The sequence below is a fragment of the Alexandromys fortis genome, unplaced genomic scaffold, assembly GCF_014885135.2.
Source record: "Alexandromys fortis isolate MF-2015 unplaced genomic scaffold, M_Fortis_MF-2015_v1.1 scaffold_156, whole genome shotgun sequence".
Lineage (NCBI taxonomy): Eukaryota > Metazoa > Chordata > Mammalia > Rodentia > Cricetidae > Alexandromys > Alexandromys fortis.
The window spans coordinates 3,232,732-3,294,613 of NW_026068028.1; the positions used below are offsets into that span (position 1 = coordinate 3,232,732).

Genomic DNA, 61,882 nt, shown 5'->3' on the forward strand with positions numbered 1-61,882 from the left:
GTAAAGCGGGCCCTGGCAATGCTCCTAGGGTAAGTTTCAACATCTGAGCCACGAAACCCAGCTTGTCTCGGCTGTTGCTGTCTTGAGCCCAAGGACTCCCTGCCAGCAGGTCTCACTGCATACATGCTGAGGCTGTGGGAGGACAACACCCCCTTACCTGAGTGTGCTGAGCCCCCTCACCCTTTCCAACTCATTGACTTCTCACAGCACCCCATGGGGGAGCTACAGTTAGGAGTCACAGAGTTGGAATCCTTTGCCCCAGGATCTTATTCTTGAAGGGAAGGCAGAAGGACTGAGAATCTAGTCCCAGGCTGGCTGGTTCAAAAGTCACTCTAAGCTCAAATGGGGACCGGCTGATGGCCATCTCAGGCACTCTCCTGGGGGCTTCAGTGCCCTAGTGTTCTAATGACAGTGCCCACATCCTCCACGTGACCCAAGTAAAGAGGCTCTTGGGGCAGTGCCAGGGTGGAGCCCAGCATAAACTCAAGCCACACCACAAACCCTGGCTGGTTTCAACCACAGCTACCTTGTACCCAAGGCTTCCCTGCTGTCCGGTCTCCTATGGACTCATGGGTAGGACTCGGCCTTCCAGAACTCCCAGCCCCCTCTGTTGCTCTCTTGCAAGCACAGAACAGAAGTAGGTCAAGTGTGTCCAACCTTGACCTTCCAAAGTGAGGGACTTTCCAAAGCTCCTGGCCCACTCCCTTCAGCTCTGGTCCTGAGAATAGGAAGGTACAAAAATATGCCATTCAGGAGAAAACAAAGACATGACCATCTGGTAAGACTTTGCTGAATGTCCCCAAGTTCCACTTTTTTATTTAGACTGAGAGTTTGGAATTCCATCTCATTCAGTCTTGGAGTTCTCCCACTCTGGTGACTCTGATGACTCACCCCCAAGTCCCCTACAACTACAAGCACTTTAGAACAACCCCAAGGCTTACCAAGATCTGATGGGAGTCCTCAGGCTAGGCACCCCGTTTTGAAATTCTGCTTGTTCTCACATTATCTTTCTTCTCAAGTCCACAACCCAACCTCCATCCCTACCCCATCCTTGGCCAACAGGCAACAAAGCATGGTGTCTACTGGGCTGGGCGGGTAGCCCTGACCTGAAACACACAGAGAGAGAGAGAGAGAGAGAGAGAGAGAGAGAGAGATTCAGAGATTCATCTGGTTATATATGTTCCTGTCCAGGGCATCACCCTCTCCAGGTATGGGTGTGCATTTGAGATGCTGATCTCTCTCTCTCTCTCTCTCTCTCTCTCTCTCTCTCTCTCTCTCTCTCTCTCTCTCTCTCTCTCTCTCTCTCCCTCCCTATTTCTCCCTCTCCCCCTTTCCTTCTCTCTCCCCTTCCTGTCTCCCTTTCTATCTTTCCCTCTCTCCCCCTGCTTTCCTTCCTCCCGTCCCTTTTCTACCTCTCTCTCACCTTCCTTCTTTCCTTTCCTCTCTCCTTCTTTACCTCATTTCTATCTCTTTTTTTTTTTTAAAAATGTGGATCTTCCTCCTTTCAACTGCTTTTCTATCCTTCCTGGCCCTTCCTTCTGGGCTTTCCCCTCCGCATCTTCTCACTAACTTCCTGCTGTATGAGCTTGCCCTGACCACTTCAACTGCTTAAAGCTAATTCCAAGCCATATGTTCTCTCTCTCTCTCTCTCTCTCTCTCTCTCTCTCTCTCTCTCTCTCTCTCTCTCTCTCTCTCTCTCTCGTACCCCAGGCTGGCCTTAGACTCACTACATAGCTAAAAGGATCTTGAACTTCTAATCTTCCTGCCATTGCCTCCTGAGTGATGGTGTCACAGGCCTCTGGCACCGTGCCTGCTTTATGTAGTGCTGGGATTGAACCCAGGGCCTCATGCATGCCAAGCAAGCATTTTACCAACTGAGTTCCATCTCCTGATCATTTCCCATCTTTCATCCTTTTTCCCTTCCTGAGGGCCCCTCCTTGCTTTCTGGGTCATGGCACTATTCGGCTACTTATCCTTTATCTCACGAGAACCTCTTGGTTTCCTTTGAGAATTCAGCAAGCTGTCCAGTCGGTGTATATGTTTTGTAAAGAGTCTGTATTGACTCTACTTTCCTCTTCATTCCCTATTCATTGGGCAGCTCGTCAATGACCATCTCCAGTTCCAAGAGATCCAATGACGTCTGGCCTTCACAGACACCCACATACACTCACACAGACACGCACACATAAATAAAAATACATCTTTTAAAATGTGTTCCTGGTGTTTTACATGGCTCAGGTTTGGGTGCTCTGGTATGGCAGTCCTGGGAATCACAGGCAGCAGCAGAGGCTGTGGACCCTGAGAATGGCTTAAATACCTCCTTACTGGGACAAGAGTGTCTTGGAAGACTGAGTGAATTGCTAGTCCCCAGGGGCTCTGTTGAGAATGCTCAGTAGAAACTGACCCTTCTTGATTCAAACTTGTTCTTACCTCTAGAATGCAGCACTCCAGGTGCTTGCGACGTGTGGTGCTTTGTAAACCTGTGACGCCCTGAGGACCTACTGGAAAGGGTGCTCAGACCTCCAGCTCCTAGCTCAGGTTCTAACACCATGCCCCCCACCCTCACCCCCCGGCTTCCACTGCTGGACATCCAATTGAAGGGTTCAACTAAGGCAGTGGGTATCCAGGGAGGGCTTGGGGTTCCCGGGGGAGTCTATGAGCCAGGCACGGTTTCTGTACACATGCACCCGGACTAGCTCCTGGGACTCCTATGACATCCGTGGTCTCATGGTGTGGTCAGGACACCCTGGTAGGTTCTCTGTCTCTTTCCCAATAGTGACTCACTGCTCCATGCAGAGAAGCAAGCTGGAATTCAACAGCCTCTGTTTCTTCTTTCTACTGTCTTTCCAGGAAGCACTTGGAACAGGATATAACGGCAGCATTTTCCACCCAGCCTGACATCCTGCGTCCAGATGCAGTCTGAGTGGGCACGAGCCCTAAAGCAGCTGCGAGCAGGGAGCTTGAGGTTCCGATGTGAAAAATCTGAGTCTAGCAGCTTCCAGCTAGACCCTCAGTTTGTCTTCATTCTCCCCTTTCTTGACCCTCAAATGATCAGAATAAAGTGTTTCACTCTGTAGTGGTTCGTATTTGAAATGTCCCCCGTGGGCTCTGGCATTCGAACACTTGGTGTGGTCCCCACTTGGTGGCACTGTCTGGGGAGGCTATATCACAGTCTACTCTTAAACCTTCATTCAGCTCCCTGAAGTTAGCGGTGTCTGGTATTACTACTAGGAAATTTGCAGAAATAACAAATTCAGCAGTGTCTTCATTGACTAGAGTATATGATTATAATTGTTCTATTCATTATTAGCTATTGTTAATGCCTAATTTATGAATCTAACCTTACAGTTATGGTGTCCATATTGGGAAACAAACATTGTACAGCCGAGATTCAGAACTGGCTACAATTTCAGGCATCCTTGGAGCATCCCGGCACATGTCTCTCTGGATAAGAGAGGGTCACTGCACATAAAATGGGAATGATGGCAGTCTCAGCCCCTGTGTCATAAGACATGATACCTAACTGTGCGCTGGGAACTGAACTCAGGTCCTCTGCAAGTCTTGTATGCAGTCTTAACCACTGAGCCATCTCTCCAGCTGAAGAGTGTATGTTGCTTCATTTGGTTTTCTTTTGAGAGAGGGTCTCATGCCCCTATCTCCCAGGCTGGCTCTGGATAGCCGAGATGACCTTGTACTTCTGATCCTCTTGCCTCCCTGTCCCAAGGGCTGAGATCATAGGCATGCGCCACCACGCTCCGGTTTATGTGGTGCTGGGAATGGAACCCAGGGCTTCCTGCAAGTGAGGCAAGCCTGGTACCAACTGAACTACGCGTCTAGTCCTCAAACTGGATCTCTACCATATTCTAGACTTCTCAGAAAGTGGTTTAACATAACAATAAACATTACTTTACATAGTTCTAGCAGCTCCAGAATTTGGAAGCGATTCAGCTTCATGGTTCCACCCAGGATCCCTTATGGGGTTATAGACATTGTTACCTGTTTAGGGGTTGTCTGCAATGGTTCTCAACCTTCCTGATGCTGCAATCCTTTGATTCACTTCCTCATGTTGTGGTGACCCCCAACCATAAAATTATTTTGTTGCTACTCATAACTGTAATTTTGCTACTATTGTGAATTGTAATGTAAAGATCTGATATTCAAGATATTTAATATGCGACCCCCAAATGGGTCACGTCCCACAGGTTGAGAAGCCCTTGGACTAGAGTCTGTTTCTGAGGCAGGTCACTCATGTGGCCTTGCTGAGGGACAATGATGTTGTACCCTGGAAAGAATTATCAGATGTATTGCTTTAATAAAATGCTGATTGGCCAGTAGCCAGGCAGGAAGTATTTGGTGGGGCGACCAGAACAGGAGAATTCTGGGAAGAGGAAAGGCTGAGTCTGCAGTCGTCACAGAGGAAGCAAGATGAGAACGCCTCACTGATAAGAGGTACCAAGCCACGTGGCTAACACAGACAAGAATTATGAGTTAAGACGCAGAAATCAGTTAACAAGAAGCCTGAGCTAATAGACCAAGCAGTTCATAATTAATGTAGACCTCTGTGTGTTTCTTTGGGGCTGAACAGCTGTGGGACTGGGTGGGACAGAAACTTCTGCCAACCTGGCCTCTATATCAGTGTTGGCTGTAAGCAAGAGGCCTCTTCACCACGTGGTCTCCTTCAGAGGGTCAAGAATGTGAGGAGACTCAATGTTACCTTGAGTCTGTAGTCAGGAAGCTGAGAACAGACAGGAAGCAGGGATACCAGGCTACAAAACCTCAAGGTCAGGCCCCCCAGTGACTGTCTTCCTCCAGTGAGGCTCCACCTCCTAAAGGTCCCACAGTCTTCCCAAACAGTGCCACCAGCTGGGGCCCAAGCATTTGAATGGGGGACATTTCACGTGCAAACAGCATCACAAAAGGGGTGGCCAAGCTGAAGTGCTAGCCTGTGTCAGGTGGGAGGGGGAGCAAAGAAAGAGAGCTGGGGAGCACCAGGATCCTTTTCAGCTCCAGCTTGGTGACATCCTTTGTCTTGCCTTTCCCCCACATTCTTTCCTTCTCTCTGACATGAGGACCGGGACTGTCACCATGGGAAGGGCATGCGGGAAGGCAGGGAAGAGTGAGATGTCTACACAGGCAAGCAGAACCTTCATGAGGTTGGGGGATGAGCGAGTTCCAGTTAAATGCTCGCTGAGTTTGGATTGCCAGAACCCACTCCAGGCTGAACAGGGTAGCATGCCTACTACAGTCCCTATACTCCTAAGGCAAGATGTGGAGCAGAGACAGGAGAATCCATGGAGGCTGAAAGGCCGGTTAGCCTGGTGTTCACTGCAATGAACAAAAGACCTTATCTCAAACATGGAAGAAAGTAAGGACAGACACCCGGAATTGCCCTCTGACCTCCATGCGCTCACCACAGCGTTCAAGCCTATACTCTTGCCCATTAATACAAACACACGCATACACACACACGTGCACATGCACAAGCGTGCACACATGCACACATATGCGTGCACATGCACACACACTTGCACACACATGCACGCACACACACATGCACACGCGCACGCACACACAATTTTTATTTTAAAACAACTACGTGAGGGACTGAGAAGAGCTCGGCAGACACTGAGAAGGGAAAATGTTTATAAACATGGGTGGAAGAGGCAGAGGGACCGTTTAAAGAGTCAAGCAAACACATTTAAGCCAGCCGGAGGAAGACAGTGAACATCAGGGCATAGGGTTTGGCTAAAACATGTTCAAAGTTCCTACAGGCTTGTTTGATGTGGGGATTTGAGGAGTGTGAAGAAAAAAAAATCCCCTCCAAGGGAAATTTCAAGAGCTTGTCCCGGTAGGGTCAAGGCAATACCAGGAAACGGACTTTAATAGCTTCCTTATATCAGGGTAGGAAACTGAAGTTGATAAGGAGTTGGAAGAGAGTCTCCCAGTTGAAGGAGCTTCCCCAGAAGGAAACTTTGGAGAGGGAGATAGTCTGTGTTTACACAGCATGCCTTCGAGGTCTGCAGTTTACACAAGCTGTATCCTAGGGCCAGGCCGAAGATAGAACCGCCTGACCTAGAAAAGCCTAAGTCTGGGCATCGCGCCCAACCAGCACTGGGAGGGACCTTCTGCCCAGCCCCGCCCAGCCCAGGGGCTCAGCATGGGGGTGGGGATTCCCTGTGCACTGTAGACCCTACACTGGATGCATTCAGGACCTAAGCAAAGCCGTGACAATTCAACGCTTCTCATTCAGGCTAGGGATGTAGTAACTCAGTGGTAGTACCATGCTTGCTCAGCGCACTAGAAGTCCTAGAATCAAGGCCCAGCACCACTAAGACAGTGAACAGGGAGGGAGACTCTTCTAGGTCATTCCTGTTAGCAACAGGGAAAGTAAGCACAAGCTCCTGGTATCTGACACCTGTCTGCCATCCAATAATAAAATTAACAAAGATTAGTGTAGTTTCCCTAAATGCTCCCAATGGTATGTTTGGAGCATTCCCAAAAGGACCGTCCATGGTCTGGAGGTCGGTGGGCTTGTTCAAAGAGATGGGTGAGGAGTTTCACGATTTGAACCCACACCCCCCTTGAAGCTGACCTTGGACAGCTGCACGGTAGGGCTGGGAGCCTCTGTGCTCACGCAGGACATGAGAAGACTTATCAGACCCTTGGACAGTGCCTAGCACACAGCAAGAGATCAGGAAAACAGAATCCACCAGAGCTGGCATGATGGCATCTGCCTGTAATGCCACATTCGGGAGGCTGAGTAGAAGAATCGTTCACGACCTCACTGGGCTCCATAGTGAGTCCCAGGACGGTGTGGGCTATATAAACAGTCGTAGCCTGTCTCCAAAATCAAGCCAGGCTTCCTGGCTTCAGATGCCAAGTGACCGGCTGCCTTCTACTCCTGCCTTTACACCTTCCCCTCCACGATGGACTCTAGCCTTGAACTGAAGACTGACATGCCATTTTAATGGAGTTCTAAATGAAGAAAATACCATGAGAAATGACCTCATGATGGAGAAAACTCGACAGCTTTGAAAGGGACACACTTTTCAAGTAGTTTGTTACATGACCCACAGTGGACACCCTGGGAGACTGGGGGTCAGGGGTGGGGAGAGTTGGCTGTTGCAGAAGGTGGACCACAAAAGGAATAAAACATATGTGAAATAAACTACCACAAGGAAGACCGAGCAGCTGCAATAACAAGAGAATTAATATCTTCGGAACGGAAGCAGAACAAAACAATCTAAAAGGGATCCGAACATTTTTTTTCATGAAATTAAAAAAAAAAAAAGATTTTTAAAAAATTTGCCAATGGGTTGGGTGGTGGTGGCACACGCCTTTAATCCCGGCACTTGGGAGGCAGAGGCAGGCGGATCTCTGTGAGTTCGAGGCCAACCTGGTCTACAGAGTGAGTTCCAGGACAGCCAGGGCTGTTTCACAGTCTCAAAAAACAAAACAAAAGAACAAAACAAAAATTTGCTAATGGATTTTAAAAGGGGTGCTGGAGAGATGCTTAATGGGTAAGAGTCCTTGCTATATACAAGCATAAGGACCTGAGACTGAATCCCCAGGGCTCAGGAAAAAGCAAAGTGACCACATGTGCCTACAGCGCTGTAGGGGATGAGGACAGAAGAATCATGGGCTCTTATTTTGCATACACAGAGAAAAAGAGATTTAAAAACTTTTGAAATAAAGAAAAATGAAACCCCAAAAGACAAACAAAAAAGGGGGGCTATCCTCACGGACTAAAGCAATCAGTCCGTTATCATTCCATGCCTTCACCCACTGCGGCACCACAGCCCAGGAGACTTATACCCACCTCCTAGAAGGTTCAGATTTTCTAACTCTCGTTGCCCAGACAGTTGTCCCTGCTGCCCCTATGGCATGGACACTGAGCACAGTAATGGCAGGTTGGTCTGGCTACCATGCCATACCCTCTGCCCCACTGGTACAACATCTCACTCGGGGCAGGCACGCCTCACACTTGTGGACATTGGCACCTTGGAGTTCGCACTTAGGTGGGGTAGCAGGAAGCACAGTCTGTGGGTTGGTCCCCGACTGTGCCAGCAGCCCCAGCCACTTGCCGCTGATTAGGATCACACATATAGGAAGATAGGCTTGCAGGAACTCAGGGCAGAAGGGGGAACAGGGAGGTTGAGGGGAACCCCGGAAGGGTTCCTTCCCTTTCATTGTAACAAAACTTGAACTCATCTGAGGAGCGAAGCTTCTCCCCGGGAGGAAGGGAAGAGGGTCAGCTAGGCAGGAAGCAGGGGGCTTTCCGCTGCCCTGGCTTCTGAGAACAAAGGGCCCTTACTTCTGTTCCAGGCTGGACCCAGCACTCCAAGTTCCAAGGACTAAGGAGTGTCTCTTGCAATCTCAGACACAGGGTAAAGTCCAGGGTCACCCTTGTGATTCAGAGGGTGGGGCTGGAGCAAGAAATTGCACCTTTGTTTTAAATTTAAAAAAAAAAAAGACAGACTCCAGTGAAGGCTGTAGTTCAGCTGTCTGTACTAGGGTTAAATTTTCAGTCAAGCCACCTCCCGGGCAAAGTCCCCCAAACCATGCCCACCCCTTTCGTCACCCACCCTAAAAAGTCAAGCTGGTTTCTAAGTGCTGTCGACGCTGACTTGGTAAAGAGCTCAAAGGGTTCTGGTCTCTCATCCACAGCCAGGCACCCCCTGCACCTCTGGCTGGTGTCTCCCTGTTCTCCACAGTCTCTTGGCACCGGCCATATGATTTCACCTGGTGTACTGGTGATTCTTGTTGTAACAAAGTAGCAACAAAGAAGGATCCTGAGGTCAGGCTTCGGGATCCAAACTTGTCCCACTGGAACAAACTCATACCTCTCCAGCCTCAGTTACTCGGTTTTGAGCAAACCGTTCTGCTTGGCACACGCTGGCTCTCAGACTCTTGCGCCGGCCTAAAATGCCCTGCCGCCTAGCCAGCCACTTTGCAGCACCTCTTGTCCACCTTCTAATCACTGGGCCTGGGAAACGGCCACCAGCTGCACGCAGCTACTGGCGTGGAATGTGGCAGAGAGGAACTGAACTTTCCATCTTACTTAACGTGGAAGCACCGTAGCATAAAGACGCTACCCGCAGTTAGTAGCAAACATTTCAATACATTTCTTTGAAACTTGGTTTCTGGGATCCAATTTGCCAACTCTTTAAGTTCTACAGCGTCTAAACAAGGCACGATGCTGCCGTATCGCAACCGTCCAATCCCATCGCAAAATGCATGTCTGTGCTTTTCGTTACCCGAGCACCCACAACGTGGCCATCCTAAACTGGCATAGCGGATAGCAAGATTGGGACCCTGGGTTTGACAAATGAGTCTGAGCCAAGAGCTATGCCCCACCCTAAACCATTTCCTGGGACTCAATATTCCTGGTGTCAGGTCCCAGAGAAACGGAGGACTTTGCTCACCTGTGGCTCCTCCCATGCCCCCTACTCTAAACATCTCCAGCCCAGCTTCTCACTCCTATGAAAACCTGCCATTTTGGTCATGCTTTCTCTTGATCCTCCACTCTTGGCTCCTGGTCCCCTCTTCTGCCCCTCTCTCTTCTCTTCCTCCTCACCCCTCCTCTCACGCTCCAGTTCAGTCTGGACTCGTGTTCTCTGGGCTCAGGCTGTTCTCTCCCTGTATCCACAATAAAATCCTTCTTCTCAACCGCACCTCGGAGCAGTCATGTCCTCTTTTTCACTGCCCTGGTGCTCCCCAAACTCAGCTAATACCCTCAGAAGGGCTAGCAAAGAGCAGACTGTGGCCAGTGACGTAGCCAAATTGGATATGTGCTCACCTACTGAGACTTCCTCATACGCCAGGACCTCAGAAGCCAGGTGCCTTGTTCATCCTGGGGTAGGATGGAAACCAAAGTGGGGAGAGCTTTGTTTATTTTCCAGTGCTAATAGCCATACTAGTGGAATGGCCAAGGCAGGTTTGATGATACATCCTATAATCCCAGGTGGTTGGGGGCAGAGGGAGTTGTTAAGGCAAGAGGACTCTTAGCCAGTTGAAAACCCTGTCTCAAAAACAAAACCAGCTGGGGGATGGTGGTGTGCGCCTTTAATCCCAGCACTCAGGAGGCAGAGACAAGCAGATCTCTGTCACTTGCAGGACAGCCTGGTCTACAGTGAGATCCAGGACAGCCAAGACTGTTACACAGAGAAACTCGAAAAACAAAACAAAACAAAACCAAGGGCTGGAGGGATGGCTCAGTGGTTAGGGGAGCTTGCTGCTCTTGCAGAGGACCTGGATTCAGTTCCCAACATCCTCATCAGGAGACTCACAACTACCTACATGTGAGACAGTTTGTGTCAGTATGACTTGAGCTAGAGTCATCTAAAAGGAGGGACCCTCGATTGGGAAAATGCCCCCATAAGATCCTGCCATAGGGCATTTTCTTAATTAGTGGTTGAAGGCGGAGGTCCCAGCCCATTGTGAGTGGTGCCAGTCTCTGCTCTGGTCCTGGGTTCTATAAGAAAGCAGGCTGAGCAAGCCATGAAAAGCAAGCCAGGAAGCAACTCCCATCCATGACCTCTGCCATCAGCTCCTGCCTCCATTTAAGCTCCTGTCCTGACTTCCTTCGATGATTAATAGTGATATGGAAGTGTAAGCCAAATGAACCTTCTCCTCCCCAACTACCCTTTTGGTCATGGTGTTTCATCACAGCAATAGAAACTGCAGCTAAGATAACTGGGAACTCCATCTCCAGGGTATCCGATGCTCTCTGGTCTCTATAGGTACTTACAGGCTTGTGGGCACATAAAGTCAGGCTTTTAAAACAATATATATTGAATATATATTACAACAACATATATAACATATGCTGTATATATTAAAGCAAACAACATATATTAAATATATTCTAACAGCATATATAACATATACTATATATATATATATTAAAGTAACACACAAATGACTGGAACTGCTGAAAAGGGGGGAAAGATTAACCAAGAGAGCAATTTACTACAGAAATGTCTCCCCAAGGACATGTTGCTACTCTCCCAGAAGACTCGCTAGGCTCCGGCAGGATAGCGTTGTAGAAACACCACATGGATCCCAGTTATTAACAAAGTTCCCCATTTATTGGGATTTCATCATTCTTGCTAGGGCATGGAGGAGCAAATCTTTCTGGAAACAGGTCTAAGTTGAAGGCACATGGTTTTAGCCTTGCCTTTGGAATTTGCGGTGTTTCCCCTGGCAAATTTATCCTGACATCTCTCTGTCCCAATCGGGGTTAAATGGCATCCCCACTCCCAGTCCCTTAACTGTTCAAACAAATGAGTCAGGAGTCCCGGTGACCCGTTCATTTCTTAGAAAGAAAACCAGGACAGTATCTTTTTTTTTTTTTTAATTCCTTTTTAACTTTAAGTACTTCTTTTTATCCCCACCTCTTGACCTGTCCCTTCCCTAGAGATCAAACCCAGGCGCTGCCACTGCCGGGCAAGTGCTCTACCACTGAGTACACCCCCAGCTCCCCCCTTTTCATTTCACAGGTCGTTCAGCAGAGGAGGGCAAGTTTTATGAGTGTTCCGCCCTGCCTCTGGCTGCGCCCCTGAGAAGAAGCGAAGCTACCTCTTCTTGAAGTGTGTTTAACTCTTGGGATTTTTATCCTGAGCAGAGACCCAGGGTGATCAGATAACTGAGGGTTAGTTAAAAAATAATTTATATGATGCTCCTGCTTCTTCCATAAATTGTTTCTTTGGCTTGCTGCCCGGGGTGACCTTGGGAAGGGCAGGACTAACCAGAGCCTCTCCAGGCTCCCGTGGGAAGGGCACTCAGTCCCTAGTTGAGGATCAGCTCGCGAATGACTGTGATGGAGGGACTGGGCTGAGATCCACTTCCAGAGCCTGGGAACTCGGAAGTTGCTGAAGTCTAGTCTGGCCTCTGGGAGAGGGGCATCTTTCCAGCCAGCGGCACCTTTCATTCCAGGCAAGAGAGGCCTCCAGTGGACCTTGACTCCGAAGGTCCACTCTAGCGGTCTCCTGTGCTGTCCCTACAAATGGGCCAAGGTGACGAAACCCATCAGGACCTTCCGCACCAAGCTGCTGATACCAAGACTCCAGACTTCTTTATTCAATCAGGCCGTGTCTGCTTCCCTGAGTACGAGTCTGCTAGAGTTGGCCCCCAACGCACTCAACTCTAGCCTGAGGGCAGTGTAGTGGTGAATGTAGGATGAAGAAACATGTGTCCTTATTACCCATGACCTTGATGACGATGCCAGTTCATCAGTTGGACTGTACCAACAGATCCAAGTGTCTGCCCTGCCATCTTGTGAACTGCTACAGGAGTTTTTGTGAGGTTACTAACCAGGCAGAATGGATGGGAACACTCCCTCCCTCCCTTCTGCTTCCCGCTCTTCCTTTCTTTTGAGACAAAGTTTCACTAGCTAAGTAAACCAGGCTGGCCTCAAACTTTCGGTGACCCTCCTTCTCCATAGACGTGTGCTACTATGCTGGCAAAAGTCCAAGCCCTTAGTGTACCATTCCAAAAACTCCACTTACATCTGTTCTGGTTGATGAGACAATTCCTTAGGCTTCTGGTGGAGATTTGGGAGGACAACCTTCATTGCCTGTTTTTCGTTTGCTTGTTTGTTTTTTGTTTTTTTTTTTTCTTCTTGTACCAGGCCCTTGCAACCAGAAATGGATCCTACTGGGTACTCATCAGCAGCTGTGGGTAAACCTGAGCATGGGAAGAGGAAAATAAACAAACAACCATGTTTAAAACGCCGATAGGAGGGCGTTCTAGGAAGGATCCAAGAACATTCTTGTTCTTTTAATTTTTTTTTATTACATGTATGTCTTTTGTGTTCCTATGTGGGCATGCCTGTGAGTCACAGTGTAACTAGGAAGGCCAAAGGACAACTTGGTGAGAATTAGTTCTCACCTTCCACTGTGTGGTTCCTGTGTGGTCATCTGGTTTGGTGGTAGGTGCCTTTAACCACTGAGCCGTCTCTCTGGCCCCCACGAAGAACATTCTGTCAGTGACAATACTGCTAAGTTTCCTAAGGCTTTCAAAGCCATTGGCTTATTTCTTCTCTGATAGTCTAAAATCACACCTCCCATTAACAGAAAAGACGCTGAGCACGTATGTTTATTATTTAATCTTCATCACTCTTTACATGTGATTACCCCCGTTTTACAGATAAGAAGGGAACCACCAATGAATTTCTTACCAAGTTCCCCAGTGTAGTCCGAGCCTTCTCTGAATTAGAAAATGAATAGCCAGAGATCTACTATGAGTCACACTGGTTCAGATAGCAGCAGTGGCTGAGCTCTCTACCTAAAGGAGTTCCTATGTCAGCTCAAGCAGTCCAAGCACAAAATTCCTGGTCACATCTTGAGCCACTTCCCCTGGCTTCTGCTGCCTCCTGTCCTCTCCCTGTTGGATCCTGACAGGGCCACTGAAGGCTAACACTGAAGCAGAGGAACCTGGCTTGACAGTGTCTCTCCTAAGCTTTCCAACACCACCATTCTGACTCAGCAGCTGCTGCCTTCCCCTGAATCCTTTCTTCCTCACCGTTTCCCTGAGCAGCTGACGCCGGAGTCTGAAGGGTGAGCTGATGAGATTATTTGCTCTAGGAGCCTTGTTACAGGCAGACAAAAGCCACGTGAACCACTTCTCGGCACCCCTGGATGGGCCTTTATGGCTGTGTGACAAACAGCCAGCTGACGTAGTCCTTCTCGGCATTTTTCAGTGAGGCAAAGGCCAGATTAGCAGGCTGTGACATGTGACAATACCTGAAAACTGAGCCTGCCAGCCAGCCACGGGAGAGTGGCTGCCAGGAGTGGCAGGTCCGAGCCTGCTAACCCAGGGTTCCATGGGAAAGCTGCTGCCACCCAATGGGGAGCAGATTCAAAGTTCCCTTGGGAAGCAGAACTGGTGTTTAAATGATTTTTGTTTCTGTCCAGAAAACAAGAACCTCTCCTCTTTCAAAGTGACAGGAGAAGCAGGCATGGAGGCACTCACCTAGTGCACACTCAGGTGGCAGAGGTGGAAGAATTGATTTCAAGTATGGGCTCCAGCGTAAGACCCTGTTTCAAGGAGGGGAAAGTGGGGGATGGTTGGGGAGATGGCTCTGCGAGCAGGAGTGTTTGCTCTGCAAGAATGAGTTTCAGGGGGCTGGAGAGATGGTTCAGTGGTTAAGAGCACTGACTGCTCTTCCAGAGGTCCTGAGTTCAATTCCCAGCAACCACATGGTGGCTCACAGCCATCTATAATGAGACCTGGTGCCCCCTTCTGGCTTGTGGGCACACATGGAAGAAATGCTGTACACATAATTAAATAAATAAATTAAAAAAAAAAAAAGAATGAGTTTCAGTCTATAGCACCCATGTCAAAAAAAGCTGGGCATCACTGAGTTGCCGATAACCCTCAGGGGACAAAGAGAGTGGCTGTCTGGGTCTCAGTCTAGATGAAATGGGGAACTTCTGCTTCAGTGAGAACTTGTCTTGACATCCTTCTCTGGCCTCTGTTTGCTTATCCAGGGGTGTGTGTGCCTGTACCCCTCCATACATACACACACAAAGTGGTGGGGGAACATAAATGAGACTGAGCAAGTGGCATGTTTGGGGGACTCTGAAAAGAGTATCAGTGTGTGCACGGGGCTATGTGTGGTGCTGTATGAACCGGTAGCCTGTACATGGCCGTGTCTGTGGACACGGATGCAGGCCTTTGAATAGTACCAGCCCCTGATGGAGGATGAGCTGAGGTTTCAGCTGGTCATCAGCAGCTCGTGGATGTTTCTTTGGAGGCTGAGAAAAATACACCCAAGCATTAAACTCATGTTTTCCGTTATTAACAACAACAAACAAAATCACCCACCATTCAATTCCACATGTCTAGTTTCATATGAGTCTTTCCACATGAGAGGCTTATTCTGGGAAGGGCCACATCAAATTGCATTACCGAAACAGAAACATTGCCTTTTTAGATCTAGCTCACGCGGAGTGAATAACATATGGGGTTTACATCCCAGGTAAATATTGCCATAAGCTCTGCTTCCCTTCCTCCCCTCACCCCCCACCAGCCACCTGGAACATTTTACAACCAGAGCCTGAGCTCAAAGTAGGGAACGCTTTACTAGAATCGGTCTAACAGCTGGAGAAGTTCAAGATGGCAGCCAGCCTGGAAGGGGCTGGAAAAACAGACAGACCGACCCACAAACAAAACTAGAGAACACCACAGTGCCTCAAAGCTAAACACAGTTGACTTCTTGTCTTTAGGCTTGAGCTTCACACAGCCAGGGATTCCCGAGCGTTAGGGTTGTCTGGTTGTACCGGAGAGCACTGTGGTAAGAGTCAAAATAGGGCCTACACATAGCAGCTCATATCTGTGACCCCAGCTTTCGGGGGTAAAGAGTTCAAGACCAGAGGCCGGGGAGATGGCTCAGTGGGGGGGGGGGCTCACTGTACAAGCATGAGGACCAGAGTTTGAGTCCCCAGCACCCACGTTAAAAAGTAGGGGTTTACTGGCTGCTAGCCTAGCTCCAGGCTCAGTAGGAGACCCTGTCTCAAGGGATCAAGGGAATAAGGTGGAGAGCCATGGAACAAAACAGCCAAAGTCCTCCTCTGGTCTTTACATACGCAAGCACAGCTGTGCACACCTGTACATGTGTGTGCATGCAATACAGACAATGGAAGACATTCAAAACCATCCTCGGCTACACACAGGGTTCAAGACCAGCCTGTGCTACATCACATGAAACCCTGTCTCAGAATACACATATAAGGAGGTGGAGATGGTGCAGCAGTTAAGAGCCCCTCTTGCTCTTGGAGAGGACCCAGGTTCAGTTCCCAGCACCCACATGGTGGGTCACGACCACGTATAACTCCAGTTCCAGAGGATCCAGTGACCTTTCTGGCTTCCTCAGGCACCAGGCACGCATGTACAGCACGTACGCACACGCAGGCAAAGCACTCATACATATACAAGCAATTAAAAGTTTATTTTAATCAATTAGTCAAAATAACAACAACAACAACAACAACAAAAAAGCTCAAGATCAGCTTGTGCTGCAAGAGACCCTGTCTCACGCCCTCCCTTCCCCCTCCAATCAAAATAGGGTGCCTCCAGTTCTGGCAGGCTCTGCCATTGGCTGCCGAAGTTTGAGGGAGTCCTTTAAGCTTTTCCTCCTGGCAGCTCGGTGCAGTGGCCAAAGAGCGTGAGGCTGGGGCCGGGTGTTCCTAGTCAGGCCATTGTGAGGAGTGAATGAGATAAAGTAGGTCAGAGTGCTTGCAGGCATTTTAAACACTGCACACTGCAAGGCTTGTGTTTTTGGGCCGGTGGGGAGGGAAGCATAGTTAGGAATTCCCTATTCCTCTCCCTCCCTGGAAGGGAGAAGGATACAGAAGAGAACTCACTCCTGCTTTATCTGTAAGGAAAGATCACAATCCATCTATTTTAGACTAAGGGTGAGATAGCAGAGTCGAGCCAGGCGAGTGCTGGATGTGTCATTGTCCCCATTAGAAAATTAACTCAAGGCCTAACTATCCGGTGATGTGACTGATTTTTAAATAAACACTTCTAAATGGGTGTTGCCCCACTTTGACTAGTAAGTAGTCACCTTGGCAGGCAATGCATTTATTTAAATTATATTTCCCATCATTCAAATGAAAGACCTTTCTTCTTCTTTTTTTTTTTTTTTTTAACTGCTCTTTGGAACTGGTCCTGGAGCCTCTGGCACATTCTTTTGAATATGTCTGAGGGTGACACATTTTTTTGTCCTTTGGGGATAATCCTGATTTTTGTAAACAGGCCAAAGTTATTTGGCACAAAGACTGGTAAATAAGCTAAGTAATACCGTTTTTTAAAAATTAAAAATAAACCAGGACTACAAAACAGGAGCTTTTCAGCTCCCAGAGAGAGACTACGCGTCGATTCGAGGAAGACAGCAGGTGGGGAAGGGCTCCTTCATCTTGCCTCTAAACTTTGACCTTCCAGAAAGAACACCACAACTGCTCAAGGGTTCCTATCACCACAACCCAGCTTGGGGGACAGGGCTGGCCTAAACCATAAACCACTCTTTTGCATATGGATTAACTGGCTGGCCATGATAGCAACCTTCCCAGCAAATTAACATTTGGACCTGTTAGAGACAGCATCCAGAGGGTTCAGTTCACACAGGGAGACTCGGCCCTCCCTTAGAAGCTAGGCTATTTTATTTTTCTTTAGGAAAAACTTAACTGAAAATCCCACCAATGCCATGACAGAGTAAGTGGAGGCAGCCGCGTCTGCTGTCAATCTCTTAAACTGTATTTAAACACAATGGCACCTCCATTCATGACAGGTTGCACCCCGTAGCATTTTCATTCATTAGAGGTTACACAATGGCCCTTTCATTCATGAATGTTACACACGAGGGCACTTTCATAACTTCAGTGTCAAATGATGCCAGATAACATTTACGTAAAATAGCTCTTTCTTAGTTTGCTTTTTCTTCTTCTGTGGTAAGCAAGATTCGCCTAACATATAGAACCATCATTTGGCCGTCTTCACATATGCTGTTCAGCCATGGGTTCATTCCCAGTGTTCTGTCACCAACACCATTATCTGGTTTCCAAACACTTTCATCACCCTCAAAGGAAACAATCTATTAAGCACTCCCTCCCTTTCTTCTCTGCCTAGCAATCCCCCCAACTCCCTCCAACCCCCCCACCCCCCACCCCGCGCAGCTACTGCTATGCTATTTCTGTAGGTTTGCCTCGTCTGGACATTTCACAGAAACCAGGGGATACAGTATGAGCCTCCCACGCTAAAGCTAATGTTTTCAAAGTCATTCTTGTAACATACGTCAGTGTCGCTGTGTCCCCCTCCCCCCCACACCGTGTGTGCATGGGCACATGTGTGTGCATGTGAGTGTACTTTATCCCTCGAGGCAGGTTCTCTCACTTGGCCCCAGAGCATGCTGATTTGACACGTCTAGCTAGCCAGCTTGCTCTGGAATCCTGTCTCTGGCTTCCAAGCCACCATGCCCACCTGGCATTTTCATGGGCTCTGGGGGATTGGAACTACAGGCCTCGTGATTGGACAACGGGCACTTTAAACCCTGAGCCACCTCTATCAACACTGTCACCCTGTTTAGCACTGCACAATCTATTGCTTGAATGGATCCCATTTTGTTTGTCCATTCATTCATCAAGGAGCATTTGGGTCGTTTAAATTTCATTCGTTAATTTCGTTGTTATTCTTAACAACGCTGCTATGAACACGGATGCCCAAGTTTTTGCCTGAGCAGCGTTCAGGCATACCCTAGGATACACACATACCTAGGATACATACCTAGGCGTGGAACTACTGGATCACGTGGCAATTCTATGTTTAACTTTTGAAGAACCACTAAACGGACTCACTTTCATGTTTATGATTTACAAAGTATCTTGATCACCAGTTACGAGTGGCAGCCAAACCCCAAGCCAGGCTTTAAGGGTTTCTTTTCAGAAATGCTGGTTAGAGCAGCCAGGCTCAACAAGCCAAATTTGTTCCAAGGCAAGGTTCCACTTGGGACTGTGAACAGCTTCTCTGCTGTACTTACATGTCCCAACAAGAACTGGCCGGGCCGGAATCCCTTCCTGCCTCCTAGGCATCCTTGCTTTTCCATTATGTTGTGCACACCTCAGGAAAATGAAGATGGTTAATCTAACAGACATGTTTCCCTTCTCGGTTTTTGCAAAAGACTTTATATTAGAAGCTGGAGGTAACTGGGGGGCTTCGCACTACCTGCTTGTCCCTGGGTGGAAGCTACTATTTTTCCCCCCTGGCTCTAGAACAGGGCGTCCCTAACGGTGGTCGAGGCTTTATAGCCATTATTCATTCACGACAGGCTATTGTCTCACGTTAGGCCTGACCCTAGCAATTCGTGGATGCTAGACGTGCGCTGAGGCCCCTTTGCAGATGCTCTACTCCGTAGGTTCAGGGTCACGCTCTAGTTTGGGTGGGTGTAGCCGGAGATAAAGTCCACTCCAGGTATTGTTTACTGCAGCCGGTGTCCTGAGTCCTGAGCTTCTTCTCCGTCACCAACCCAAATGACAGTAACTGATTGACTTCGTGTTGGTTTTTAAGTTTAAACTTGCGCTCAGGCCTCTCACTGGGCTGACCTCTTACCCCTGGCTCCCTAACACACAGGAAGTTCGCCAGCTGCACGAGGCCAAAACCAGGAGCAAAAAAAAAAAAAAAATTGAGACAAAACCAGACAGGCATCCACCGCCTTTCCCCTTTGAAACTGACAGAGAAAGAAGAAGCTGGCTTCCGAGGGCCTTGCTACACCGTCTCTCAGGCAACGCAGCTGTCATTTGTCACGTGTGTCTTCAGGAGTCTTTTCAGGTGTCCTGGCCCGATCTGCTGTTACGACAGAAAAAGAGCGTCTCTTGCTAGTCATATCCTCTGTAATCGGGCAGGAAACCTAAAATGTGCCTGCTGCAGTCCGAGGCCGCTCGCTTATCTGCTTCCTTGGGAAGAACGTGCATCACAGTGTCCGGTTTAGGGGGATTTTTCAACATGACCTCACCCTTTCCACCGTCCACTGACCTCAGCCGGCAGGACCCAAGTCATAAATGCGCTCGAGTGGGATCCGCATTAGTGAGTGAGCCAGCCACCAGCGCACTTCCTAACACATCTGTCACATGAACATCAGCCCCAACTCTCCTCAGACCAGGACAGGAATCAATAGCGCCCTGAATCGCTAGAGCGGGGGTGTTAATCAATAAGACATCTGACATCTAGTTAGCCTTCTGGACTCAGGGTGGTAGAATGACGAGGGAGTCGCTACCAATTAAATGCGTCAGCTTGGATTAAAGCGCTTGCCTGAAATCCCAGCAGCGGAGAGGGAGGCTGAGGCAGGAGGATTGCCACAAGTTTAAGCCAGTCTTTGCTCTAGGATGAGATCCTGTCTCAAGAGTTTAAAAAAGGGGGCGGGGGGGGGTAATCAAAATGTAAGAGGCACTGAGGAACCTTCCAGGCTTGAGCTGGTCGGTGCGGCAATGTCCCAGCCAATGGTCTCAAAACGGGGCGCCAAGAGGTGACAGCACCGGCTTTACTCGCCTCGAGGGGCGCGGGAAGCGACTGCACTAAAGGGAAACAGAAACTCGGGATCCGCAGGCGCGCGCCCAGCCCGGCCCACGTGACCCCGGGCTCCAAAGCTCTCCGCGCGCGCCCCCGGCCGCAGCCTCCCCCGCCAGCGCGTGACGCGCGCCGGCCTCCCCAGCGCTGCGTGCCCGGCGTGCGCGTGTCCGGCAGGCAGCGGGCGCGCGCACGCCCGGGAGGGCCGCCGCCCCTCCCTGGGCCCGCCTTCCCACCCTCCCACCCTCCCACCCTCCCCCGGCCGGCGGCCCGCCCTGGCGAGTCAGTCCTCGGGTTCCCTCCCTCCCCGGGCGCGCTCGGGCCGCCGCTGCGCTCCCCGCCCTCCAGCCGCCTTGCCGGAGCCACTCGCTGCCGGAGGAGGAGGTGGAGGAGCCGCAGGGGCCCGCCGAGGCGGCGGCGGCGGCAAGATGGCGGACTTCCTGCCGTCGCGCTCCGTGCTGTCCGTGTGCTTCCCGGGCTGCGTGTTGACGAACGGCGAGGCCGAGCAGCAGCGCAAGTCCAAGGAGATCGACAAATGCCTGTCGCGGGAGAAGACCTACGTGAAGCGGCTGGTGAAGATCCTGCTGCTGGGTGCGGGTGAGAGCGGCAAGTCCACCTTCCTGAAGCAGATGCGGATCATCCACGGCCAGGACTTCGACCAGCGCGCGCGCGAGGAGTTCCGCCCCACCATCTACAGCAACGTGATCAAAGGTGCGGGGACGCGGCGGGGCTCGGGGACCCGGGGACCCCTGGGGAGCGGGGGCCCGGGCACCGCCCTCACCCGCCAGTCCCGAGTCTGTGGAGACTGGACCGGACCAGATCGGTCGGGCGAGCGAGCGACCGGGTGGGCGCGCCTCGGGCACCGTCCTGTGCGCCGCTGCGCCCTGGTTCTTCCGATCCGGGACGCCCCGCTGTCCCCCGTGCTACCCCAGTGTGGGTCACGATCGGCCCCGCACCCCGCCGCTGGCCTCGCCCCCTCCGAGAGGGAAGTGCGGCGAGCAGGGTGACTCCGGGCAGCTGGGCGACTTGTGTCCTCCCTGCACACCGGACTACCCATCCATCAGCAGTCCCAGGTCCTACACTCCCATTCCTTCCCTCATCTCCCGTCCCTGGTGGGTGACCCTAGTAACTGGGTCGGATACCCTTCCAGCTCTAGGCTTCCTAGGCCACCTCTTGAGTTAAGCAAGTTCTGGAACGGTCGCAGTGAGGAAACTTTTTTTTTTTTTTTTTTGCCCTGAGACTCTTGTCAAGGGCATAGAGTGACAGCCTCTGGGGCCTTTTGGGGCAAGAGTATGAAACTCAAGGGTGCTGCGTTTACTGAACTGGCATCAGGAAAGCCTTTAAAAAAAAAATTATCAGCGCGAGTGGTTTTATCCCCCCCTCCAGTGATACAGGATGTTTGTAATCACAGTTCAACATGTTGCACACTTTCTTTCTATCTTTTTTTTTTTTGCTTAATAACTTGGGACAAGAGAAAAAAAAGGCATCATTTCTAATACTTAAATGAATGTGAGTTTAATGCAAAGACTCTGGCTTAAAAGTCGTAGGAGACCATACAGGAGGTAGTGAATATGGGTAGTGTTGAATCATGGACTTTACAAGTTCTATTTGACAGTATTTTAAAATTAAAATATTGTTCCTCTTTGAAAAAGACACGAAGCCTTTTTTATCATTCAACGAAGCCATGGAGGTGGCTTTTATTTTGTCATTTAAAATGACACCTTTCTTTGGTGACAAGTATCTTCTACATAAAAGACATCGGCAAAGTTGAGGTACAGTGCCTGATGTTTTGTGTGATTAAGGAGTCACCCTATTTTATCTCGGACTTGGAAACAAACTTTAAGATTGTAGGTCTTTTCAGGTTGTTATGTGGCTGTTTTTTTTTTTTTTCTTTAAAGTGGGTTTTTGTTGTTCAGGAAGTACATAAAGCAAGCCCCTTCATGTCCTAACTCCTTCAGGATTTCGATTGGGGGAAGAGCTAGAGAGGGGGGCATTGTAGGGCAATGAGGGGAGAAGGCTGGACCAAGAGCTCACAGTCCATGGCTCTTTGCCATGTATCTCTGCAGTTAAACTGTAAAGGATGGTTGGGTTGTATTTAGTCTGCCTTAATGTTTAGCACAAAACTAATTAAGGTCTCTTCTAAGGCTGTAAACTGTACCTTGCTAGTCCATAATTGAAGGTACCTTTGTATCCTGCTGCAGTTGAACTTAAAGAATTATGTTAATGAATGGACTCAGGTATTCACTGTGGGTAAGGTAAACACCTGGTTTTTGATAGACACTGGGCCTAAGAACTACTTTGAGCATTATTGTGTGATCAAGTTTAAGTCTAGCTAGGCATCTTATTTTCTTGAGTTGGTTATGGTCAGAAAACTGAAAGCAAAACAGTTTGGGTTTTTTTTTTTTTTCAGTATCCAAAGAAATGACTTCCTAATAGACTAAGACAGAAGTAACAGTTTAGTGATAGTATTGAGTGCGAACTGACCTGAGTAAGTGGAAGCCCCTGTTTGTGTATCGTCTTGCGATTGGTTTTCCTATTAGACTCCTGAAAAGCCAGCAGATGGCTGTACTGATTTGAGGCATGGTCGTGGGAGGCTCTAAGTGTGTCATAGAAGACCGTGTGGGTAGGAGCTGCAGGACCCTGTCTGCACAGCGAATAGGTCTTGGCCTGTGCCAGGCTGTCTTGAGCCTGGACTTGGGGCTAGGCCGCAGTATTTACTTTTCCGTCTCTGATTTTGACTGTCTTCCACTCCAGAAGTGGTTTTATGATTGCAGTGTATTAAAATCCTTCCGAAAGAGTGATTTTTGTTAGTGATATTACTTTCCAAGGCTTATAATTTTAAGACAGCAAACAAACGTTTTTTAAACTTCTGAGAAGATAAAGGTTCTGTTTCTGGTCTCCATTTTGGAAGTGGGGCTTCTGTAATAGCTAAAAAAAATTTAAGGAACCAATACTGAATAACGCAGGGGTCAAAGATCCTGATGGTATCTTAATGACTCTTCCTCATTTGTCTTTTTCTCTTTTTAAACAAAGGTATGAGGGTGCTGGTAGATGCCCGAGAGAAGCTTCATATTCCCTGGGGAGATAACAAAAACCAGCTCCATGGCGACAAGTTGATGGCATTTGATACCCGTGCCCCCATGGCTGCCCAGGGGATGGTGGAAACTCGAGTTTTCCTGCAGTACCTTCCCGCTATAAAAGCCCTGTGGGAAGACAGTGGCATACAGAATGCCTACGACCGGCGCCGGGAGTTCCAGCTGGTAAGACATGCCCTTCCCTAAAATGTGTCTATTTCTGGTGTGTGTGTGTGTGTGTGTGTGTGTGTTTATTTATTTATGTGAGGGAGGGCATCTGCATGCCATAGTACACATGTAGATGTCAGAGGACAACCTGTGGGAGTTGGTTCTCCTCTAGCGTGTAGGTTATGGACATAAACCTCAGGTTCTCAGGCTTGGTGACAGATGCCTCTACCTGCAGAGCCACCCTCGCTCTGAAGGGTACTTTTATTAAATGACTTTTAGTAATGTCTGGTTTAGCACCTCTTACAGACTTCCACAGTGTAATCTGTTAGGTAAACAATGTAGCCTCAAATGTTGGTTTGCTGTGTGTGCTTTTTATTAAGCAAGATTAAAAACTATGGTCCACTCTATAGATTTAATGAAGCTATTATACTGGCTAGGACGTAAAGTCATAATGACTTTCTGATGACCTTTCTTTTTAAAATAAGTCCTATGAGTGAGTCTAGTTGTTTGTATGTGCCATTTAGCCTCTGAGGTTCTTATTTTATAACAGAGATAAGTTTGATATAAAGAGATGAGAACCTTTTTTCCTCTTTGCTTTGTAGACTGGGCTGGCCTTAAATTTACAGTGACTCTTACTTCTCTGGCTCCTAAGTGCTAGGATTACGGGCATGAGTCCCCATGCCCAGCTGAGAGACTAAACTTTTAACAGTAAATACTCTATAATAAATATTTTATAAGAAAGGAAATATTGTTTCTGTGCTCTTGTTTTACATGGGAAATAATTTCCATTTATTTTTCCTCCTTTATCTTAAAATAGATTATGAAATATTTCATAGCTTTTATGCACTATTGAAGGGTAGGAAAGAAGGATCTAAGCCAAAGTTAAAGATACAGCATGTTTGGGGATGGCTCATACCTATGTTCTTAGCTCTTTGTAAATGAGAAGCAGAAGAATCATAAGCTCCAGGCCAGCCTGGGTGACACAGCAAGGCCCTGACTTCAAAAACACAAAACCAAGAATTGAGGCAAAATTTTTAACCAAATGTTTTATAATTTAATTGTGAGCACTTTGATCGTATTTGGTTCTGTTTGCCAAATTCCATCGGCAGTAGCCAGTGCACAGTTTAGAGATAGTTCAGATCTGAAGTGCTTTCCTGTAATATAATTAAAGTGACAGTTAAAAGTAAAACTGCCTGGGAAATTGTTTGAGGATGTATGTCGCTGACGTTCGAGGTACTCCCAAGGGTGTGGCTAGGCAAGGATGCACAGCAACAGTCTTCCTTGGTACAGTCCAGGCTAGTCTAGAAAAGTTACAAGAAAGGTTTATGATACTTTTTTTACAAAACCCATGTCTTACATCCTTAGTGTAGCATATGCTATGTGCTGGCTAGGACAGTTCATTCCTGTATACATCATTTCTAATTCATGTATTGAGCATCCGGCAGCATTATACATCAAAAAGGATGAATTCATCAAGTCACCAGATTTCTGGTTATTTTTGACCTTTGGTCCCTGTTGTCATTGTATTTTCTGTAGACTTGCTTGCTCTCCACATATTCTTTCTCATTGCTCCCTTCTACCACCCTCCTGTTTAAGGGCAGCTTATTATCCTTCTTGGTTTATTTTCTCGATAGACACACTTTCCACTGTTTTCTCAGATGTTTATCTTCCCAAGGCCAGGGAAGAAGCAGCCAGCTCCACAGTAAGCAGTCAGTACACCCTGAATGAATAAAGGAGCAACAGTGTATCTGTTCTTTCCCTCTCGATTGTCCGAGGCCTATCTAATGGAAGGAAGTTAGGATGTCACAGTTTCAGTCTGTGCTCTCACATCTTATTATCATATCAGGGTCTGTGTCATTGTTGAGAAAGGCACATGTATGTGTTTTATTTATCGGAGAGCAAACAGAACCACTCAGAATGAAGACCTCTGTATTCTTGACTTGACCCAGCTAATATTTCAGTAGAAGAATGCTATCAACGACAGGGGAAGGCGGGTTCCAAAAATACTTTTTTTCTCTGATAAAGAGTAGAGGCACAAGAAATGAGAATAAAGCGAGATCTACTGGTAAGCTGGAGGCGAGGATTTCTCACCTGAGTGTGTTTCCAGCACTGTCAGTAGTATCTGGCCCGTGGTAGGCACTTGATTATTGTAGTTTTTTTAGTGGGCTGTGGTGTCTGGCACTAAGAAAGCATGCTGCTAATTTAAACCCTTCCCCAGAGGCACCATCAGTGCCTTCCCCCATCCTGCCTACCCCTGGTGCTGTCTTTTCTCCTCTGTAACTTAGGATGTACACGCCCCCTTCTCCGTTATTCCTCGCAGACTCCAGAAGTCGTCTTGTTGAAACTCAGAGGACTCTGATAGTTCCTCTGCTGCTAGAACATGCCTGTTGTGGGTAAAGGCTCCAGCTAGCTCAACTGTGATTTCAACAGTATAATTGATAGGCAGCAGGACATACCCTATAACCTCTTGATTCCCATGTGTCCTGATTTTCCACTTCCCTAGCTCTCTTTATATTGTTCTCCTGCCAGGATTTTTCTGGGTCATGTGTGCTCATTAGCTGTTCCTTCATTTAGAGCAATGGTATAATCAGATTTTAAAATATTTTTAATTGAAATTTAAAATTTTTTTTATTATTATTATTTTATGTGTGTTTTGCTTGCATATATGCTTAGTGCCTATGGCGGTCAGAAGAGGATATTGAACTTCCTAGAACCAGAGTTACAAATGATTGTGAGCCACCATACTTGAACTGTTCCCCTCCTCAACAAATAATTAAAATAAATAAAGATCTTTTAAAGGTTTTTCATTTTAGCCATTGGTTGATTGTATTAGACTTCTTACTGCAAATTGAAATGAGAAAAATTACTGACATTTTTAGAGATCCTTTCATATCTTACATTTTGCTTAAGCTGAGTGAGTACCTCTTGGTTTTCAGACAAGGAAAACGGTAGCAATGCTGCAGCAGACCGCTCATTTATTAGTTGTAATTTTGGGTGCTAATAGGATTTTTTTTTTCCAAAATTCTCACGTCAAGCATTTCCTTTTCTGGTTAGTTTCCATTGTGGGTAAACTAAATAGCTTATGTGGAAAAGAAACGTCCTAGAATCACATTGTTGTCCAGATGTCAGGTGCTAACACATCGAGGGTAGTATGTTGGAAGAGGTGGTCTCTTAGCTACTTACACTGAACCTTGGCTGTCAGTTCATGGTTGCCTATCACTGTGCTTATGACAAATCTTGTCCTTTGAAACACTTCTACGATGACAGTGGCTAGGGCACTTAGAATGTGGATGACAGCCTAGGTGAGTTGGCTGGGTGGAGGACTGGCTGGGTATGGTACAGCTGGCAACACAGTCAGACTGACAAAATGCCTGGGGTCACCGCCCACTGGTCTCTTAGTTCAGCTTGCAGTTACAGTTAAGCAGTGTAAGCAGCACTGGCCATAGAGGACAGGGCCGGGTGTGTGACAGTGGGAGGAGCAGGGGACAGCTTCCTAGTTTCTGTAAACAGTTTAGCTTTGTCAGCATTAGTACAGTTTCCTGTAATGGCCAGTCTGCCCTTGCCGCTCTTGAAATCAAAACTGTTCTTGTTAATCAATCATTGTCCCTTCAGGGGGGCTTGAGTTTTCTTGCTCAGATGGTACAGTTTGTTACTTCTCTACGCTGATACGGTTATTGATGGAGACAAAATGTCCTGCAGTCTATGTAGCAAAGTATTTTGCTACATGAGTGGCCTGTAAAAGGGAGCTGAATGTCACTTAGTCAACTAAGTAAAGCTTAGAAACTTGTGTTTTGGTTGGTAAAATATTTTTGCTTGCACTGCAGCACTTATTAGACACAGAATACCATCTGAGTCTTTTGTTTATTCTTTAACACAAATTTGGATTTGCTTTAAAAGGTGATTGAGGCCAGGCTGAAGCAGGAGGATCTTGATTTGAAAACCAGTGTAGGCTGTATAGAGAGTTCAAGGGTTCTATTGGAGACCCTGAACAGGGCCAGGGGAAAAGAACCAGAGACCCCAGGGTATGCCTGGGCCCTTGACTCTTTAAAGGGTAGTACTGTGCCTTCACCATCACTCTGACAGAAAACAGTTACTGCTAAGTAGTTGGTGCTGCTGCTAATGTGTTTATTAAATAGGAAAGTCTCGCTATGACTAGTTTAGTTATAATTGGGCTTTAGTTTCAGAACTGTGCTTCGTGGTGGACCTAATCCAAGACAAAAGTTTATGAGCTCACTTTAAAGAAAACACAGTTCAGGCACTTCCTGGGTGGACTGTTCCCGTTCTTCTTTACAAATCGGCTTCAGCTTAAACAAGCTGGGGGTGGCTATTAATTTTCTAGAGAGTTAATTGTTTAGTACCTTAATGTTTGGGACAATCGGTTGGTAGTTTTCAAGTCACTGTTGCATAATTATCCCCTGATTCCACCATAGCAGACAGTGATGAGACACTTGCCCTTGTTCTCAGCTCATAGATGGGAAAGTCTGAGGCTCGGCATAGGTTCCTGGATACTTTGGTTCCCAGACCTAGTAAATGATAGTAGACTGCGAAGTGGGAGTCCTGTCTGCTCATCCCTGCTCCATCACTTCTTGCCCTGCCACTGAACCCTTCTGCAAGCACTCAAGCATTATGTCCCTGGAACAGTTGTCTTTCCTCTCATTTCCAGCCTTTTTTGGATTCCCTTTGCCCCAAATGACCAGCATGCTTCTGTTGAGTTCTAGTGCGTTGCTTTGAGTATGTGGAAGGTTTGTTTATGTTTGGCTTTGCAGTGATATTCACATGTCCTTTTTTACACTCTGAGTGTTCATAATGTTTTGTTAACTAACTTAGAGTGAGGACAGACGTACTTTTACCTGACATTGATAGTAAGCTTGCCTACTTGGAGTGGTTCATTAACTGCATAAATGATCTTGGGGCAGTTTGAGGCTTCCCTTCCTTAAAGCTCATTGCGGTAAGAATCCTCATCCAAGGTGGTGTCTTTTCTGGAGACGCCACTGAAGACTGCCTGACTTGTATCTGTTTCCCGGATTTGCTTTTGCTTTGGGGAGAAGAGTATCAGGACAGGCTCTTAGAGACGTCATGTGACCATACTGTGTGTATATGAGCATAAATGACCTAATTTTAAAAATTGTATTTCTGGATTTATAGTCACTTTCCTTTCCTCGCTTGAACATACTTCATTCTTAGTTCTAGCCTCATGATACCGTTTATCTCTGTCTGTATTAGGCCTGCATTTTTTTACAAGATGCTGCTTTTCAGAAGACTTTATAGCCACAGGAGCAAAGCTGCATTAGAGTGGTTGACAGATCAAGGAAATAGTTTTGATGACTGGACTTTAGTGGACTTGGCTAAAGTTGGCGATATATCATAGTGATGGTAGTTAATCTTTCACATTTAATTGGTCTTCGTTTGGAAAACTGCATCCAAGTTTTTGTTTATTTGTTTGGGGTACCCTGTGATCCTCTTGCTCAGACTCCTGAGTGCAGGGAATACAGGCTTATTGCACCATGCCCAATTCAAGATTTCTGAATCAGTGCAGTGGATGAACTTTCTCATCCTTATTGTGTCTGTAATGGGCATAGATCCTTTGGGCAGAATTTCTCTGTTTTACTTTGCCTTGTGGTCCAAGCACTCGGCCCATGTACTTCGTTATGCTTTTCTTTCCCATACTCGTTAAAAAGTTAACCACTTTCAAAGAATGAAACCTTTTTACATAGGCCTTAATGTGATCCCTTACTTTTTGAGGTGGCTTCTGACTGGTGGGCTAAACGTAGAGCAAGATAGCTTGTCAACAAGAATCTTCCCTGACTGTCATTCTAGGTGTGAGCTAGGGCAAGTTCCTCAGCCTCTCTCAATCGGTTTCATGACTATGGAATACACATGACTATGGGATGTATTATCTGTTGTGAGGATTACATGGGGGATGAGCCAAGTAAGATGATAGCATGGTGCCTGGCTGAATATGAATGACAGTGTTATTAATATTATCTATCCATTAATATTCCTTATATGCCATGTGCACATAAGTAGCTGTCAAAAGAAGTACTGTAAACTTTGATTGGTCTTACTATTCTGAACTGGATTGCTAACATAACAGTCCTGAATCTGAATAAAGTAGAATGTATGACTTACATTCTTGGTACATCATGTTATTTATTTCCACGAGGACCACACATCCAAAGGAACTGAGGTGCTCTTTGGCACATTGGCTCTTGCTGCCTTTTAATAGAACTTTGCTTGGTTTTCAGATAAAATATTTATGTGTGCCTGTGTGGGTTTATGTATAAATTGTATATACCATGTCCAAGTAGGTACCCACAGACATCAGAAGAGGTCATTGGATCCTCTGAAACTCAAGTTATAGGCAGTTCTGAACTGTCATTGGGTACATATTTGTAAATGGTTGTAAAAATAAATTCTTTAATCCTAAAGAAACAAGTGTAATTCAGGTCTAATATCCCTTGTCTGAAATTATTGAGATCAAACACATTGGGGTTTTAGGTTTTCCATCTTTTTTATTAGCATACATATAGTAAGGGTGAAAGCCAAGCCTACATGTGAAACTTCACCTGTACTTCCTATACACTTTGCCTGCATAGCTGAAGGTAACTATATAGTTTTTTAGAAGTGTGCCTGTGTTTTGACTGGAACTTGTCACATGATGCTAGACATGGAAATTTCCACTTGTGGCTTCATGTCAGTACTTTAAAAGTTTGTATTTTGGAGGGTTTCAGATTTTAGGTAATCAGCCATTAATGAAAATAAAAATGACGTTCTTAGCATTGTATAGACTTTTGATGAACGGAGTCACCATGATCTCATTTTCACAATGGAATTTCTAGCCAGAGTTAAGTAGTTTGGAAACCATGTTCCTGATAGCTTTAGCTGGGTAGGGAGAAGGGCTCAAATCCCTATTCCTGCTGGGAGTGTGCTAACAGGTGCCAGTGCCCTGCTTGCCATCCCACTGAATGCTTTCTCTCTCTTCCCTTTCCCCTTTGTCTCTGTCCCCTCTCTATGACTGTCCACACACAGAGAAGTGTACCCTTTCCTGCTCTGTCATTTCCTCTGCTTGGCAGAGGTCCCATGATTTCCCAGGTTACAGAGGGTAATTAACCTTCATTTCCAAGGTTAAAAAAAATCCTACATTTATATTTTTTAAATACTCTGTTAAAAATGGTTTTAAGTGTTATGGATTTTTGTGAGATAAACAGTGTTTTGTACAAAAATAACTGTAAAAAACCCAGTTAGTTTAATTGAGAATTTCTACTTTGTCTTGATAAAGAAAAACAGATACCACATTTGTTCTCCCTAAACAAAAAGAAAATAGCTCTTGATGACAGCGTTTAAAGACAGTATTAATGCCTGGGTGATGGTGGTGCACACCTTTAATCCCAGCACTCAGGAGGCAGAGCTAAGCAGATCTCTGAGTTCGAGGCCAGCCTGGCCTACAGAGCTAGTTCCAGGATAGCCAGGTCTATGCAGACAATCTGTGTCTCAAAAGAAAAGTATTAATAAACAAAAACTGTCTTATTAATAAATTATCCTGTCTTTACATCCTCAAAGGTTTTGGGTTCTTTGAACCAGAAAAATTATATTTACTAAGACCTTTTTTTTTTCTTCGAGTTAGGGTTTCTCTGTAGCTTTGGGGCCTGCCCTGGAACTAGCTCTCGTAGACCAGGCTGGCCTCAAACTCATAGAGATCCGCCTGCCTCTGCTTCCCGAGTGCTGGGATTAAAGGTGTGTACCACCACCACCTGACTAGAACATTTCTTTTTTAAGAAGAAAAAGAGCTAAAATAAGTAGAGTATGGGACTGTCGTTTTTTAACACCCTGGGGTACTATTTTCTAGTCTTTGAGTAACTTCTAAAAATACGAGTGTCTTGCCTGCATGTATGTTTGTGCCCACTTACATGCAGTGTACACGGAAGCCAAAATAGGGTGTCAGATCTCCTGGGATAGGAGCTCTGGATGGTTATTAATCGCCATGTGGGTGCTGGAGATTGAACCTGGGAGAGCCGCCAGTGCTTTTAACTGTGGAGCCATCTTTCCAGTCCAAAATAACTAAAATTTTTCTTCTGAATTTCTTCCATCTCTACCTCCCTGCTGTTTGTTTTCAGGTAGGGGCTAATATAATTCAGTCTGACCTTGAACTGTGTAGCCAAGGATGTTCTTGAACTAATCCTCCTGATTCCACATCTCAAGTGATGGGAATACAGATATGTACCACCACACCTGATATTTATCTACTCATTCACATGGAGGGTTTGCCTGCACGTACGTCTTTATAGCACATGCTTGCGTGATGCCCTTGGAGGCCAGAAAAGGGTATAGGAATGGAGTTACAGATGGTTGTGAGCCAATTTGTGTTGCTGGGAATCAAACCTGGGTCTTCAGGAAGAGCAGCCAATGCTCTTGATTGCTGTACCATCTCTCCAACCTTTTTCTGTCTCTATCTGTCTGTTGTCTGTCTGCCTGCCTCTGTCTGTCTGTCTATCTATCAATCATTTGTCTATCTATCATCTGTCTGTCTATCTGTCTGTCTGTCTGCCTGCCTGCCTCTGTCTGTCTGTCTATCATCTGTTATGGTGGTAGGGCTTGAGCTGAAGCATCGAGCACAATGGACAAAGTGCTCTACCCCTGAAATACATGCTTAGTGTCTGTCTGTTTGTTTTTTTGGAGAGAGGCTCTCACTGGCTTGCCTGGCCTAGAACTTGTAAACCTCCTTTCTCAGCTACTGTGCCTGACTCCCAAGTGCTTTTTATTCTACATTCTACTTTGAGACAGAATCTCACTACATTTCTTTTTGAGACAGGGTCTTACTCTACAGTGCAGACTGGACTGGAGCTCACTAGGTAGCCCAGGTTGGCCTCTGTCCTCCTACCTCAGTCTCCCCGGTGTTGGATTACAGGTGCAAGTCATCCCTCACACGGTGCTTAGATTGTTTCTAAATTCAAACGGCCTTGACCTTAGAATCCTGCTTCAGTCTCCAGGAATTGGAACTGTAGGTGTGCTCTCCCAACTTAAAAATGTTTTTGTGTGTTAAGTAGGGTAGAAATTATAGGGAGAATTTGTCACCTTCTATTATTATGTGATTTTTGCTTAGCCTTCAGCCTGAAGGATGTGTAGTTTGTTATCCATTCGCTATTAAGAAAAAGAGTTGTGGCTATTACTAAAATGAGCAGCTGCCCACGGTTCCCACGTCGCTGGGGGCAGTTTGCTTTTGATTGCCCAGCTAACTGCCGCAGTAGACCTGACAAGTGAGGCAGTGGGCATTTACATGATGTTTATTCCAAATAATTAAATTCTCTATGTTCGCAAAGGCACAAAATACTAACTGTCCTAATCAAAAATGTTGAACAATGGGCTGGAGATATCATACATTTGCCTGGTATGAGTAAGGTCCTGAGTTCAAAGCCACATACTTAAGTCTAAGATGAATGATGGGATTTAGCCAATTCAGTTATAGATCTTGCTACACAAATGATTGGCTACTTTGACTATTGCTAATTTGCCATGTTTGCAAGTAAAACTTATTTCCTTCAGTTTTAACCTTAATTTATGAGCTCTTAATCTGGTTTAAAAGTTTTATTTCATAACAATTAAATTTTTATAGGAATATATTTATGTCTGATGTTTTATGCGGTGTGTATGTGTGTGCACATGTTCGCTCAGGTATTAAGGTATGGAGTTATTACTTTTAGTTGTCTAGTTTCATTATAGTCTGTTTTCTTTCCTCAAATGTGGAGCATAAAAAGTAAATGTAAAAAAGATGATGAGGTTAGGAAAGCCCGGGGTAAGAGGGTTCCTAACAGTTCTGTGAGCACACCTGGCAGGCTTACAGTCACATGCCGTTGCACAGTCATTGATGGGGCAGCTACCAGTCACACACCATTGCACACCCATGGATGAGACAGGTATCTTTTTGCAGGCTTATTTGCGAGGGAACCAAGTAAAAATAATCTCTTTGTTGGTCACAGATGTTAATTGGAGTTAATTATGGTAAATAGGCAAACATATATATTTATACGTACGATCAGTACTCCAAATGAAACCATTAGGAAGGAAGAAGACACCAAGAATTTGGTTCAAAAAAGGGTTTGTTTTTTTTTTTTTCTTTTTTTGAGACAGGGTTTCTCTGTAGCTTTATAGCCTGACTGTCCTGGAACTAGTAGACCAGGTTGACCTCAGACTCACAGACATCCACCTGCCTCTGCCTCCCGAGTGCTGGGATTAAAGGCATGTGCCACCACCGCTGGTTAAGGAGGTGACATTTATTTAAGACTTCATGGATGAGAGGCATGTCAGCCAGGCATGGGGGAAACTGGAAGAGTTCCTCAGGCAGAAGGAGGAGTCCGTGTGTGAAGTTGGAAAAGCTGGTTGCTCATCAGAAAACTTGTTCACCGTTGTGGAGGGCAGAGCATGCAGGGGGCCTGACCAGGTGCAGGAGGCTGGTGGCTGCTGGTTTCTGTCTGGCTGTAGTTCAAACTTGGGGATATCTGAATGCAGTGGGAAGCCACCAGAGGACCTTGGCAAGACAGGGAGGCTGTTGTGTGGAGAGCCCTGCTGGGCCTGTGCTGGGTGTAGCAGTCTGACTGGGAGAGCTACAGGAGGAGCAGTGACTCAGTTTGACACACGAGTCTGGAGTCCAGGGTAGAGTTTGGGACTGGAGAAGTTTGTGAACTTTCTGTTTGCATTGTACGTGATTTATCAGGATATAAGGTGTACAAGCAGAGGGCTACCCTAAGGAACCTTGGCGTCTTTTGAGAATGTTCAGAGGCAGAAGTCATCTGAAAAGGAGAAGTGTCCTGAAGTGTAGTCGCACAGCACTTGGGAGGTCGAGGCAGGAGGATTGCCTGTTGTGAAGTCACCTAGTTACATAGTAAGACTAAACAAACTAAACACTTTTTTTTTTAAAAAAGAGAAGAACTGCTGCAGGGATTGGAAAGTGTTTTGTGACAGAACAGGGGGAAGCTGGTAGCAGGAAGGCTCTGGCTGGCAGGTGACATGGGGAGGGGAGGGGAGGCCAGACTGGACGTGCCTGGGGAGGGAAGGGAGGTGAGGAAGTGGAGAAGACTCACTTGAAGCCCGGCTGACTGCTCTCATTTCCCTTTTGCAGCACTTTCAAACACCTGGCTTAGCAAGTTGTGGTTTTTCAGACCTTTTTAAAGTTCAAGCACATTGTGCTTGTATTAACCAATATCTTTGAATTGCACTCAGAGAGAGTTAAAAATGAGTTAATAGGTCAGATAAGGGCTCTGCGTATAGCTTAGTTGGTAGAGAACTTACTGAGTATGCCCAAAGCCTAGGCTTTGATTCCCAGCACCACATAAACTGGGCATGGTAGTCCCCGACCCATAATCCTGGCACTTCCACATGAGAGAACATGATCTCAAAAAATACAGAAGAGTTTCTCATTTTTTTTACAGCTGTTCCTTCATGTCCTTAGGAGTCTGGTAACCGCCTCAGATAGGAAAATCTTAATGTGCAGTCTCTGGTATAAAATGGTGTAATATTTGCATATAACCGAAGTACAACCTGCCATGTGCTTTAAATTGCCTCTGGCATAATAGTGCTGCATACAGTGTAATGCTGTGGAAGCAGCTATTGCACGTTGTTGTTGTTTTAGGAATAATGACAAGAAGAAAAGAGTGTGTGTTCAGTGCACATGGAATTCTTGCTTTGCCATGTAGTCTAGGCTGGCCTCTTAATTTGCAGTCCTGTGTACCACCATGCATGGCTCCAGATGGAAACCTTTTTTCCTGGCATTTTAGACTTGGGTTGGTTGGGTCTGTAGATATGGAACCTATGAATGAAACTGTACTGGAGTGTTTTACATGTGATCCCTCCCATTTAGAGAAGTGGGGGCAGAAATGTGGTCAATGTATACCTGATGCCCTTCAGTTCTTCATCAAGCATGCTCTGAGTACTTGCTGTAGCTGGTGTGTTGCGGGCCCAGAGCTCAGGTGGATTGCTGGTGTGCTGTGCTGGAGTTCTCAATACTAGTGAAGAGGAAGGAGTACAAGTTGGCAGGATTCGTGCTGTTGTTCACTGCTCTGTTTGTAGCTGGGTTTAGCTTAGAAAGGACCTCAGAGAAAGCAGTTTTGTTCATGATTCAAACCCAAGGCTGTGGAGCTCCATAGCCCATTTGTGATTGGTTCTCAGTTCCATGCTTCTCTGCTTCTCGTGCTAACAGAATTAGCCAGATGGTGATTTAGAGACAGGAACTGATGTGATCAGATACGTTTTGAGCTAATTTGCACATTCGGCAATATTTGAAATATTTTCAAGTCGCCTTGCTTTGCTGTCTGATAGGATTCAGGGATGAGACAAATAGACTGGGTGGAACTTCACTGTTGGCAAGAAAGCTTAGGAATATGTGAGCTCAACTAGGAGCGAAGCCGTCTGGGTTTTTCTGTCACCTGCTTCTCATTTATTAGTTAGTGTTAATTATTCTGAAGTGTTTGAGTTTGGGGTTTGTAGCATATCCTTGATGAGCCAAACTTCCCATAGGGTCTGTGGGGTATCAGGAAGCCTCTGACCACTGTCCCCGTGGAAACCACAGGAGATTGACCCAGGGTGGGGGATGTTGGAAAGTTGCAAGTTTCCCCCTTTCTCCCCTTTCTTCCTGCTTGCTTGCCAGCAGTGGAGGGCATTGATTTTTGGAAAATGGCAAAAAGAAAAAAAAATGTAGTACCAAAGACTTCTAGTTGTGGCAAAGTGTGATTTTTTTTTTCCTGTGTGTGTGTGTACGTGTGTGCGTGCACATATTAGAGAGCATTTACACAAACACGTGTTTGTGAAAAGAGGTCTGTGAGCATTTGTGTGAGGGGCACTTGTATGGAGGTCAGAGGAGAACTTGTGACGTTGATTCTGCCCACGCATGGGCTGCGCTCTGGTCGGCAGGCTTTGATACACTAGTGCCTTTACCCACTGTCCTTTGCTTCTTTCTGTTTTGCTGGGATAGGACACATAGGGGATGACAGGGTTTACTTTAGCATGCAGGGCATAGCCGGTCCCTGAGGGAAGGAACCTGGAGACAGGAGCAGCATGAAGCGGGCCATGGTTGCCCAGTTTGCTCTCCTGTACTACCCAGGACAGCCTTTCCAGGGTGGCACTGCCTCTAGTGGGCTGGGCCCTCCTAGACTAATCAAGAAACATTCCACACATTGTCTACAGGTTATCTGGTGACAGTAATTCCTCGGGTAAGGGGCCTCTTCCCAGATGATTCTAGCTTGTGCCAAGTTGACAAAACAGAACACTAACCAACATATGCACTGAGCTGTCTGTTCTTTATATGGTTTTCAGATTGTGTATGATGGGCTCCTTTCAAAAGTTTAACATTGAGGCATTTTTCAAGGCCCAGAACTTTGACCTTTATTGTATTGAATGTATTACATGAAAACCGGAGAGTAGGAAAGTTGTTCTTCTTAGAGAAGATGACTGAAATTTTATCTTAAGGGTTATTATTTTTTCCTTGTGTGTGTCTGAATGTACACATGATGCATCGTGTGCACAGGCACCCAGGGAGGCCAGAACAGGGTGCGAGATCCCCTGAAAATGTCACAGGCAGCGGTGGCATTCTAAACTATTCATGCTCTCTAGGGGTAAAAAAAAATCACAAAGTGATACTCTATACCATCTGAGACATCTTTGTTGACATTGGTTTTCTTCCGCTGGTATTTGAATACATACTGGGTACTGAGATAAACTCTTTGGTACTCTGTCCAGCTTCATATCCTGCCCTTTATGGTTGCAGCATTAGCATCTCCTGGAGGTTATTTTTCTCCATACCAGTAGATTCTTTAGATATGGTGTGAACTTTACTTCAGTGGGAGATTCTTAGGAAGCCAAAGTAGTGATTCTAAAAGTACCGTATGGGATAAATCTTACCATACTGCTATCCTGTTGGTCAGAGCTATCCCAAGTCTGCAGCGTGAATGTCCTTCCCACGTAAAGTGGGTTTTACTTTCATGAGATACTGGCAGAATTGAGCACCTTTGTAGGACACACATTTATAAACGCAAGTAGGGATGGTTGGATCTCTGTTCTTCCAGGGTAAATAAAGCATTTTAATAAAGTACTTTCTTTTTATGACTTCTATAGCAGGGGAATTACTTTTAGTAGATAAATTACATCAATTAAGATTACTAGCCGCATCTGAGCGGTGGTGGCGCACGCCTTTAATCCCAGTACTGGGGAGGCAGAGGCAGGCGGATCTCTGTGAGTTCAAGACCAGCCTGGTCTACAGAGCAAGTTCCAGGACAGGCACCAAAGCTACAGAGAAACCTTGTCTTGAAAAAATAAATAAATAAATAAATAAATAAATAAATAAATAAATAAATAAATAAAAAGATTACTATCCACAAATGATTTTGGTGGTAAATCTAAAACATTTGACATAAAGCACTTACTGAGAGTCGTGACAAGTTAGCAGCCTGTATAATAAAGTTGATGGTGTGGCTCTTCCCACGGGTGTCTCTCACACGCTGCTTGTTATTACAGTCTGTGCGGTAGAAGAAGTAGACTAAACTTGGGTTTAAATAAGCCAGAGGTAGTATTCTTTTTTTTTTTTTTTTTTTTTTTTTTTTTTTTTTTTTTATTTTTTGAGACAGGGTTTCTCTGTAGCTTTGGAACCTGTCCTGGAACTAGCTCTTGTAGACCAGGCTGGCCTCGAACTCACAGAGATCCGCCTGCCTCTGCCTCCCAAGTGTAGAGGTAGTATTCTTGAGGAAATTTTTGCTTTGTTATAAACTATTTTAGATTGGTTCAGGATTTTATTTTGAAGAACAATTCAAATACTGAGAGTTAATGTAACTGACTAATTTTGACTCTTAGAATTGTTAACTGTGATACGGAAAATGCTAGAAAGAAATTTGAAATTTCTTTAACTTAGAGGGTAGTTGGTTTTGGTATACTGACAGAGCAAAGGGGAAATTGCAGTTTCTTTTGCTATCAGTAAATATTGTTGTGTTCCTGTGATGGGAGGTGCTTTACATACACTTACAGAGGTGACAGTAGTGTACTGTTTGTATAACATCAAATATTTTTCCAGAGAAAAGCGAGATGAAAATTTTTTAAAAAACTTCAGAGATATGGATCAATAAAAGAAGTTCCTTAAAACCAGGCAAGAGGAGCTGTTAGAAGGGCAGAAGTGAAACAGACCGGGATTAACAGGCATACTGTCCTCCCTCCAGTCTCTTGAGTTAGGATCTTGCTCTGTAGCCCAGGCTATACTCATTCTGTAGCCCAGCCTAGCCTTCATTCTAGAACCCTCCTGCCTCAACTCCCCAGGCTTCTAAGAAGCTGCAATTACAGGCCTATGCCAGTAGGCCCTGCAAAGTGAATAATGATTGATTGATTACAGACCTATACTACCATTCCCCACAAAGTGAATATTGATGAATGGATAGATTTTTCTTTTGAATTTTGATATTTTTTAATGATTTTGACAGAAGATCAAAATCTTATTAGATGATGGCAGTAACAACTGAAAGAGGCTCAGAAAGAAAAAAAATGTGACCCTTTAAAAATCTTTTTAATGCTTTTCAGTGAAAACTTTTTCTCATTTGAAAGCATATCTAATTGCCTTGCATTTAAGTTTTTCACATTTTATGAGATGAAGCAATGATGGTTTGTCTGAGTAGATGTTTTATTCCCCCAGTGCTGGGGATTAGGTTTGCTAACTAAACACTGAAGCACAGAGCTAATTCCCAGTGTACAATCAATCAGATTTTAGTTCGCCTTCTGACTTTCCTCATAAAGTCTGGTACGGTGAAGTTAAGACATATTAATACATGCTACCTACAGTTCTTATTGGAATTTGACATCTGTCCAATGTCCTTGTGTGTGTATTTAGAATGTCTGCTTGTGGCAAGAACCTTCCACATTCCATATGATCTGTGGCTCCCCCTAATCCTGCAGACGGAGACCTGAGCTAGGCCCTACCCTGCCTGGCTATTGGTTAGAAGACAATTATTGAGAAACCTAAATATCCGTACAAGTTTCACCATCATCCAGTCCCTTCAGCCCTGTTGGAAAGCCAGTAAGCTGACGCAGTGGGTGAAGGAAGTGCTTGCTGCCGAGTCTGACAGCACAGCTTTAGTCCCACTACCCTTGTTGTAGAAGGAGTTGTTCTCTGACCTCCACACATGCGCCACAGCTTGTGTATGTGCACATGCATGCACACACACACATGAATAAATGTGATTTCAAGATTCTACTTGTATATTCTCTTTTGTAGCCCTCATCACTTTTCTTGTGTGCCTTTTTGTTTGGCAGTAACATTTAACGATTGCCCTTACACTGCAGATCTTTGAGTTTTGTCTTTATATCATCTTAATACTGTATCTTCCAATAATGTTTTTCATGAAATCAAGGCATACTATAAATAAATGGACTTTTGCTTTGGAAGAACTTAGCCATATACACTTAAGTTCATCTCTTGTTTTTCTGTTTTCTGTGCTTATCTTTATAAGCAGATAAAACTTAGTATTCATTACTCTAAAAACCATCATTCCATATGTTACAGTCTCAGTGACTGGCGTTTGTAGAAATACAAGATAGAAACAGGATGTCAAAAAGGGGAAGTTACAATACTAAGCATCCAGCAGATGTTCTTTCTAGCTGTTACTATGTACAAGATAATAACCCCATTCTGGAATACAGAGAGCAAAAGTTTAAGTCTAGGTGTTTCCATAGGAGACCATTTATCAAACGAAGGTACTCTGGGATGCACAAACCCTCAGTGCAAACAACAGAAGGGTATGATTCCTGAGGGCGGGCAGGGCAGCTGGGAGAAATGTAGTCAGTGGAAAGAAAGAGTAAAAATGAGTTTATCTTAAATTGATGTTTCTTCAAGAACTGACTCTTACTGGGGAAAAACCAAGAATTGGAATCTTGCCTCTAAAATAGTTTTCTTTCAATCTCTGCTCCTTAAATTAGTCTTGGATAAACCATACATAGCTTCTGTCCTTCAGATTTTTCAGTTCTATAAAATGGGCAAGTCTAGCTGCTCTGCAGACTCTTAGCTTGGATTCTCTCCATCTCTCCCAAGAAAAGTAAGGTCCTTGGGTAGAGACTGGAAGGATTTGTGTCTGACTCTGGTGTGGGTACAGAGGAAGGAAAGTGCACAGCTCTTGCAAAAGCACAGGTTGAACCTCAAGCCTGATAGTCGTGTAGTCCAGGCTGTCCTTGAACTCATGGCATCTTTCCTGTCTCAGCCTCAAGTGCTGGGATTTACAGGCATTTGCCACCATGTCTAGCTTTGGGGCTCATTCTTAAAATAAAAACAGGAGATAGTATAATCCCTTGGTGTTCAAACTAGTAATTCTGGCCCACTGGGTCAGTATTTATCACTGAGAACAATGTCTTCTTCTTGTTCTAGGCAATTCCTAATAAATAGGGATTTGGTTGGGTTTGGGTTTTTTTTTTTTTTTTTTTCTGTTGTTATTGACAAGGTCTTGCCAGCTGGCTTTAAACTCACAGACGCTCCTGTTTCAGGGTTGGAGCTTACAGGTGTGGCTCACCACAGTTGCCTGGTAGATTTTAACCATGCAACATAAGTAGATTGGCTCTTTGGTCCTTCTCTATTCCCAGAGTTTTCTCCAAAATCATTCGCTTATCAATCCCAGTCAGATGAGCGTCTCGATAGTAAACCTGTGTCTAGCCCTATCCTCTAGCCTCATTTATTTTTCATTCATTCGTTCTTTCATTTTAGACCAGGCTGTCCCTAAACTCAAGTGGAGCCTTGATTTTTGTGTGAGTCTGCGTACATGTGTAACTTAATTGAATTATGAAGAATATGCAGTGTTGCTTAAAACCTACTCTTGTAATAAAATGAAAGTAAATTAAATTTCTAACCTAGAGTCTTAGTGGCTTGGCATTTTTAATCACACCTTTTTATTATTATTTAATTTTATGTGTATTTTGCTGCATGTATGCCTGAATCACATGAGTGCCTAGTGTATTTGGAGACTAAAAGGGCTTCAGATCCCTTGGAACTAGGATTACAGATGGTTGTTAGCTGCCTCATGGATGCTGGGAATTGAACCTGAGTCTTCTGGAACGTAGTGCTCTTAACCACTGAGCAATCTCTAGCCCTTTTTATCAGGCTTTCAAAGATTTGTTTTTTATAGTTTTTAACTTAATTAAATTTAATGAGTGTGTACACGCATGTGACTTGTGCAAGCGCCTACGGAGACTAGAGGCATTGAGTCTTCTGGAGCTGGAGTTACAGGCATTTGTAAGTTGCCTGATATTGATGCTGGGAACTAAACTTAGGTCCTCTGGAAGAGCAGCAAGTGCTTTTAACCCCTGAACCATCTCTCTAACCCTTACCAGGCTTTTTAAAAGTTCATTTTGGATAATCACAAAAGATGAAGTTATTTTTAAAATGTATGTGGAGATATGAAGTGATGCCAAGGATGACTGCATCAGAATCTCTTCTCTTGCAGCTTCTAAGATTTTGGCATGAGAAATTTTTAGTAGACCTGAGAACCCGTGTTATGTTAATAAGCACGTCAAACAGTTCTGGTCTGTACCAGTAAGGACCATTTACCTAAGCTGGGTGTGGTTGCACCAACTATGTAGTCCTTAGGCTGAAGCAGAAAGATCACTTAAGCTCAGGCATTTGGGCTTCTGGGCAACATAGCATGACTCACCTCAAAACAAAATAGGTGTTTGACATGCTACCACACACCTTTAATCCCAGCACTTCCGAGGCAGAGGCAAGCGGGCCTCTGAATTTGAAGCCAGCCTGGTTTACATGGTGAGTTCGAGGACAGTTAGGTTTACATACTTATACACTATGTCTTAAGATAAACAAACTAAATTTCCAGAACACATTTACTAAAGGGCCAAATAATGTAGTTGAAACTTCTCATGCCAAGATATAAGATGAAAAGCATGGGCTGGAGAGATGGCTCAGTGGTTAAGAGCACTGGCTGCTCTTCCAAAAGTCCTGAGTTCAATTCCCGGCAAGCACATGGTGGCTCACAACCATCTGTAATGAGGTCTGGTGCCCTCTTCTGGCCTGCAGACATACACACAGCCAGAATATTGTATACATAATAAATAAATATTTTTAAAAAAAAAGATGAAAAGCATTACTGTACTAGTCATACCTAAGTATTATAAGAGAATACAAGTTTCTGCAAACTTCCGTAGCAGTACAATTCAAAATGCAATAAAATTATGTATAGCTTTATGTAAGAGTGGCTTTACTGAGCAGAAAAATCAAGTTATTTTTGCCTGTTCAGGCTTAATGCTTACTGTTACCTTCAAAATCCGTTGTAAATATTCACCCATTAATGATGATGTGTAATAATATTTTACACATCTGATCCTTGAAAATGTCTTTGGTTAGGGATGTAGCTCAGTATTTACCTAGCATGTGTGAGAACCTACTCTCCATCCTCAGAGCAGCAAAGTGCAGATAGACATTGCCACGTGAGCATGCAGTCTCATTGAGTGCAGTTAATTCTTCAAAAAAAATTTGCAGGTTTTTCCCACTGAGCTTTCTAGCGTGCTGTCATTGGCTAACCTCGTCTGCTAGAAGGCTGGGAGAAGCTTTAGTTTGCAGTTAAATGGATTTTGTGCCTGTATTAGAATCTGAAGGATGCTTCAGGAATTGAAGTTGGAGTTTGGAACTGGACATGCGTCGTAAATTTATGTGAAAATGGGGATTCACTTCCTTTTTACCACAGCGAGTGTATAAAAACAGTTTGACGTTGCTAGAGATTCAGTCATAATGCCAGTTGTTGAGATGGATTTACCAGAGTATAAGCGTCTCTAAAATAGACTGTTTTGCCTTATAATTTTAGGTTGAACTCCTTCAAGAATAGAATCTACTCTTCCCAAAGCTAATTTCAAAAACCAGTGTTCAGCAGCAGTGGTTAAGGGTAGTGTTTGTCTAGAAGAAGAAAGTCCATTTCATCCCCATGCTCAGAAAATTTAGTAAAATGTCTCCACTCTTGGGCCACTGAACTTGTAGTTTGGTTGTGAGCCTTGCCTTTAGTGGCTGAGCCATCTCTCAGGCCACGGCACTGAACTTGTCCAGGGTGCATCAGAATACTCATTTCACCCTCCCTTCATCTTTTCTCTGTTAACATTGGGTCACATGTTGTTCATTTTGGCCTCAAACTTGCTATCAAGCAGAGGATGATCTTGAACTTTGGTTCTCCTGCCTCCTTCCAAGTGCTGAGGTTACAGGTGTGTGCCACTGCACCTTGGTGCTGAGGGTCAGACCCAGGGTTTCATGCATGCTAGGCAAAGTGTTCTATGTTTCCAGAATACTGACTCTCTCTCTTTCTGACAAAATTCCTGGATGTAGTGATGGCCAAGTTTGCAAGAGTAAATTAAATTCCTCATTGGCACTGTTTGACTTAATGTGTTTCCCACAAGGTTCCTGTTCACGAGGAATTGAGTGCCTAGCTCTTTTCATGGCTTTGTGTGTTTATCCCTCCACTCCCTTCCCTGCTCCACTCATGCTTTCCCACTGTCAGAGTCCAGTGCATTTGCACTGATGTGGTGTTGTCTCAGTTCTTCGGCTACTTAAAACTTGACACGACTGACTGAGCACTATTGATAATAAACTCAGCAAGAATAGAGGAAAGTTCTAGAAATCATTAGTCTGTTTGTTATTGCTGCTAATTTTGTTTTGAAACAGGGTCCTGCTCTGTAGCCCTGGCTGGCCTGGACCATGATATGTATGTAGACCAGATTGGCCTCGAACTCACAGAGATCCACCTAGTGTTTAGGTTATTCCTACTGTGCTCAACCTTGAGTTCTCACTGAAAGATTAAGTCTGTCATCTTTGGACGTGCTTGTTTGGTTGCTGCAATCAAACATGACTTAATCAGCTCTCCAGCAGTAAATGACACTCCTTGCTTGGAAAACAGTGAACCACATGGAAACTTTGGAAATAGGTGGAGATGTTTAGTCTGTAAGTGCTGACCCACACTGTATTCTTATAGTTAGCTACAGTGGCATTACATAGTAAACACGGTGCTTCACCATCTAGCGTAATCACTATGCAAGTACTGATGTGGTGCATATTAAAAGCCTGGCATTCAAAATCCTCTTTTGTCTTTTTATTGTGCATATGAACTTGTCAGTGTAGCTGGCGGAGGGGGTGGTTGGAGTACCGTGGCAGTACTGGTGCTGTTTGAAGAATCCTCATCTTAAAACTTGCTCACCATCACCCTCAGTGCCCTGTGCAGTGGTACAAAGAGAGGAGAGTGTGCATGGGCTTCCTCTGTTGCCCCCTTCTGCTGCAGGGTGTGGAAGCAGAGATGAGTGTGGCTGTGCATCAATATAGTTTTATTTTTAGACTCTAAAATTTGATTTCACACCATTTCACATGTTAAAAATTCTCTTCATGTTTTTCCCAATCATTGAGAAATGAGCCTAAAACAAGCAGTGGGCTGGATTTGGCCTGAGGAGTACTGTCGTTTGTGGGTAGACAGCTGATCTCAGTCTGGATAAATAAAAATGATCCAGTGGTTCTCTATCGTGGCTGAAGTTGCAGATTCTTTCCAGTATCATTCTACAGACAGTCTTTGTTAAAGGCATTGCTATATATTCCCCGATTTCGTTCTAGAGTAAAATATTTGTGTCTGCATCATGTGGAACACACAGAGCTGGAAGAGGGCATTGGATTCCCTGAAGCTAGAATTATAGATGTGAGCCACCTGACTTGGGTTCTGGGATCTGAACTTGTGTCCCTGGAAGAGCAACAAGTGCTTTGAACCACTGAATCCTCACTAAGGCTTTTAAACCTCTACTTCTTAATTACCTCAAATAAAGTTGTCTTTTTCCCTATTGGCATAAAGCTGTCAGTAGTTTTGATTGTTTTCCCTCAAAGAATAGGTGGTTTCTTCTTGTATATTCTTGGGCTATCCAGCTGAAATGTGATATTCTTCAGAAAGGAACACACAGTCTTTGGCTAGTTCAGGTTGTAGAAGGGCACTTGGAATTAGCATCTGGGGCAGTAGGTGTCAAGTGTACTGGGTCCCTCAGTCTATTTGCTTTTAGAAATTACTTTCTAGCATAGGTTCTCAGCTTTTGGATTAACTTCTGGCCCATGTCTTTACAAACAAAGAAAGTATGTTTATAACAAATGATTCTCGGGAATGGGGGACAATGTAGCTGTCTGTTTCTAGCTTAGCTACAACTTGAAGGTTTGTAGAGTCTCTCAGGTGATGTGCATTGACTTTGCCAACAGGATGTTTGAGGCTAGAATCAGGTCTATAGGCTACAGTGCCGTTGTTTACACGTTTACATGGATCCTAAATGTCCATAGCCAAAAAGTTACCTCCCTGCTTTGCAGAGGAAAAAGAATTAGAAGTGACACTATGAGGTTTTTAGTCTGAACCAGGAAATGGATTTTTTTGTGAAATTTGATTTTAAATTTCTTTTGGTAGTAGAGACTGGACCAAGAAAAGCTAACTCAATTTCAACAAGTCTTAACTTATAGTGTTCCTTATGTACCCCATGAAGTCCTCTATTGTATTTATAGAGAGACTAAGCTGCATGACTTGGATAATGAGACAACAAAAGCAAAATTCAGGTTAATAACATGACTTATACTAAAAAGAGAATCCAACTTTGTTTTGAGACTGGTCTCATTCTTTCTGTGACTAGCCTGGTACTCTACGCGTAGATCAGGCTGGTCTTGAACTTATATATCTCCCTGCTTCTGTTTCTTTGTTTATTACTTTTTTCTGTTTGTTTGTTTTTTGTTTCGTTTTGTTGTTTTGAGACAGGGTTTCTTCTTGTAGCCTTGACTGTTCTGGGACTTGATCTGTAGACCAAGCTAGCCTTGAACTCACAGAGATCTTCCAGCTTCTGCCTCTTAAGTGCTGGGATTAAAGGTGTGTGCCATCATGGTCCAACATGAGAATCTAACTTTAAGTCAGTGTACTTTGTACAGTGAAGAATTGATTATTGAGCCACTGAATTCTGTCCACTGTTGGGGAAATAGGAACCTAGGAAAGTTTGGAAACTTGGTCAAATCACTCACTCAAGGTTAAAGAAAGAACTCCAATTCCCTTCTTTTTCTTCACACCAGCACTAGTAAATTAGAAGACATGAGTACTGAAATTGTTAAGAAAAAGTTAGTTAGGGAGCCTTCTCCCAGCCCTTCCTCCTTGGTTCACACATGCTCTTGAAGGTGAACATGTCAGGCAGCCAGCATTGGACACAAACAACAGGGACCATCAGAAGCCTGGGGTCCCCGAACAGAAACCCTGCTATGTGTTCATAGCCTTCAGGGGTACACTGTAGATTATAAACAGTTTGTGCTTTTTTAGTTTTGTTTGTTTGCTTGTTTATTTGCTTTTGAGATTGTAAGAAGAGTTTTCTCCATGGTTTTACTTCTCTTCAATGCATTTAAAAGCTACTGGTGTTTAGAACTCAGGAGGTGTCAACAGGAGTATCTTGAATTCAAGGTCAGCATAGGCAAGACCTTGTTAAGAAAGAGTGTGGGGGGGGGGACCAGATTACCCCGCCTCTCCAGCCCCAACATAACTTTTTTGATTGGAGACAGTTTTAGCCAAGATGTGTTTTCCACAGAAATAACATAGAATGTATTATGTCCTTGAGTAAATACGGCTGAGATGGGAAGGAAGGCAAGACGGGAGTAGTCGAAGTCCATCATATGCTTAAATGTGGGGAGTGTAAATTATTTTAATTTCAAAGTCCCGAATGCACTCTCATTTAGTGTCTGTAGAAGCCAAGGTTTGATAGCAATTGCACCATGACTTTTTTCTTTTTCCTTCGTTCTGAGACAGGACTATATGGCCCTGACCTGTCTGTATTACATGCCCTTACTGTGATCGTTACCACTTATTTGGTTTTCATGAAATTTTCAATTTCTAATAAGTTAGGAACTAATCTGAGCCCACAAGATTTCAGGTGAATCCCTTCAGTCAGGTGTGGGAAGCATTCTGCTGAAGTCCCAGCACTGAGAGACAGGCACAGAGGTGGTGGGAAGTGTGTAGTAGCTTTGGTTTTAGGATGTGCCTTTATTGGGGCTAGACAGATGTCTCCTAGGTTAAGAGCCCTGGTGCTCTTGCAGAGGACACCCATGTGGTCAGTTTCCCGTACTCACATGGTAGTTTACAACCATGTAGAATTCCAGTTCCAGGGCATCTGACATGTCTGGTTTCTGTGGGTACCGCAGGCACACGGTGCACTAACATACATGCAGACAAGCACTTGTACACATAAAAGTAAATCTTTTTTAATATTTATTTTTAATTATGTATGTGTGTGTATATGTGCAACAAGTGCAGGTGCCCACAGAAGCTAGAGTCACAGGTGATTGTGAGTACAGGTAAGTGGCTGTTGACTGCTGGGAACCAAACATAGGGCCTCGAGAAGAGCAGTATGCACTCTGAACTGTTTAAAGTATTTGTAGTTCTAAAGTTGCCGTGATTTCTTCTTTCCTCCACCCTCCTTTTTGTCTCCTTTTTCCTCCTATTCTCTCTTCTTGCTCTGGGTCTTACTAGATATCCTAAGCTTACTTGGAATTTACCCTGTAAGGAAAACTGGCCATGATCTCATGGCAATCCCCCAGCTTCAGCCTTTCTAGATTATAGGCTATACTTACCTACAATGCTGCAGTTACCTTTACCCATATTTTAAAGAGTTAATATACAACTGAGCTAAGTCTCACAGCTCTTTGAATCAACATGTGCTGCTATAGAATTAAGATCTTTTTAATAATAGCAAGGTACATCCAAGCACATATGAACTATGGGGATGGGTTTTTTCCTGAAACGTTTGTATAGTTTAGCCGTGTACGATAAAGGACTAAAGACCCTGACATAAACATGGGTTGGACTTTGCCACTATGTGAGTATTGTGCCACATTTGCAGGAACAAAAGTTAAAGAACGCCTTGCAGGTCAAGGTTGTAGGCTTTGACTTTATGATCTACTACTTCAGTTTAGCATTTACTAGCACAAGTATTTCATACATGGCGGTGATCTCAAATATTTATATTTGATAACACAATATTTTAGGTTTAAGTATACCTAGATTCATTACATTTCTTTCCTAATTCTGTGCGGAAAAATAATGTTCCAAATTTATTGTTGTAATTGGCACTGAATCAATGACATTTTATTTATTCCTTTTGGAATGGTATTTGAGACAGGGTCTCAGGTATTCTGGGCTTGCATCAAACTGGCTCTAAAGCTGTTGCTATTGTGAACTCCTGATCTCTGGTGTGGGCAATCACTCCCAGCTTAAATGTCCTTTGGTGTGCATCCTTTGTTCATGCTGAGTAAGTTCTTGGGGCAGACCAAAGGCCATTAGAGATTTTATGGGGCGTAGTGTTCCTGACTTTCTAAGAGTTTTGTGTGTGTTTGTAATGCCTCTGGGATGTGTACTGTTTTCTGTAAACCTCAAACAATAGGGTGGTGTAAGTATTTACTTGTAAGGGAAGGAAGGATGCTGCTTCAGATAGTACTCATGTACTCGTGGTGAGGGCATTCTCACTTTCCTATATCTTACCTTTGTAAGATTACTAGTCTTAATGCTTTTTATGTAGTTGAAGTTTTACTGTAGACTTGTACATGGGTTTCTTTTCTTTTATTGTTGTTGTTCTTTGAGGCAAGGCTCACATAATCCAGACTGACCTTGAACTGGTCCTCAGACCGCACCTCCTTTTCCCAAGTGCCAGGATCTCTTTTATCTTTGTCTAGATTCTCTATTGAAGAATGAACTCAGTGTTTCCCCTGTATGGGAAGGAGGAACTAGGAGAGCTTAGCAGTTAAAAATGTTTAACTCTGTCCAAAGGATCACTGTGGATATAAATGGAAAGGTACCAAAAGCTGTGTACTCAAAGTTGGTATTGAATTGGCCACACAGTAGCTCATTCCTTTAATGTCAGCACCTAGGAGGCCTCAAAGTCCTGCTGTAAGTTCAAAGCTAATTCTGGTTATTCACTGGAACTCTGCCTCAAAAGAAAGAAAGGGGGGAGGTATTAAAACTTTGTTGAAAAGTGAGAAACCCTGTCTCAAGAAGAAGAGGAAGGAAGGAAGGAAGGAAGGAAGGAAGGAAGGAAGGAAGGAAGGAAGGAAGGAAGGAAGGACTATTTGTTTAAAAGATAGTACTTAGAAGTACTATGGTGGCACATGCCTTTAATCCCAGCATTCGGGAGGTAGAGGCAGGTGGATCTTTCTGAGTTGTAGACCATTCTGGTCTACAGAACAGTCAAGGCTATGCAGAGAAACGCTATCTTGAAAAAAACTAAAAGATAGATGAAAGAAAGAGAGAGAGAGAGAGAGAGAGAGAGAGAGAGAGAGAGAGAGAGAAACTTGGGGCTGAAGAGATGGCTCAACACTGGCTGCTCTTCCAGTGGACCCCCTTCCGGCAGCTCACAACCATCTGTGCCTCAGGTAAAGAGCAGCAGATGAGTATGGGAGCCTCAGTCCATATTGCTGTGTTCTTCATCCGCCTGTTTTTGTGGCCAGAAGTGTGTGTGGGCGTGACACACAGCCCCAAACCATAGCTGGTTTCCCTGGATGAAGACTGCCCTAGATTGAACAGTAAAATGGTTACTTATGTTCAGTCTTCCCCTAGAGTATCTTTCTGATGTGTATTGAAACAGAAACTGGAAGACTGTCTCAGAAACTGAAGGATGACTAGGCTTACTTTGAGCTGTTCCAGCCATCATTTTTCAGGCCATGCTGCTTTTGCCTAAAGTAATGGCTGGCATTTGGACACTTGGCTACCCCGCTATCCCAAGGAAAGTAGTTGAAGTTTTTGTTGCTAGAAGTATAAAGCTTGAGCTTCCAGCTAGTGTTCGAATATAGGAAACCCCGAATTTGCCCGACACTGGGAATGTGACAGCCTTCCATAGACTTGTGATAAGATAGGCATACTTGTTGGCAAATATGGTTTTTAAATGCTGTATAATAGAACATGCCAGTGTTTAAAAGCTTTGTATAACTCAGTTATCTGCTATGTTCCCATTGTCCAGTGTCAGGTGCTACTAACCTGTGGCCAGATGACGACCCATTCATAATGCGGGGCAGACAGAGCCCTCGGTGTAGCGGGACCTGAGACGGAAACTCTTTTCAAGGCCAACAGGGACCCAGCCTTTGGGAAACGAGGCCTACCACATTTAGTGTCATGACAAAAATCTCTACAGTGACCTGGAAACTTTTTCAGTGACAACTTTCGTAATGCAGACATTGTTTTCCTTTTTTCGGTCAAGCTAACCTATTGTCACAGGTCAAGTACAGGAGCAAGTGTCTTGCTGTCATCCATTAAACCGTAACAAATGAAGGTGCCTGTTGTGGGCTTCTGATTGGCTGTTTGTGTGTTTGTTTAATGTAGTGCTGAGGACTGACCCAGGGCCTAGAAGTGCTTGAAAGTTAGTATTTGTCAAAGTAGTTTCTTTGTTTCCTGATTGCTTTCTTCTTTTTTCTTTTCTTTCTTTTTTGTCTTTTCGAGACAAAAGTCTCCCTTATGTATCCTGACCTGGCCTTACACTTGGTAGTCCTGCTTCAGCTTTCCTGAATGTGACTGAGCAAAGTATGCTTGGACCAAGTGTAGGGCCCCAGAGCACAACATAAACTGTAGCATCTAAGCCCTTGTAACTTTGTTTTCTTCTTGTTTTCAGGGTGAGTCTGTGAAGTATTTCCTGGATAACTTGGATAAACTTGGAGTACCAGTAAGTTTCAAAACAATGGTTCTGGTCATTGATACTTGGAAGCAGTTATCAGGGTAGCATTTTCCTTTTTTTAATTTGGGGTCAGCTTGTTAGGAAAGTTAGAGAAAATGCTAAGTAGCCTGCCTTTTCCGTTACTTCTGGTGGCAGTGGCCAGATTCATGCTCTTTAAGAAGCTTCGTAGCTACAAACACTGACAGTTTTCCTCGTTTTTCAACATGAAAGAAATTTGTGTTTGAAAATGAGATTGCACATCATCTATTATTTTCCAATATTGTTGGGGTTTCTGTATCAGAAATAGAGCAGGACTCCTTTGTATTGGAGTCAGGGAAATAGGGCTCTTTCCTCAAGGTCTGCTGAAGAAACTGAGGGAAGAGAGTCACCCTTGGAAGGAGCTTGTTATCTTCCCAGTGTTTACTCCAGAGTCTGACTCAGCTGGGCTGAGGCCTGCTCATGGCTTTCCTGTACCCATGGCAGGCAGGAGCTCCACTGTCTGCTCTCTGCATTGGCGAATACCCAAGAGTCGTTGGAAGTAAGGTTTTCACTGCTTAGAGCTGTTGCCCGAGAGGTAATTTGTTAGTCACAGAATCAATCTAGTGCAGCTGCCTTTGCCTCCTCTTAGATTTCTGTTGTGAGAGCTTCTGGGCGCTGAGGCCTCAGTATTAGCGTGCTGATGAAAAACCCAGAACTAGTCTGCTGCGGGTAGGAGGGTTGCATACCATGTACTTGGGGCGCCAGGACCTGTACTTTTTTCCCCAGCAGGTTCGTGTTCACATTTTCCCTATGTTTTTCCTACTGAATTTGCCTGCTGGGTGTGATGTGATGGCACACATCTGCAATTCTAACACTCAGAGGGCTGGGACAGAAGATCGTAAGTTTAAGGCCAACCTGTTTTAAAAAACAAAGCTAAGTTTTAATTACATTTGTTTGCCTTTAAAGGAGTATATTTTTTACTTGCTTTCCCGCATAGATATAAGAATCTCCCAGGACTTGGGTTCTTTCTAACTTACTTTGTGCACACAATGCCTGTAAGGGGAGGAAAGCACTAGGGGATAATGTGTAGGTGGGGATACAGATGCACGTGTGCACACGCGAGTAGAGATGCCTGCTTTTGGGGTTGTGTGTCTTCTGGTTGTTTGAGACAAGGTCTCTCCCTGGTACCCTCCTGCCCCCACCTCTCCAACTCTGGGATGTAAGTGGGGCTCTGCTAACACCCACCATTTTGATGTGGGGATCCAAACTCAGGACCTCAGGCCTATGCTGCATGCATACACTTTACTGAATGAGTTTACCTCCTCCGCCCTAAACATTTTTTAAAATGTATTTATTTTTATTTTTTGTGTATGAGTGCTTGTCTATATGTGTATATGTGCACCACAGTGTTTACCTGGTGCCCCAGGAGCCCAGACAAAGATGGTGGTTTTCTTGGAACTGGAGTTACCTCTGCCATGTGGATCCTGGGAACTAAACCCATGTCCTCTTCAAGACCAGCTCTCATTACACAGCCCTGGAACCTGCTTTGTAGACCAAGCTAGCCTTGAACTCACTGAGCTCTACCTGTGTCTGCCTTCCACCGGAATTAAAGGCATGCACTATCATGTCTGGCTAATGATTTTCTTTTTAAAGAGTGCTTGCTTACAGTTTAAACAGAGCTAATTTGATCTGCTTTTCTGTTTTCAGTTAGGTTTTTCTCTAAGCACACCATTCATATACATCTTTTCATTGTTGCTGGGGTTGTATTTTGAGGCAAGGTCTCTTGTAGCTCAGGCTAGAATTGAACTTACTGTGTAGTCAAAGACGACCTTGAACTCCTCCTGAACTTCACCTCAGTGCTGGCGCAGCAGGCTTAGCTTCCACAGCTGTCATCCTTTTCCTGTCTGTATTAGTTAGCCCTTGTTTCTTTGTTGCATATATCACAGTTGATGGTTACTTTGTCTTTTACCCATTCTTTCATGAGGACCCCGCTTCCATCTTTATAGTAAGAGTTAAGTCCCTGGTGCCTAGTGACAGTGCCTGGCTCAAAGTAGGCAGTCAACAAATAGCTTGTAAATAAGTAGTCTAGCCAGCCCCAGCCATTTATAGTAGGTGCTTAAACTGCTGAACTGAGAGGAGTTCTGAAGCCCAGGCGCATTGTTGGGAAGGGGGGAGAGTAAAGCTGGCCGTGCTGTGTTGCTCACCCATCCTGTGAACTTAGGACAAGTCACAGAATCCCGTTTGCTTCTCTCCTGTTACAGCTACAGAGACCCTACTATGTGTTGAGCCCTGGGAAAGACATAAAATGCAGACAGCTTGTAAAGTCAGTTTTCCATCCTACCTTGACTTTTAAAATATTTTGCCCATGAAGCTAAGTATTAAAACTGCTCCTCTTTGAGTTTTGCCAAAGAGCCATGGGACTTGTGGAAAAGTACTAGCCTGAGAAAGAAGAACCAGTCGGGGCATGTAAGGAAGTGTGCCACTGGGGTGCAGTTACTCTCCTGCAGCCAGCAGCTGCCTTTGTTCAAGACCTTGTTCCGTGCTCACCAGCCTGGAGGTAGGAGCTGCAGTCTCAGAACATGTAGACTAAGGCAGGAGAGTTGTCAGCAAATTCCAGGTCAGCCAGGACAGCATAGCAATACTCCGCCTTAAACATAAGAGCGTGCACACGCGCCTGTGCAGGCACATACTCACACACTCGCATGTGCATAAATGTGTGATCCTAGCACTGAGGAGGCAGAGGCAAGAGGATCATCATGTGGCAGTAGCCACATGAAGGGTTCGGGAAGAGCTAACCTTGACAGTGATGCTCTTCCAGGACAAGTGTGCGGGTGTGCATGTCCTGTGCTCAGACCCGAATAATAACACAGAAACTATTTTAATTACAACGCTGTTTGGCCAATAGCTAAGGCATATTTCTAGCTAACTCATATATTTTAAATTAACCCATTCCTATTGTTTTGTATTTTACCACGAGGCTCGTGGTTTACCAGTAAGGTTCCAGGGCATCTGTTTCCTTCGGCAGCTATGTGGCCTCTCCTTGACTCTGCTTACTCTCTCTCTATATCTCTTCTAGCCTAGTTATAGTCTTCCCTGCTATAGACTGAAGCAGCTTCTTTAGTAACCAGTGGTAACAAAACATATTCATAGCATACAGAGGGGAATCCCACATCAAGTGAGTAAGAGCTGTTTGAACCGTTGCCTGGAAACAGACTAGCCTCTAGTCCAGCATGCACACTGATAGTCACTTGTGCTAGGTTAAAGGTTTTTCACACGTATGACAGTATGGGGCTTATTCACCGTCATGAAGGAGGTGTGTACAATGAAAAAGCTTTGTAACAAATTAGAGAGTAGGTCAGAACCAAGCATGGAAAGTGAGCCTCATGAATTATATTCTCAGATCCTCCTGTTTTTAGCGGGGCGCGGAACAGCATGGAGAAGCGTGGGCATTGAAATGATTCTGGGCTGACCTAGGAGTGGGTACTAGTGGGTGTGCAGGAGGGTGAAGTCAGCTGGGAGTTCCACCTCCCTGTGAGATGTGCACCGGTGGTGGGGCCTCACACCTGCAATTCTAGCACCTGGGAGGCTGAGACAGGAGGATTGAAGGATCTCAAGCTAGAGGCCAGCTTGGGCTACTAGTAAGACCTTGTCTTTCTTTCTTTTTTTTTTTTTAATTATTTAATTCACACATCTATTATTGCTACTCGTGGACTCCTAAGTATAAACCCTTTTCTCTTCCAGGATTACATTCCGTCACAGCAAGATATTCTGCTTGCCAGGAGACCCACCAAAGGCATCCACGAGTACGACTTTGAAATTAAAAATGTTCCTTTCAAAATGGTTGATGTAGGCGGCCAGAGATCAGAACGGAAACGTTGGTTTGAATGCTTTGACAGTGTGACATCAATACTGTTCCTTGTGTCTTCAAGTGAATTTGACCAGGTGCTTATGGAGGATCGCCTGACCAATCGCCTTACAGAATCTCTGAACATCTTTGAAACAATTGTCAATAACCGGGTTTTCAGCAATGTCTCTATAATTCTCTTCCTAAACAAGACAGACTTGCTTGAAGAGAAAGTACAAGTTGTGAGCATCAAAGACTACTTCTTAGACTTTGAAGGGGACCCACACTGCTTAAGAGACGTCCAAAAGTTTCTGGTGGAATGCTTCCGGGGCAAACGCCGGGACCAGCAGCAGAGGCCACTGTACCACCACTTCACCACCGCCATCAACACGGAGAACATCCGCCTTGTGTTCCGCGACGTGAAGGACACAATCCTCCACGACAACCTCAAACAGCTCATGCTCCAGTGATGACAAGACTTGCTATTTTAATACCTTGTTGTGGTTTTGATTGTTTCTGTTTGTCTTGTTTTTGTTTTTTTAAATAGCAGTTTACAACAGCGATTAGAAAAGTCTCAGTTCTGTGTCTAACTTCTTAGAGACCTTGTCCTTCTGCGGCCTTCAGTGTGGGACTGAAATCTGCTCACTTAACAACACATTGCCAATATCTGCTGGAATCCAGGCTTTGATCACTTCCACCTCAGCTTCCATTTAAGTCCAGGTGTAACTTCCTGGTCAGCCTCACACTAGGTGAATTTCAGGTTTGAATTCTTCTGCTTGCTAGCCGAGTTTTCCTGCAGTGCCAAGAGTAGGCAGCATCCTTAACTCTTTGTAGGGACAAGACTAGGAATGCTCAGCTCTAAGATGAGACCCGAGAGAGAGTGCCTTACACAGCGTGAAGGGGCTGTTAGAGGAAGTTCAGTCTAGGGCCCAGCAGCCTAGGTCTTTGGAGGCTGAGCTGCGCTGTGTTGCACTTGCTTGCACACACAGCAGTAGTTTTCTTCTCAGTGTCTGTAGCTTCTGAAGGTAATGTCTTAGTGTTTAAGTTTACAGTATGGAATTGGGTCTGATGCTGGTGCGCTCACAAATGGTACATGGACTCTATTGATCTAAAATAACCAGTGGCGTGCAGTTTGCCTTTTCCATATTTAAGTAGCAGTAACTTAATATGCTGTGTTAGAAACATTTTTGCCATAACAGCAGCTAGAAAGGGCATGCACCATAGCTGTTCCAGAGTGCCATGTGTCTATCTCAATTGGTTTCGTGCCTTGCTGGAGGAAAACTCTGTTGGGTCTTCTTTCTTTTGCCCTCCTGTCTCTATCTCAGCAGCTCTAACTGTGGTGTTTTGGGGGTTCTTTGTCACCAAGAGCTTGGTGGGCAGTATTTTCCTGTGAAATATGCAGAAGTCATCCTTTGAGTATCCCGTTCATGCTTAGTGTCCCTGTGGACACAGTTTGTATGTGTTGGTGCTGCTGTTGTGTAGGAGATGACAACCTTATTGAGGTACATTGGAATGTCTTAAGAATGCATCTAAGGACAAGTAATTCTTTTGGTCCATACTTAGGAGGTTTGCCTTTCACACACACATGCGCACACACACAAACACAAGCACTGCTAAGTTAAACCATGCCCATAAAGTAGCTTAGTGATTAGAGATACCCATAGTGACTGGCGTAGGAAAGCATTTGTCATGTTCCAGCTGGCCTGTGGAGTTTTCATAGCCTGAGCACACCCCTGCTTTCCCTGGAGAATGCATGAGGACTGTGGTGCCTCTCAGTTACTGTGTGACTCTTCTCAGGCAAGAAATTGGGCCCGGAAAGACTGGTCAACTTGGTGGCTTGCAGGCAGTGGTGTTCCTTAGTCCTTGATGGCTGGTGTGAGAACTGGGCCTCTTAGTGTCCTAACGAGGGATGTGTTCTCGACAGACCTGACTTGTCTTGGATTTGAACTCTTGCTGTCTTTTTATTTATAAATTCCAGTGTTTTCTTGCCTCTGGTAATACATGAGCTTAAGACATGTAGTCCAATATCACAGTGCAGGTGTTGGTAGCATAATTTATGTATATTTGAAATGTTGTACATCTAGTCCTTTTTGCCAAAAAGAATGTATTGTTTAAGTGTATGGGGTTAGCATAACTCCAGGGCTGATGGACATTTGAGCACGTGCACGGTAACACTTGGTTTGTTTTATGTTAATTTAGCAAGCATTGCTGTGCATTGGCCACAGCTAACTGCAGTGAAGGTAGAAAGTCCCCCCAGAAAGCAGTTATGTCCAGTTACACCTGACTCTGGTGAGAACAGAAACCATGCCTGTCAGAGCAGATCACTGACTTTCTCCATTGTGACTATTGCCAAGAAATGACGAGAGCGCCCGGCTAGACACAGCATCCTTCTGGAGCATGCAGACGCTCAGAACCAAGTGCAGTCTAGTACATTCTGAAGCAGTGGATTGCTTACTTGCAGTTTATACCGGGTTGTTTAGAATTCAAAGAACTGTCAGGCTCAGCCAAAAAGTTCTGGTCCATGTTTGAAAGGAATCTTACAGCTGAAAGTCAGGTCCTTTTGTGAATTGAATTGTGTGAAGAGGAAGGCAAAATTTAGCCAACAGAATTGAGAAGGTGCTCCACCCTCCCTGCCCTGCCTATGACTCCCCCAGTCCCTAAAGTGAGACTTGGAGTCGAAGCTCCATGGGGCATTGGACTTTGCATGTCTTGGGCAAGTGGATTGACCCGTGCCTAACTACCCCTTCCTGCATCGCACGATCACACAAGTGTCTTGGTTGACTTTGAAATTTTTTTACATTTAACAGAGTTGCCTTATAAATGAAAGACACCACAGATTTAACCTTAATTGTTTCTAACGGGGAAAGGGCTTCTTATCATCTTGAAGGTGTGTTTCTGCCACTTAAATATTCCTAATGTTCTGAAGTGCTGCTTTCTGCCAAATGCTGTCTGTATTAAATTGATGCCTCCATTTCAGTTTTTCTATCTGGAAAGGGTTTTGATAGCCAGAAGGCAGCTGCAGCCAAACAAGCCAGGGCACCCTGAAGAGGAGCATGTTTTCTCTCACAGTGCCGTGGTGGGCGCCTGACACCCAGCGGGTCCCTGTGATGCTCCGTTGGTGGCAGCTGTTGATTTCAAGTGAGAGGAAGTAGGACCACATTGGTGCCAGAAGTGACAAGTGTTGTCAGATGCAGCACAGCCTGTACCCTCTAAGTGAACCAACCACCGTCCAGTGTAAGCCCAAATGCTGACGGGATGTGTTCCTCAGCGTTGGTGTTCACATCCGGTTATGCCTCGTTTATATGAAGAATAAAATCTCCAAGTTATGTGGTTATATCCTGAAACTCAAGCTCTTTGGAAATCCCTCAAATTGGTGCTTTCATTATTTAATGATACATTTAGGCAAAACCCAAACAAACCATTTGAAACGTTACTCTGGATCGCAGTTTGTAGTGATGTTCTATTTCTCGTTCGAGGAGACCGAGTGTCAGTGTTAATCTGAATTTCCTGTATGAACTCACGCACCCTACCTGTAAAGCCCAGTCAAATCTTTGTAACAAATCCCCAAATAAACCTAGAGAAAGCCGCTCTGCTACCTTTTCGTTTCTTTTAATTTTATTAAAGATGGAGAGCACAGTCTTGCAGGTCCTCTCATTTGGAAATAGGCCTTGGCTATATCTTCCTGTTGTTTCAGCACATTGAATCCCACGAGCCCAGCGAGCCTGTGCTGTGCTGCTCGGGAGAAAGCTCTGTCTCCTTTCTTTTCTTCCTTTAACGCTGGGATGGCTTTTCAGTCTAGAAAGCATGGGTCACATGATGCCGTTTGCTTATGGTACGACGTTAGGACTTAGTCAGTTTCCACTAAAGATTGAATTCTGTGTTCAAACCTGATGGTGGCTTCTCAAATACCATCAGCTGGATACCGCTAGCCTCACCTGGCAGGCGCTTGCCTGATTCATCAAAGCGGTGTGTGTCCACTATCATTCTTCACCCGCCTGAATGTCTGAGCATTGAATTGACCTGTCCGTCCCTATATATATAGCGTTCAGGTCTAACCATCCAGTTTTAAGTGCCAAGGAATGGCACAGAACATTGTTTTCCATTTGTTTGTATATCTGTGCTTTTGAGACGGGGTCCCCCTGTCTACTCTTGATCTTGAATTTGAGATCTCCTGACTCAGCCAAGAGCAGAGACTACCATTTGCCCTTTCAAGCACACATGCCTGTATCTTGTGGGCTGTGAAGAGACTTTTGTGACCTTTGCTGTGTTAACGGTGATGAAACTCCAGATGGATTGAAGCCTACCTGAATGCAGGAAGCATAAACTTCCAATCTGTGACAATCACTGATCCCAAGAAACCACCTTTTTGCTATGTGATTCTGATTTTATTCACAGAAACAGCACTGCTAAAAAGAGTGGCGATTTGGGCCCTAACCGTACCCGTTTGGTGGTAGCAGGAGTGACGGGAAGGAAGGAGGCAATGTGTCCTGGTTAAGCGCATAAGGGAATGAAGCAGACTGCACTGTGTAACCTCTCTTTACCTCTTTCTTACTTGAAAGCAGAATCGCAAAATACTAGATGGCTTTTCTCTATTACGTGTGAGCTCTCGGGGCACAAGAAGCCTTATCCGAAGCACTCAGTGCGACTGTCACAGATACCGCTCCTAACGAGACATGGTTTATTTTACCCTGAATAAAAGTATTTGTGGCTTAGTTTTTTTTCTCTGTACATCTTTTTATAACTTTCCAGGAACTAGGCACATTGTCTGATACTGTTGTAAATTTCTTTGGCCAGTGCTTTGGTTCCAGAGTAGCAGTAAATTATTTCTCCAGGAGGTCTGTGAGTGGAAGGAATGGTTTCTTTTTATAAAACGAGTTGCTATTCATTTAGGCTTTTTACTTTTGTACATATTTTTGCAAAATTTGTTTCCTTACTATTAATATTTGCTTTGTAAAAATTACTGACATTTAATAAACATTTATAAACGATTCGATAGCATGATGTTTCAACTCTGACACCCGAGTGAGCTTCACATTTGAAAGCAGAAGCTAGCACACCCTGCTGAAGGCACGGGGGTCTACCCTCCCTCTCCCCAGCTCTTCCTCTGCGGAAACAGGTGCTGGCTAAAGGTGGGAGACTCAGCCTTCACGGAGTCCCCAGGCCTCTACTATCTGAAGCAGAAAGGGACACACCTGCCCTCCCCCTCCCCTGCTGCAATTGCCTCTCTCAGAGGCGCTGGGTCTCTGAAGGCTTCTCTGCCCCAGTCTTATCCAGTTACAGCAGGATTACTCCTAAGCCTGCTGTCGTCAAATTGGCATTTAAAAAGCAACACATCACTACTCGTTTTTCTCCCTCCAGATACAGAGTGGAGGAGTACGGTTGGGCGGTGGAGGGGTGGGTAGTAAGGTTTCCCAGCATCTCACGCGTCGCTGCTTCCCCAGTGAACACCAGGCATTCTTGGGTATGTTTGTCACTACTAACGAACCAATAATGAGCTGAGCTTGGAGCTTACAACTGCTAATCCCGGCTCCAGGAGGGCTATGCCAGGAGGACTGACCCAAGTGCCTGGTCAGGGTAACTACAGTCTGGTCTAGAAGGAGACTGTCACAAAGAGCCAGTATGAAAAGGATGGCTGTATATGAAGCCTCACGTGATACCTCAGTTTCCCCTTGAAGTCCTCTTCTGGAGGCCACGCGGGACCCTGCATTGCATTTGTCCTCTCTTCTCAGCTGTTGCTTGTCCCTTGTTCTCCAGACTTTCTTGTTTATGCCAACACTGGTAGTTTTGAGAAACGCTAGCCAGGGATTTTGTGGAATGTTCTATTGGGATTGGCCTGACGCTGGCCCAATACTTTCTCATTAGACTGTAGTATGGGGTTTAGAACCACCAAGTATCCTTTTTACGTTGTCTATTCCCATAAATCTATTTATAAAAATAGATGTTCAGCCCAGAGGCCTTAGACGATAAGAGACAGCCGTTCTCTGCTGGGGAGATGACTCAGTGCCTGCTTCATAAGCACGAGGGCTTTGGTTTGACCCTCAAAACTCGCGTGAAAAGCCAGGCATGGTAGTTCACACCTGTAACGTCAGGGCTGGAGATAGATTCGTGAAGCTCATTGGCCAGCCAGCCAGCCTGGCTTAGTCCATAAGCTCCAGGATTGGTGAGAAACACTACCGCTAAAAGTTAGAAAGTGATAAAGACCATGATGTTGGCCTCTGGCCTACACATACAATCACACACACACTATGTGCTTGGATACACCCATGTACACACCCATACTCACAAGTACGTGCACAGACCACGTACAACAATTGTCTGTGCTTTCTGATGGCCTAAGGCCATCAGACCTCCAAAAGAGTCAACTGACCCAGGGGGTTGACCCCACAGGTGGAGAGCCACTGCCTTCCCGTTTTATAAGGCACAAGTTAGAAGTCATTAACTTTTTACAAATCTTTTCTTGAGGGAACCAAGAAACTTATGTAACCCAAGCTGGTCCTGAACTTTCTTTTTTTTTCTTTTTTTTTTTTTTTTTGTTTTTTTGTTTTTCGAGATAGGGTTTCTCTGTGGCTTTGGAGCCTGTCCTTGGCACTAGCTCTTGTAGACCAGACTGGCCTCGAATTCAGAGGTCTGCCTGCCTCTGCCTCCCGAGTGCTGGGATTAAATGGTCCTGAACTTTCAATCCTCTTGTCTCGGTATCAAGTGTTGGGGTTACAGCTATGGCTCACCACCACTGTGTTATGCCTTTTACTTGCATCTGTATGTTTGTGACTTATGCGTTCAGCTGTATGTATGCATGGATGCATGCATGTATGTATGTATGCATCCATGCATGCATTGCAAGACCCGGTGTTACCAGGGGGTGTACTAGGTATAGCTCTCCCCCTTGTCATTGAGGCAGTCTCTACTGACTCCAGAGCTCACCAGGCTAGCTGGCCTGCTCCCAGTTCATTTCCCACCAGGCCCACCTGGTACTGACACGGGCTCTGGGGACCCCAGCGCCAGTTCTCACACCTGGATACCAGTGCTCCATCCACAAGCGTCCTCTCCCTCTCCTGCGCCCCCCCCCCCCCCCCCCCCCCCCCCC

The 61,882-nt window shown here is 45.1% G+C and overlaps 1 protein-coding gene across 1 annotated transcript; it reads left to right on the forward strand.

Annotated features, from left to right (window-relative positions):
• The first annotated feature begins 20,316 nt into the window (after positions 1–20,316).
• Positions 20,317–59,786, forward strand: Gna13 (G protein subunit alpha 13). The gene is made up of 4 exons (XM_050164250.1): positions 20,317–20,772; positions 23,095–23,321; positions 50,934–50,984; positions 54,696–59,786. The coding sequence occupies exons 1-4, from the start codon at positions 20,490–20,492 to the stop codon at positions 55,266–55,268; spliced, it is 1,134 nt and encodes a 377-aa protein (XP_050020207.1). The 5' UTR covers positions 20,317–20,489; the 3' UTR covers positions 55,269–59,786.
• The last annotated feature ends 2,096 nt before the right edge of the window (positions 59,787–61,882 follow it).

What these genes read in the sequence shown, in the direction of transcription:
- Gna13 (XM_050164250.1), top strand. Translation starts at nt 20,490, where the DNA reads ATGGCGGACTTCCTGCCGTCGCGCTCCGTGCTGTCCGTGTGCTTCCCG. An exon ending in CTACAGCAACGTGATCAAAG is followed by an intron (nt 20,773 to 23,094) that starts GTGCGGGGACGC and finishes TTTTAAACAAAG; the next exon opens with GTATGAGGGTGCTGGTAGAT. An exon ending in TGGATAAACTTGGAGTACCA is followed by an intron (nt 50,985 to 54,695) that starts GTAAGTTTCAAA and finishes TTTCTCTTCCAG; the next exon opens with GATTACATTCCGTCACAGCA.